At 37.1% G+C, this 72,089-nt stretch overlaps 1 protein-coding gene across 5 annotated transcripts; it reads left to right on the plus strand.

Moving 5' to 3' along the window:
- Positions 1-8,767: 8,767 nt before the first annotated feature.
- On the plus strand, positions 8,768-48,470 carry LOC131041320 (uncharacterized). Of its 5 annotated transcripts, none has more exons than XM_057974361.2 (3): positions 8,768-8,894; positions 14,244-14,490; positions 47,648-48,470. In XM_057974361.2, the coding sequence occupies exons 1-3, from the start codon at positions 8,835-8,837 to the stop codon at positions 48,004-48,006; spliced, it is 666 nt and encodes a 221-aa protein (XP_057830344.2). In that variant the 5' UTR covers positions 8,768-8,834; the 3' UTR covers positions 48,007-48,470. The 5 variants fall into 5 exon arrangements, with proteins under 5 accessions (XP_057830344.2, XP_057830347.2, XP_057830343.2 ...); XM_057974364.2 differs by having other exon boundaries at positions 8,794-8,898; XM_057974360.2 differs by lacking the exon at positions 8,768-8,894 and adding an exon at positions 8,930-9,175.
- The last annotated feature ends 23,619 nt before the right edge of the window (positions 48,471-72,089 follow it).

Here is a 72,089-nt window from a genome sequence, read left to right on the forward strand (position 1 = left end):
AGGCGCCTGCGCCACATTTTCGCATTTAATTATGAAGACGTAATTTTCAAACCAGTCAAAACACCTTTCTGGACCTTCCAAACTGACAGGCGTGTACTTTGATATACAAGCATGAACTCTAACAAGTGGTTGTGCAAGACGAATCTTGAGTGAAGATATATTAATTGTCAAAAATAACCTACTGGCTTTGTCGACACTGCGGACCTGATGAAGTCAATGCGCAAACAACTCATGATGCCTTTCTTAAAAATATCAAACGACCTCTATAGACCCTCAAATCTGAGACACACATACCTTGAAGTACATATCAAAACTTAGAATACTTAGTTCAACTAAAAGGTTGACTGGGTGCAAATGGTGTGCTCATGAAAATAGCTACATTAACTGATATATCAATGAAAGTACGAATCACTGAAACAGATGGCCTAAGAAACCCTTTTGAAAACCGATCAAATAGATTGGCAGGAGCTTGAAACTGGAAACATAGCTTTTCATTTATACCAACAATAGCTCGGAACAAACATTCTAACATAACACCCACTGAGGCAACCTTTACACTTATGCAAAAACAGGGCTCCGACTAGCTGCTGAAACAGGGACTTGTTAAACAACACAAACTGCAAATGGATTGAACTTGCAAATTGAGCAAATGGATTCACAAAGACTTGAAATTTTGCATGGAGGCTCACATTTATGCATAGAATTGAATCCATTTTGAAATTATTCATGACGATCAATAGGGAAAAAGATACAAGCACACAAAGTAGGCCACTTAATAAAATCTGCAAATGTGCCTAAAATGCACTTTCAGCTCACCCCTTGAAATGGGTACCTAATAAACTGATCCAAACTGAGAACTGGAAGTTGCAACACACTGCATAGGCCAAATGAAAGGTGTACAAAAAGTTTCCAAAGCCTTACCCCTTGAAAATCAACTAGCTCCATTTTACCATCTCTCTAACTAGGCCATTCAAACTGACTCATTTTATGATCATTTAGAAATGCAGAGCAAAATTTTGAAATGGGCCTCTAAAATTCACTCAAATTTAATGAGTCCCAACAAAACCTAGCTCAAATTTGTCTTTTCTTGCATTTTAGAGTTTTTTTGTGATTTCAAGCTATTTTATGTTGTAATAAGGTGGAAGAAATCCTATGATGTTTTTTGAAGCCATAGTTTGGTTGTCCACACTTTTGTAGTGCTCAAGATCCAAAATTGTCATTATCCTGAAATGTTGTCAAAATGTCAATTTTTGGTTTGTACCAGGTGGATGCCTGGAAGCTTGCTAGAATGTTTGGAAGTGGTTTAAATACATTGTGGGATGCCATTTGAGTGATGTTTCAAGCCTTGAGAGCCTTGGAGTGTGTTTTTGCACTCATAGGTAAAAGTTGTCAAAAATTGGTCATGACAACTTTTGCATTTTTAGGCAAAAGTTATCCATGAAGGAAATGGCATTAGAAGTTGGTTGGAACCAACATAAAATTGTGTATAAAACCTTCTAAGAATCTCCAATAGCAGGTTAATCAACTTTTGGTTTGCATTCAATTCATTTGCCAAGGGTTTCCTATGCTTTTTCTCACGTTTGGATTATTTTTACTGTGAATTTATGCTTTTGTATGACTTGTACAATCTGGCATGATGCTCATAATAGTAGAGGAAGTTAGGAATTTGTTTTATCTTTCCAACAAGTATAATATGAAGGTCCGAAGTGCTTTGGATCAAAAGTTATCACTGTTTTTGTAAAAGTTGCTCACAAACCCTTGAAACTTGGGGGTTTTGGTTGTAAAAAAACATTTTACCTGAGCATCCACGAATGGCACAAGTTAAAATTTAGTGGATGGATTGGGTAGGCTTTGTAAATAGTTTTAGAGTAGGCGTTTTGTGTTTTTGCAGGCCACAAGGAGGAGAATGGGTGAGATGAATAATACACAAGCTTGTAGCTAGTATGTGAGGGCAACAAAGATTGCTCATTTTAAGTGCCATGGAGAAGTGACACCCCATCAATCCAATATTTTTTGGGTTGGTGATTTTTGCTGGTGAAGAGTTTGGAGCACATCTTCCAAAACTGCGTGGAAGCCCTAAACCCCTTAAAAATAGCTCTTTTTCAGTTACCCTAGTTGTACAACAAACCCAGATGGGAAACTTTCTAATCTTGTTTAACTTCCAAATGGGTATCTGAATATGTAAAAATATATGGGGTTTGTTAGGAAAGTTTTTGGGAAAAAGACCAAAGAACAGTCCAAGAAGGGCTAGTCAATTAGGCCTAATAGCAGCCACTAGAAGCAAGTTGAAAGCCTGGGGCTTGGGAGGAAGGTGAAGACATTGTAAATGCATAAAATAACCTTGAAAATACCTTAACAACATTACCATAACCTTTGAACATGATTTTAGAGTGAATATCGTTGGTGGAGGTCTTTGGAGCCTAGTTGGAGCTTGGGGAACCTAGTAGGAGACCATCTCAAAATCAAAGATTTGGGTCAAAACCAACAAGAAACCTCAAGAGGCTATACCTAGGAGGCAAGCTAGTAGATTTTAGGCCTTGGAGGTCTAAGAAGTGTACCCTAACAAGTTATCTTGGAGGATCTTGAGTAGAAGGGTGAGTAGAGGAGTTGGGGTGAGTAAGGGTGAATTGGAGAGCTAGCCACAAGACCTATGCATCAATATCACTCCTATCAGAACTGCTCATAGATGCAGTCTCTCCACAATATTCACATCCTCCTCTCCACTCTCTACCTACTCTGCAACTGCTGCTATCGGATCTATTTGACCTCCATCTCTCTCTCCCCTTGGGAACCCTGCCATGTCTAATATGCTGAGTAGCAATTAGAACTGTCAAATTTGTCCAAGGTATGGGTATGTGATGTATCCACCATACACTATACTGTGTTGTGGTCCCTAGACCCGTTACACCAACCCGCCATCCCCACTGAATAGGAGCAAGAGCATCAAACTCAACAATAGCAACATGAGGCTGCACGCAAGCATCCCAATCACCAACCTCTCAAGTAGTGCTAGAAAAATAAGTTGTCACATTCAGAATACCCTGTATCTCCCTAAACCGTCGGAGTAAACGACCACGAAGATGCATATCAATAACCCTATGACCACCCACATCTCGACCAATAAGATATCTCTATTATTGACAAAAAGGAAGATGTTGGGCATCATCAGCCCAACCAAGGCAAGTGAGATAAGGTCTCCATGAGAAATATTGTAAGATATCAATCTGATGATGCCAATACAAGATATTACATGATGCCCTATGTCTCACACCAACAGTGTACCTATAAGCATATGACTACTCTGGCTCTAAATCAACATGTAACACAAGATGAAATATAGCTATGTGCTCCCAAGCCCACATTTGGAGCAAAGTAATACCATATCCAACTGATTTCTACCGCAAATAAACAATCCCATGCATCTGATGATATAAAGTGGCAAGAAGATAGGGACCCCAAGAAAACACTCGTCTATCAATAATCATATCATGCATGACTCATCCCCTTCCAATAGGGAAACCATGGGTACTTCTATCAGGGATCAATAATCCAACAACAGTGTAAGAAAGAACAATGATGAGATCATCATAATCAAAATCATCCCAATGAATCTCATAATGACCACAATTATGGAGATCCTCCTTCAAACACTCAAACAGTGCACACAAAGCAGATACACCATCACGATGATCAAAAGTAACTCGTGTACCAAATATTGAAATGTGTAAGATATGCCACACATCCTCAAGTGTGATGGATGCCTCACCTGTCGGCAAATGAAAAGAACATGTCTCTGAATGCAACCGCTCAATCAAAGTAGTAATCATGACCCTATTGGCCGCAACCTCAAACAAATGTGCTATGTGATACAATCCAACCTATCGCAACAAAGTAGCATCCTCTGTGTCCAACTCATGACGTCAATCAAGACCATCTAGCCTTGTCTATCTAGCAAGCAATATTGGACAATGCTCTTGCATTTGGAAAATAAAAAAATAAATTAGTTACATCTTCGCATAATCAGGACGCATAAATAAATTCCTATTATCATCAATTGTGAAATACTTAAACCAAATGCGAAATGATTTAGGCAACTACGAATCAAAACTTTCAAATGCAAAATGATTTAAGCAATTGCGAATCAAAACTTTCAAATGCGAATTGATTTAAATAAGTGCGAATCAAGAACTTCATATGTGTAATTAAAAATCAATTGTGAAGCATAAAAAGCAAATGCGAAAAATTCGACAATCAATTGCGGAATGCATGAAAGTTGACCTATCAAAGAATGATGTAAAATTTTGGAAAAAACATACAAAAAAAGACATAAATTTTGAAAACTCACCATGCCACCAGTGTTGGGAGGTCTCTGATAATACCACACTCTCTCAAAAAAATGCAACCTCGCTCTGTGACCCACCATTTTGCTCCAAGGACACCAAAAGCACTATAATCTCTAAGGAATTCTTACAAAGCAAGTAAGTCAGTGCAAATGAGCTCAAATCAATACCAATTTTCAATTTATAACTCACAATTAGGGTTTTTTGCCACCCTAACGACCATGGACCCCTCTAACTTCAACGTAGTTGTAGACATACCAAACGAGATCTAAACCTTACCAAACTGCACAATATCACTTTCTAGCACATTTCCAAAAAAATGGTCTTCATTCCACAATTTTTCGAGCACTTTTTTTGAGGGGGCATATTTATACCCTAAGTGTCACTGGGGCATACTAGGGCAAAATTTTTCATTTTCTTTAAAACAACGTCATTTTGACATAGTGTCAAAGAGGGGCAAAAGTAGACACCTAAAAATGTCTCATTGATCTTACACTAATTATTCGTCTATTTAATTAAGTAATTCTTTAATTATTTAATTAAACTAACCTATTCTTCTAATCAATTCAAATCATTATTAATTGTCCAAACTTCTGCATAGTTCTAATTAATTAACCCTATCTCAATTATTAATTAAACATTATTTATTTAATTAATTGCAACCTTTTCCTTAGTTAAATAATCTTTATTATTTAATTAATTTAATTTCGTATGTTTAAATAATTTCATTTAAATTAATTAATTAAATTCCTCCAATTCCCCAAATTATAATTCCAATTAATTCCATCTAATTTCATTTCATTTCTCCCAAATTCTAATTTCAATTAATTTCATTTCCTCCAAATTCACATTTCACCAAATTTGAATTTCAATTAATTTCATGTGCATTTCAGCATTCGAAAGTCTAAATTCAAATCCAAATTGAAAATGAGAATCAAATTCAATTTCAAAATCCTACAACACATGCTAAAGTCAGAATTGATTGATCAAATCAGTTATCTAATCAATTAACTCAATTAACTCATCAATCATCCTTTTTAACTCTCAATCACCTTTTTATGACTAGTCCATCTAATTAGTCATCTCCCTAATCAATCCAATCAACTAGCTAGTCAATTCAGTCTACTGATCAATCAATTGAGTTCACTAGCCAATCTATTTAGTTCACTCTCCAATCTATTGAGTTATCTAATCAATCAACTCTGTTACCTGATCAATCTAAATTAGTTATCTATCAATCAACACTTGAGTTCTATTTCTCACCCCCTTTGTGTTGAAAATCTATAAATTCAATCTCTTTTTTCACTTCAAGCTAGAATCAAAGTCTTCAAAATATTTGTGTTAATCCTATGTAGGAATTCCAGTGCAATACCCAAGAGCCACCTACCACACAAATTGGAGAAGCACAATGGAAGCCACGATGCAGGATGAGGGAGTTTCATTTACTTGAATTTATTCTTATCTTGTGTTAATTTCTATTGGTTTATGTTTGAAATTGCTTTGATAGTTAAGGATTTGGTGATTCGTCCTTATTTCCTATTTTTGCATTAATGATTTTTAAGCATGAAACATAACTATCTTCATTTTCTTGTTGATTATTAAGACCCCTTTTTGGCCCCCCATCTTTGTGCATCTTAAGATCCCTTTTCGGTCCCCCATCTTTGTGCACTTACCCAGAAGGTAGATTATTAACCATCCATTCACATAATTTGATTCAAGATGAGGACTCGTTGGGGGCATAGATGGAGCATATACCAATGGTTCTTCCTTGGATCAACAATAAGCACCACACATAGTTATTATTAGTTATTATTGGGGTATATTCCCAAAGAAATAATGAATTTAGCTAACCAAGGAGCAATTCCTAACATTGCTCCTCCACTTCCCTCACTATGAAGAGTGGTTTTAAACCAACCTTCCATCCATAAGGATTGAAGAAGAAGATGGAGGCGAGTTTCTCCAATTTTAACTAACTGTAAGAAAATTACATCAAACTTATGAACTTGCAGTGCCTTCTTTACATGAACCTTCCTTGAGGGGATAGATAAACCCCTTACATTCCATGACATAACCAAGAACTTCATTGAATTTGAGGAGTGGAGTCCATGTCTTTTGAACTCAAAAGTTTAAATTGATTCTCCTATAAGGACTCTTGCTGATGAAAGGGAATGATTGCTCTAGAGAGGTCCTCAACAAGGGATCTTGATCTTTTCCTTAGAGGTCATGACAAAGGGGATCTAACTCTGGAACCAACCGATTATTTTCTCTCATTTTGTAGATTTGAGCTCTCTTTCCTTCTCTTGACCATTTTCCAGCCATCTTTAAGGATATCATCCTTGTAAGAAGAAGGCTTATCTAAAGAGGAACTAGGAGAAGGGGAGTGAGGAAGGGAGTTAGCAAAATTTGCCAAAGGAGTGGACTAATGAACCAATAGATTAGAAGAAGGATATGATTGAGAAGGAGAAGGGAGTTGAGAGGGTAGCACACGTGGAGGAGAAGGGGGAGCGACATTAAGGGGGGAGTTGCCATGAGAGCAAGGAATTGAGTTAGAAGAAGGAGCAGAAGGTGATGAAGGGATGGGGTTGGTTTTGGGTTTACGAATGGGGCACTCTCTAATTAAGTGACCCTCTTTGTGATAATAAAAATAGGCATTAGGTTTGTTGAGGTAAGAAATAGGTTGAGAGAAGCTAAACAATGGTCCAACTAGTTGGAGGGAATCAGGAAATGTTTGATTCAAGTCAAGTTCAACGTAAGCCCTAGGATGAACATGAAGACTGGAATATTTGTTTGCATTGTTTTTGCACCATAAAACTCTGCCTAATTGGGTTGCTATGTTTTTGAGAAACAGTCTAAAGGCTGAATTCAGAAAAGGAGATTCTACCCACATTGGGTAACAAGACTTGAAAGCTCTCTCAAGGTGGAAATCTAGATCCCATGCCTATAAATAACATATTTGACCACATATTGTCCAAGACCTATAGTGAAGGGGTGCCTGTGCATGATTAGTTGAATAAAAAGTACATGAAATGTAGCCTTTGCCCAAACCTCTAATAGATTCTATTGACCAACCCTATTTTCCCAATGCGATTTAACCCATTTCATTTTTTTGAAAAATTAGAAAATAAATAGCCAACATATGCTTAGTCAAACCTTTTTCCTAATTCCAAGAACTAGTGCCGCCGCCGATATTAGTTTCCCTAATCACCAATAAAGCAACTCAATTAGACAAAACACAAATACACATCCAAAAAGTGAATAGTTCTTTGTTATCCATATCCAGAATTCCTTAAGATCCATATGTCCTAACTTGCTATCCCCCACCTTGGATAATTTTTTTTGTAACATGGACTCCAAAAATTTGAGCAACATGCCACGAAACTAGGAAATGATGTTGTTCAATAGCAAAGGATTTTAAAAAGATAAATTTTCACTTGGCAAAAGACAAGTTTCTTTCCTGTAAAGTTCTTGTACAACCCCAAATGGTTACTCTTAGTTCATTTTTTTGGAAAATTGGACAACAAATACCCAACATATTCCTAGTTAGACCTTTTGTTCATTATAGTAACCATCGTTGGCATTGACATTGGTTCCCCAAACATCCTCGAACCATGATGGATGTGTCTAATTTGGCTCCAAAACCACACTATCGTATGATCGATAACTTTAGTGTTATGCAAACACAAAAACTGCAGAATAGGCAACAAATGGCTGCGGGGCTCGACAAAAGTGTTGCGGCCACTAACTCCCACTATAGTATAACACGAAAGCTATCGATGTACGATAGGGCATTTTGGAGCCAAAATAGCTACAACCAACATTGATAGGTTCTTGGTGCAAATTCATGCCCTAATGGTCGACAAGAAAGCAATAAAAAAGCCTTGTCGATAAAGGACACATAAAGTAGGGAAAAAATTGGGTTCCTACTTCCAAAACAACCTCAATCATCAACAAAACAACTCAATTACACACAACACCAACACACATCTAAAAAGCGAACAATTCTTGATACACTAACAACCATCAATCAAGTACTATTCAATTCTTTGCAAAACTTGACAAAAAATGACCAACTAATGTCTACTAAACAATTTTGCTATGTCTAGCAACCAACTCAAAAATTCAACCATCAAGACAATACAAATTAGAAACATTTAATTATTCTTAAAATATATATTTTTTTCTATATTGAAAATATAAATACCAATTATTTCAATAGCCCCTTACATATTATATAATCTTTTTTGATATTTTAACATATATCCAACTTCTAATCTATTTAGATATTTTAACATATGCCAAACTTCTAATCTATTTAGATATTTTAACATATGTCGAACTTCTATAATGCAAAATCTGTCATCCCAACCCTAACATACAAATATCGACATTCAATAGATAGAAACCTTGATGCAATATGTCCTTGTTGAAGATATTACTTAATTTATCATATAACACTTTTCGTTCGTGTCATTGGCCCTTTGTCTCTATAATTTCATGTTTTTAAGCCGCTTGCATGGGACCGCGTCCTTAGCAAAAGAAACACCTGGAGCTCAAGTAGGTCGTTTGTTTGCCTTTGTCATAATTAGATCTTATCTATTTTGTAATTGACACGTCAGCTCTGCAGTTGAGCAGTTTTCAAAACAATCTGCTCTCTGCTCAACCCATTTCTGATCCATTTCATCTTGTGCATTCGCAATCTATTGTATCTTGTGCATTTGGTTTGCTCTGTTAATGGGCCCTGCATATTCCATTTCATGTTCTCTGCAAAAAATCTCAGCTTTCGGGCACTGAATATGGTGTGTATAATTCATTCAATACATGTCTTCATTGCAATGGTACGGCCTTTCAAAATTTCGAGAAATTTTCTGCATCAAAGTACTCTAATTGCAACTGGGTGTCAGAGAGTTCAGATTCTGTTAGCTAAAGTTCGAATAAATATGGTTTATTATTATTTTTTCATTTTTGACAATTTAAAATACAATCATAAACGATTCAGCGCTGTAGAATAAGTCCTTTAATCCAGCCAGTTGAATTTGACATTTTACCCAATTTCAACTTTACGATGCCTCCTACAATTTGAAATAGCAGCTCTGTTAAGGATTTCTGAAGCTTTTACCAATCAAGCACATGCCATTCAACCTAGGTATGTTTTTATAGTGCCTGTACATATATGGAAATGTTAAAATATCATGCTAAAGCCATTCCTTAGTTAATAGTAAAATGTTTAAGAAGTGGGTTTGGATTACGAGCTGGCTTATTGCATTTGACAACCAATAGTAATGATTTCTAGTCCTTGTTAGTCGTTGAATATATAGTGCATGTTCTAATGCAAAAATCTGGGTCTGGTTCTCCTTAATAGCCGGAGCTAGACCTTGCAATACCGACGTGCCAATATATATAAATAACGTTAAAAGATCATGTTTGAGCCATTATTTAGGTAATAGAAGAGTTCTTGCAATAGGGTATGCGTTATGTAATCAATGGCTAACAAGAACTACAAATTAGAAACCACTACCATTGATGGTCCTTCGAAGTGGGCTTGGATTGAGGGTTAGCTCATCGCATTTGGCAACCGACAGTAATAGTTCCGACATACCCTAACCCAAAACATTGGCTCTGTGTGTGTGTGTGTTAGAGCCATAGCTTAGGTAAGAGGAGAGTATTTAAGTCTAGATCAAGGGTTGGCTTAATACATTTGTCAATCAATAGCAATGGTTTCAAGGTCTTGTTAGTCATTAGTTATATAGAGCATGCCCGTATTGTGTCCAACTGTCATTAATAGCCGGATCCAGACCTAGCAAGATTGATGGTCTGAATCTAGTAGAATGTGGATCAGACTCACATCCGACAATGATCCTAAGACTCATCAGCAATTTTAAATATCATAATATATGTGGTTTTTTCCTTTTTCTTTTAATTTTATGAAAATTTAACTTCCAAGACATCCATTTTGAAACAGATTCAATTACCATACGTACACTCAATATCAAAATGCAATTCATTTACCAAATAATGCCTTATCCACAGTTTCCATTTGCAAATTGTTGATAATGCTAAATAATCATGCTTTTGATCTTTGCGAGGCTTAGAGACCCAACGCTAATTATGTACATACTAGCTGCCTGGGTTTGACTTAAGCCCTCAGATTGGTACTCCAGTAGTAGATACAAACTGGTTGGTGTCAGCAGGTGATCTAGGTGAACTGGGGATTTGATCTTATGGCAGGAGAATCAACCCAGCCTTGAAATCTTAAAAGCTCAACTGTCTCATATCTGCATAACTGTAAAAAAGGAAAAATATTTGCAGTTTGCCCAGAAACAGTTTTTCGCAACTGTGCCTGACTTAGTTGTACTCTTTTCTTTCTTAATGTTTGATGTTGGTGGGGCTTTTTGGGAGCTCTGGAAAGATGGTCTGTTTGGATTCGTTTGAAAATCACTCAGAACTTAGACCAGTGAGTTTTCAAAGACTTTGCAAGGCTTGCTACTATAGTTTGACTAATGAGAGGTAATCTACTGAACATGTTTGAAGAATGTGGTCTGAAATCCATGCCAGGTGCTGGATATAGTACAGAACCTATTACACAATACCGATATGTCAAATCGGAGGTAATCTACAGAACATTTTTGCAGAAATATCTCTAAATACTAAAATTCAAGGTTGACAGCTCTCTAAGGGAATGAAGAAGTTGGTATACTTAAGCACAAACCATAGGGTCTATGGGAAAGTTTGAACTGCACTTCTAGGATTCATATCATGTTAGCTATATATGAATTATGATTCTTTAGCAGTGGGTGGAAATATTCCAGAAGGTTAATTTCAGCTTAGTTCTGGAGGAATTGCCTTATATTCTCTAGGTAATGAAGCACATGAATTTTCATGTTCGGTGTAATGCCCCCTTTTGGGATATTCGTGATTTCTTTACCTTAAAAAATACTTGTTACTTAAAAATATAATAACTTTATCAAACATCATAGATTCAAGATAATAGTCAGATTATCCAATCATAGCACAATCCTCAAAATCAATCAAATCGTGAATTCTTTGGGAATTAACTTTGTTCAGAGGATTGAAGGGTTTCCATACCTTCCAACTCCTAGCACCAGAGCATGAAAGGGTTTCTGTTAACTCCCAGCCCTAGAGCATGAAAGGATTACATCCTTCCAACTCCTACAAGACACTTCCTCATATTCAAACTGATTGTTTGATGAAATTGCTTGATTAATGCTGATTGATATTTCTTGATAGATTGACAACATTCCCTTGAACAATGTTTGGATTTTATCATGAATGATCCTTGAATGGATTTCTGAAGTTATATGTGTTGCTGGATATATTTTTGTATTTCTGCTCTGAATTGGTGATCTGATTATTTTTAGTTCGTTGTAGATAATAACTGATGATTGCTTTTGATGGATTCATGAGTGATGATTGAATGAGTGCTGATTTGATTTATTTGTGAGTGATGATTGATAAGTGATCCTTGAATGCTTGGAATGATTTCTCCTTTATTGGTGAAAGGGTCACCACCTTTCATTATAATTGAGTCACCACCCTCTGTTGCTGCCTTTTTGAGAAAATATATTATTTTCCAAATTGATCTCTTTTGCATGTCCTCCTCAAATGAAACTGTCTTCCCTTTATATATTCCAGTGTGAGGGAGAAGTCACACCTCTTCATCATGTCTGCCCTTTGCAAGAGTCACAACCTTTGAAAGAGTACAACCTTTCATAATTTCTGTGCTTTGAAATGGTAACTTCCTTATTTTCTTCCCATTCCTTTCTATTAATCCTTGATTCATATGCTTAATTGTTTCTTCCTTTTATATCTCATGTTTGAGAGGGCCACAACTCTTGATTTTCATGCCTTTTGACCTTTCACTAAAATTAATAAAATTTTAATTTTATTTTTATATTGTAATTTATTATTAAATCCCATTTTAAAAAGGGGACATTGGATTGGGACAGTTGAATCATAGTTTTGTAGTTTGTTTCTGTTCTCTTTCATCACTTTGTTGCGTTGGGTCCTTCCTAGTTCTGTTAAAATTTCAGAGTTTGACAGAATGACAACTCTGATATCACTGAAATGAACTATAGTCGATAGAGCAATAACCAACAAGATGACGTTAAATGCAGAAGCAGTAAAACTACTACACATGTTTATGAACTGAATTATTGGGAAAACAATTTAAAATGGAAATTTTATGGAATTTCAGTTAACCTTAAGCCATCAATCATATAGCCGATAAATGTAATGGTCAAAAAACTGTTGGCTCATGTGCTTCCAGTTGTGTAGATAAATCAATCTTCTATGAATAAACCGGTGGTCCAGCTAGATCATAATTGTTTGCATTGAAAACTTCCTTATTACAGTAAGTCTTGACATGCTGATAGACAAGGAAGCCCTCACCTATATTTAGATACGCACCTAAATATAGAATTCCTTAAGAATTGAATCTGTATTTGTTTTATCCTACTACAGCAATCATAGTATTTTCATGGATTTATCCTCAGTCCATTTCCTAGAGCAGGTTTATGATTTATTCTTCTCTATTTCCTACTCTATATTTTTCCTTTATTCTTACCGAACTTTCTAGGTCTAGAATAAATGCATTCTTAGTTTAATTAGATTGAGTTCACTATGACCATTATGTATTGCTTGGTAACCCATAATTGATGTGAAATCTTTGCTCAACATAATTATGTAGCGTTCTCCAGGGATAGCTGATTGCTATTTATTAGTGCATCTTAATACAAAATCCTTGGCATGTCTTTGCAACACGATATGTTTTCAAGGGAAGAGCTTTTCTCCTGGACAATGCTTCAATTAGACTGCACATTGTTTAGTCTTTGTACTAGCTTCCACTGCTTTAAATATAAAATCTATCTCGAAGATAGTATGGTTACTGCTGAAGTTTTAACTATACATAATTTTGCAAAAGATGCCTTTTTTGATAAATTAAGCAATGTCTCTGTGAAAGCACAATCTCCATTGTGTAGTGGTCTGACTTATGTCAGCAAACCAAAATAGCACTATGTACAACTTAGTGAGTATGCAAGTCTTTGGTTGCTTCTTTCTAGTTGCAAATGGATAGAGCTGCAAGGCGTGATCGTTTTTTGGTCCTAGGTGTTTTCAACTGCTTCTTCACTGTACTGGAACTGGACTCAACCCTCTTTGTTTGGGAAGAATCCTTGAAATGCATGGAAAATGGTTCTTCTCAATTTCTTGATTTCTTGAATAACTACTGAATGTCTATCATGAAGGTTTGCAGTTTCTTTTTCCAACTCAATTGCAACCTTATTTATTATTCTGGCAAGGATCTATGCTTTGTGTTGCTGCTGAAGATGATCTTCTAACAAATGCCAATTGTGGAGACCATGCATTAAATGCCTTAAGAATCCTTATTAGTATAAAACATGTGAGAATCAGACTAAGAAAGGAATATTGCATATCAAGTTGGTTATAAAGCAGAGATTCTTTCCTTCCTATGCTTATGCGATAAGCACCTCTATAAATATTTCTACCCATTTGTGACTTTTTGGTACTTGTAGATGTGATGCAAGAAACATGGTTTTAAAAGAGGAAAAAGTAACACTGCATATACCTGCACAATGTTAAAGGAATGGCTTTAGTGTTTTGAGATTGAGTGATTATAATTCATTGATACTTATGTATATAAGTAGAATTGACTGGTGCTTATATTCTTTCTTTTTCCTTTTAATTTTTTTTTGAATGAGTAATTTTAATGCAATTTCTGATTACTAATCAGTTTTGATCATCCACACTTCAGCTTAGAACTAGCCCATCAAATCAGCTTCCTAGATCTATTATAGAAATTCATCATTTTAATTTTATGCAACAAGAGAAGCCTTATTTCAGTTATTCATGTATGATCTTTTTTTGCAGTTTCTTATGACTATTGCAAATTTGTTTAAGAGATACGAGAGATGGAATCCTGTCCATCCAACCTATGGTGCCTTTTGGGGCTTAGGAATAGGTGTTGGATGTGGGGTTGGATGGGGTCCTGGATTCGGTCCTGAAGTCATTGGGTATGTTGGAGCTGGATGTGGTGTGGGATTTAGTGTTGGTGTCACATTTGTTGGTGTTGGTGTTGGCCTTCCTGCCAGTGGTCTGACCAGTGTTCCTTATAATGGTACATTCCTTTTCCGAGAGCTCTAATTTGATTCTTTCTTCACATAGTTTTACTTTTTCTTTGTTGACCTTTGATGTACATAGGCATGTGTGTTCTAGAGATGTTTGGGGCATTCACTATTCATTTTCCATTACTGCAGTTTTTCCTCTCTTGTTGATCGGTTCTTGTGGGTGTTACTCAATGTGCATACATTTGTATCTTTTTCATGCTTCTTTCATGAATTTGCAGATTATTTGGTGGCATTTAATTTCTTGGTTTCTAATTACTCATAGTTCATGTTATTTTTTCACGAATAGTTGCACTAACTATATTTTCTTAGTTGGCAACAATGAGACAGGTGTGTGATTTAGGTGTAATCCAATCATCTAATTTTCTAGCACAAAAGATAGTAGCCTATATGCAAATCTTTTATATGGCATCGTCATAAAAACTCTTTTGAGTTCCAAAAACAACATTGCTTTTTCTTTTTTTTTTTGATTTGGCCCATATTTATAGGGTATATTAATATGGAGTTGGTACATGTCCCATTTATGCAGAAAGAGGCAATTAATATCTGTTGTGACAGCTGAAAATTAGAAACAAAAAGCACATTAAAATTTAAAAAACTTTTTTTTTGATTGGTTAAAGTATGGTTTTATATAAATAATACATGTAAAAATTTACAATAACATCCAGGCCTGAGATAAAAACAACTGATAGACCAATACCTTGAATCTACCCTACCAAACTAACTGCTTTCCATCACGTACCAACAATTCACCCACTACGTCAACCATTACAGTCTATAAACTTTAAACAAAATCTTTCTAGGCCTTTAGTCATTACTGATAATATAAGTGACCCATTACAAAAAACAAAAGACCTGCAACATTGAACTTATTTTTTCTTCTTCCGAGCCTGTCCGTACCAATAGTCTTCAGCAGCAAACTTTATCTGCTTCCTAACAGGTGCTTGTCCTGTGCATACTTATTGCGCGCGCTCCCTCTCCCAATCTTCAACATATTGTTTCACAAACTGCCACCCGATTTTTGCCTTGGCTCTCTTGTCATCGATTGAGCACCCAGCCTTCCATAGAATAAACGGCTGCAGAGGAGGGCTGCACTCCGCTACATGCTCCCATTCTCCTTTCGGTGCCACAAAACCTTTCCCAGGAACTGCTAGCCCTAGAAATTCTTCCATGCCCTAGCACCATTCGCACTGAATTCTTGCCATCATAAGACATTTGGTTTCCTCTTTACTACCGAAATCCAAGCACCAAGTCATGTACATTGATACAATATCCACATTTGTGTGATAATGGAAAACAAATTCCATAAAATCTTCTCCCAACATCATTTTGACAATTTGAAAGAACATGGGATCATCGAAACTGAAAATATCTCTTGCGAACATCAGAGATTTTACCTAAAAAAGCCAACTGTTGTTTCTCTGTACGCAGTGAGAAATTAGCCTACATTTGTAGCACCTTTCACCAAAGCTCCCACAACCTTTAGAGATTATGTTTTGCCATGATTGAGACTCAAACTTTTAAATCCGTTAACACATATTAGACGCCTCTGGATGTGGAGACACAATGAATACCAATTAATCTGCATCACCTCTTGCTTGCACTTCGTCCTTTTCCACCTCGATTCACATGCCTTGAAAATCATTCTACCAAATACCATCATTACCATCGTTAAATGCACAACCGCAATTAGTTAGAGTATCCGCAACCCTATTACCATCTCTCCTTATGTGAGAAATTTTAAAATCTTCGAAACAATTCAATTTATTCGTAATTAATTTAATGTATTTATTAATTTTCCAATTCTGAGCTTCTCCGTTTGAGATGGCATCAACGATAATTTGCAAGTCAGCTTCTAAATGCAACCTGGATATTGAAAGTTTGGATGCCAGAGTGATTGCGAGAAGCACTACGTTAACTTCAGCTTCATTATTTGTTTCCTTTATCAATTTTTGAGCTCCAATCATCAATATGTCCCATTATCATCCCTGGCCACACAACCCGCCCCTAAAGGACTTGGATTACCTTTTAAAAGTCCGTTGAAGTTGACTTTAACCCACCAAGGTTTAGGTTTTGACCACTCCACAATTTCATTTGGCTCCGAAGATGGATTAGCCCATGAAGGCCCATTAACGGGCAACAACTATTAGAAACAATTCTTTATATATTTTATTTTTTTAAAAATTGCCTAGTATTTTTGTCGAGTCTGTGTAAAAAAATAGCTTTCCAAGCCCCCATCAGGTCCATGTCTGTAAAAACTTGGCTTGCCAAGCACTTGTTGATTCTGAGTCTCAATTATATGTATCAAACAATCAATCTCTCACCTCCACTTTTCCTTATCATTGATTACATTTATTGGATTTTTCAGATTTTGGATTGTTTCCTTGTTCACATTGCCATATCTTTTTCTGCACCTTGTGCATTTTTATAAGAATGATCTATTATCATCATATTTTGAGTTCCATGTATATGTTTTCCAGAGTACTTTGTAACCATTTTGTATGGGGTATGATACATAATGAGAGTTCCTCAGCAGATCAAGAGATATCTAGAAGAGAAAATCGAATGGCAATTACCTCTTGACGAAAACATTCTCTAGATATTAGAGTTGATGTAGGTAACCGAACCAGATGTCTAGCTAAATTTTTTGCGAAATTAATTTCTGCAGTAATGGATAAAAGGAATTAGTACAACTATTCTATTTGGACTCTAGAGTTACTGGCCGATGCAATTTGAGAAGATTGATGAATAAACTTTCTAATGAATTCACATTTTCTGTTTCGAATAGTTATAAACCCTGGGTTTCTCAGTTGTACAGAACAAAAATTAATTGGAGGGTGTTGCAAAAATTGCAGTTGTTGAGAAACCGCTTTTAAATTTTTCTTAAAATTTGTGCTATTCTACATGAGAATTATCTTGTCAGGGTTTACATTCTCCTACTTTGGAAGTTTGTGTTTACTGCTATGATTTTAACTAGTATCTGTGAAGCAAATTTGCATGTGGCCAATAAATTATATTATCCAATTTGATCAGCAAAATGGGTTGTTTAAATGCGGTTCACTTTATATTGAAGTCTTATGTGTATTTGACTCTAAAGCTCCTGTATCTAGGTCATTCAGTGGGAAGGTTAGTTTCTCCTTGCATGAAACTGCATTATTGCTTGATATATCTACAAATGGATTCTGTACACTGTATAATCCATTACCAGTGTGATAGCTTTTTAGAAATTCATTGCATGTAGAATATTTAGAAACAAAGTGTAATATCCCCAAATAGGGGTGCTAAAAAAAGCAAAAAAAATTGCAAACTAGGGCACAAAATCTGGAAATTTATTTGCATATAAAAATGTTTATTTCCAACCCAGAATTCTGATCAGATTTCAGATCTGATTTGTGCAACTAAACAATATAGATATCTGATAATTTCTAAGCTTAGGAAAATACAACAAAAACCCTCATTACTGCCGAGAATTTTCAAACTGAAATACAATGTCTTTACTTAAACTTTCTGAGAAAAGAGCAGAGATAAATATGCAGATTTCAATACCAAAAAATAACTCAGAACTAGTTTAGAATAATTTCCAAACCCTAGCCGGCCCTCAAAGTGGCCCTAGGCTTCCCTAATGGTCAACCCTAGGTCTGTTTTATGTGCTCCTTAGTAGCCATCTGTAAAGTGGTCAGAAATTGATGGTTTGCAGCTGTAGACGATTCCAGATCTGAGTCTCCAACACTCAGATTCTCCTCCAATTTGGTCTCCAAACTTGATGAATACTTGCAGCCCAGAAATAATAATGCGCTCACAAACCAGAGTTCTTCCACTGAAACACACGAGCCCGTATGTCTCACTGAAATCAGGGATACTTAAGGGCCTCACCAAAATCTCTCCCTAGTGTGTGGTACATCCTTGGTTTGGCAAGGAACTTGATTTCTATAAGTAAAATAAATGATACATGGTCAAGTTATTCTGAGTAAGGAAGGGTGTAAAATGATTAGAGGAGCCATGCAGTTGGTAAATGGAGTTAATATTGGAATTTTGTTTAGACTTGACGGTATCACATTTATTGAATGCGATAATTTTAAGGTTCCAGCTATTGAGAACCATAAGTTGTTTGATGAAAAGATCGCATTGTTGCATGAATGCATGGGCCACATTGGTGAGAATGGCCTTAAGACCCTTTAAGTCAAAAGGTTTGGTTAAAGGCTCATGTTGATTTTTTTTGAATTTTGATAATTTTGAACATTGTTTATTTGGGAACAAAATCATGTTAAGTTTTACTTGGGCTTTGCTATATTCGAGGGGCTTTTACATTTTGTTCATAATGATGTGTTTGCACTTTTTTTTGTTCCTTCATTTATGATTTCTCCAAAAAAATGGGTGTTATTTCTTAGAAGTCTTTAGTAGGTCAAGAGAGCTAAACATGCTTGTGGAGAACCACATGGAGAAGAAGATCAACGTCTTGAGGATAGATACTAGTGTAAACTTTTGTTCTATAAACTTTGAGTAAGGATAGTTGAATTGTAAGACAACAAACAACTCCATCCACCCCTCTCAATGGAATGGAGTTGTAGAGAGGATGTTGTTGATGTGTTTTTTATGCACATGCAAACACAAAATAAAATACCGAGGTATCTTATCCTCTCTTGAACAAAGTTCCCGACTGCTGAAGATCTCGCTGAAGGATCAGTCGTAGTAACTCCAAGGTTCTGTTATGTAGGATCTCTACGTGTGGATAAGCTCTTTGTGGTATGATGTGATTTTGCTGGAATCACAAGGGGACTTACACTTGACGACCTAAACGTTTGATTTGCTGGAATCACGGGTCCTATTAACTAACTGGAAGACAAACAAATGACAAAAGATGCAGGTTTCAGGAAGTCTATTCTACTACCTAGAATGCGAGAAGATGGATGAACGACTAGGTGGAGTCCTACTGGGCTGAGTCTCACCATTAGGCTTGAACAATCCGACATCAACTCAGTGTGATCTTCTAGGGAATGCTTCCAATACGTTCAAATCACACACCATCAAATAGTGATCACCATTCAAGATAATGCATGAACAATGGACGTGTAACGACTTGAGATTAAGCTCATTTTGTGCCAGTTGACCATGCAGGGCGCACTTACAATCAGTAAGAGGCTAGTGGTATGGACTAGACAGATTCCACATAGGTACATTCAACAACTTCTTTCATTCGATCTAATCATCTATCATCAAAATGAAGATTCAACAAGAGACCATGCACATTGCAAAAAAAACAACATATTCCACCATATCTTCAATGAAAAGAAGTCTTTACAATTAAGGCAACAATGTCTTGCCTTCTCATCTTAATCTACTCTAATTGCTATTCTACTATTCTGGCCTCTATTACTAACTATTAACTATTAGCTATTATTGACTAACTATTAGCCTTTACAAATGAAGAGCTAGGGCTTATATAGTGCCCACAATACAATTCAATGGCTTAGATCAATTTGAGATCAATGGCCGAGATTTTACAATGAAAACCCTAATTAGGGTTTGTTACAACAAACTTAATTCTGACCAATGAAATAATTGCATTATTTAGACACATGTCTTCTCTGGAATATTCGACCAATGGATAGCTGGGGTAGGTATATCGAAGTTAGTGCCATCTTTGATGAGTCAAGTACATTGAATCTGGACACGCTGAGATGGACCAATCTGACTGGAGGAGTGATGACTGGGATGCCACCTTGTCAGACACTTGGTTGATGCTCAATTTGGTGGTGTTGAGAAGCTAACTCTGATTAACTCTTCTAGAACTGTCTGCTTCTCCAACGGACCCTTGCTTTGATCCTCTTTTGTCTTTGATGTGCAGGATGGATGGTGTACCTTCCCTTGGAATGCTGGACTGGAAGATGTCGTCCCTGATGATGCTAGACTGGAGAAGGTTGTCCTTGTTGATGCTGGACTGGAGAAGGTCGTCCTTGTTGATGCTGGACTAGAGAAGGCCGTCCTTGATCTAGCCTGGTCTTCTTTCATTTGCAAGACAAACCACAAGAGATGATTAAGGACACATAATAAATTCATTTCAACATAGCATTTCCTACCTTAAATCATCAACAAGAAGATATCAAAATGAAGTTTGCTTAAGATTCTTTCCAAGGACAGGCTCCATAAGAATTTCGCCCTGGACCCTTTGGAAGGGTCTGGAGCGAATTTTGCATTCCTGGCTCAAATTCTTCTCACCTTGTGATCATACTTGCTTAGATACATGCCCAAGGACGTCCTCATTCTCAACCAACACCAAGCTTGATGTAAATTTGGGGCAAAAATGGAGGTTTTAAGAATTTCGCTCTAGACCCTTTGGAAGGGTCAGGAGCGAACTTCAAGCTTTAGGTCTTAATTCCTCATCTCCTTCACTTCAATTCATCAAAATTCCTTCAGTTTGAATCCACTTCTCAACTTGCCAGCATTGGTTTGATCCTCACAAGGCGAAAAAAGGTCAATTTTGCTCAACAACCTAGCCAGGGACAGGACCTATCTAGAATTTCGCTCTGGACCCTTTGGAAGGGTCAGGAGCGAAATTCTCACTTGAGCTCAAAATTCACATTTTTTGAAGGTCATAATTTCTTCAAGGCATTCTAAATAGTCTCTTTCACCTTTGTTTAGGCCTGGTTTAACTCAAATCTTGAAGGAAAAGGTGACTTTAGGGTTTTTTGCTCTGGACCCTTTGGAAGGGTCAGGAGCGAATTTCTTTGTTTGTAGCTCATTTTTCATCATTCCAACTTCAATCCACCTCACAAGGCTAGGAAATAGTTCTCTTTTTTCACCCAATCCAAGTTTGATTTGATTTTGCAAGGCAAAATAGGAGTTTTTAGGATTTTCGCCCTAGACCCTTTGGAAGGGTCAGGAGCAAATTTCCTCCTTTGGCCTAAAATCATCACTTTTGGAAACAAACATCAACTCAAAGGTAGTCTCAAGGGCATTTTTTTTTTTAGTCTAGTCTTGTCTTAGCATAAATTTGAAAGGAATAAGTAGGTTTTTAGGATTTTCGCTTTGGACCCTTTGGAAGGGTCAGGAGCGAAAATCTTGTTTTAGGGTTTTTTTGCCATCCTTTCAACTTCAAATCACCTCCAAGGCATAGAACATCTTTTCTCACTCCTCTCTAGGGTATAAAAACCAAAATCTTGTCTTGATTCGCAAGGAAAAAGGGGAATCTTAGAAATTTCGCTCTGGACCCTTTGGAAGGGTCAGGACCGAAATTTTCATTAAGCTTCAAAATTTGCATTCTTGGCAACCAAAATCCACTCTAAGGCAATCCAAATGCCTTCTCACACCCTTGTCCAAGCTTGGTTTTGCTCAAAATTTGGAAGAAAAGATGTTTTTAAGGATTTTCGCTCTAGACCCTTTGGAAGGGTCAGCAGCGAAAATTACTTCTAGGCTCAATTCCTTCATCTTTCATGGTTTCTAGCAACTCAAAGTCACTCTTATGGGCAACTTCCTCATGATTTTACCTTATCCCACACTTGATCTAGCAAAAACTTGATAGCAAAAAGAGGTTTTGAGAAAATTTGCTCTGGACCCTTCGGAAGGGTCAGCAGCGAAATTCTCATTCTTGACCAAAAATCATCATTTTTTCAACTTGAAACTTCTTTGCAAGGTAGGATTTCATCTTTCATTGCCCTAGGAACAAGGTTTCATGTCCAAGAAAGGTCAAAAAGTAGGCTAATAAGAAATTTCGCTCTGGACCCTTTGGAAGGGTCAGGAGCGAAATTTCCTTTCCTGGCTAGAATCCTTCATTTTCATAACTTCCAAACATTCTCAAAGGCTAAATCATGCTCATTCTTCTTCTCATCATGTCTTGGTCATCAAGATTTTGCTAAACAAGGAAAGAAATGCCTCTTAGAGAGATTTTCGCTCTAGACCCTTTGGAAGGGTCAGGAGCAAAAATCTTGACTTGGGCTAGATTCTTCATTTCTCCCTTTCAAAACGACCTCAAGAGGCAAAGACAAGTTATTTCTCTTCCATCCATGTCATAACAAATCAAAACTTGATCTTCTTCATTGCAAAAATAAGAGCTTTTAGGAATTTCACTCTGGACCCTTTGGAAGGGTCAGGAGCGAAATTCCCCTTTTGGTCCAAAATCCTTCATTTCTCAATGCTTTCAAACACTTCAAAGGCAACAAGAATGTCCATCCTTCCTTCCAAGATACCCTGCAAATCAAAAATTAGTCAAACTTAGGAGGAAATGAGCTTTAAGAAGATTTTCGCTCTGGACCCTTTGGAAGGGTCAGGAGCGAAAATCTTATTCTAAGCTAGATTACTCACTTTTCAAACTTCAAACCACATCACAAGGCAAAATTAGATCATTCTCCACATTAGGAACAAGGTTTCTAGTCCACTCAAGGCAACAAACAAGGTTCATGATGAATTTCGCTCTGGACCCTTTGGAAGGGTCAGGAGCGAAATTCTCCTTTAGGCCAAAATCTTGTTCTTCAAAATCAATCAAACTCCCTTTCAAGGCAAAAACATACCCATTCATCTCCCATCAAGCCAAAGCCTAGCCAAAATAAGGAGGAAAACAAGAGTTACAAAGATTTTCGCTTTGGACCCTTTGGAAGGGTCAGGAGCGAAATTCCTAATCTTGGCCAAGATCCTGACTTCATTTTCACATTTCTTCATTCAAACAAGCGTTTTTACCTTCAGTCAAGCCTGGGAATGCGTTAGTTCTAGGTTTTGGTCAAAGTAGAATGACTTATGGAGAATTTCGCTCTGGACCCTTTGGAAGGGTCAAGAGCGAAATTCGCTTTGGACTCTCCGTCAGGATCATTTTATGGAATATAACATTTAAGTATAAGTGAATACTTTAAGTTATATTCTATATATATTGTCAGGATGTTTGAGAGTGGTTTTGGACCTCCAGGAGTTATATTGCAAAATCTAGTTTTTGGAGGATTCTTTAGTTTTCCAGACTTAGTCAAATTTCAGAATCAGGACATTCCAGACTTAGCCAAATTTCAGGATCAGGACATTCCAGACTTAGCCAAATTTTAGGACACTTGAAGATCAGGATGACATTCCAGACTTCATCACTCACCAACTTGACCTAGCTCAAGCAGAGCTTGCTATCTAGGTGATCCCCTTGGCGACACTCGAAAAGCAAAGGCTAACAGACAAAACTCGAAAACCTAGGAAAACAAACCCCAGAAAGCAAAAAAAAAAAAAAAAGCAGGGGTCCCCATTTGCAATGGGGCAATGTGTGAATACGTCACAACAGATGTATAGAATATTGATGTGTGAATACGTCACAACAGATGTATAGAATATTGATGGAAACAACAAGGATTATGCTCATTGTTGTTGGATTAGAGCAAAGTTTATGGGCAGAAGCAATCAATATTGCTTGTTTTATCAACTAATCTTCTACATCAACTCTTTTTGATAAAACCCGTAAGGAGGTTTGGATAGACAAGAAGCCCTCTCTTCAGCATCATAGGTTGTTTGGTTGCAATGCATATGTGCATGTTTTGAAGGAGAAGAGGTGTGACTTGGACTTCAAAGTAGAGAAATGTATTTTCACTGACTATAGTGAAGGTGTGAATGTTTACATATGTTGGAATCTTGGGATAGGAAAGATGGTACACAATTGAAATGTGATTTGTAGAGAGATCACATCTCATAGGTAGAGCAACCATGGAATGAAGAGAAAAGGAAGGTGCAACTTGAGCCAAAGTTCAAGTAAATTGTATCTAATAAAGAATAAGAAGTTCATGAAGGATTAGTAGAGGGGGTAATTTTGATGAGAATTCAAAGGAGGAAAAACCCATTACTCCACTCATGAGGAGGTTCACTTGGTAGAGAGGAAAATTTGAAAGGTAGAGGCCACCTAAATTTTGTTCTATTTTTTGTATTATTTGCTAATGATGATGAGCCTAGAATTGTGAGGGAAGTTGTAGAATTAAAGGATAGGAACTCCCACAATAAAGCCATGGATAAACATATGGCTGTCTTGTAGAAGAACATGATCTGGGAGTTGGTTTAGTTGTCCACAAGAAGGAAACCTATTGGATGCAAATGGGTTTTCAAGAATTTGATTAGTTCTTATGGTAAGATTGAAAAATACAATGCACAATTGGTGGCAAAGGGTTATTCTTAGGTTTAGGGATTAGATTTTGGTAATATTTTCTCCCCTATTGCAAAGATAACTTCCATTAGATATTTCTGATTTGTTGTTGTTGTGTATGACTGAAGATTGAATAGATGGAATGTAAAACAACATTTTTGCATGGGCTTTAGAGGAGAAAATCTAGATGGCATAGCCTGGAGCTTTGCCATAAAAGGCAAGGAATTTTTTTTAATAGGTTGGAAAAGTCTCTGTGTGGCTTGAAACAACCATCCAAGATGTGGTATCAGAAGTTTGATACCTACGTTTTGAATGTGGGATTTGTTAGAGCAAAACTTGATCATAGTGTTTATATCTAAGCAAGTTGATAATTGGTTTATTGCCAATTTTTTGTGTTTTGATGAAATGCTTCATGTTAGTAATAGTAGGCCAGCCTTAAACCACACACACTAAGCAACATATTAAGCCTAGAGAATGCTAGTCAATTTTGAGTGTTTAACACTTTTAAGTCTAGAAGTGTATTCTTAGTGTGACCACACACCTTAAGCAATATATTAAGCCTAGAAAATGTGAGTCACCTCTGAGTGTTTAACACTTTTAAGCCTAGAAGTGTAAATTTAGTGTGTGATTTAAGTAGTTCCATAATAGTAAGGATATGGTGAAGGTGCTTAAATCTCAGTTTTTGCTATAGTTTGTGTGAAAGATCTCGTGGTTACTAATTTCATCTCGGGTATCGAGATTACGAAGGGATACAGTTGAAACTTTGGTAGAGTCAAAAGAAGTATTCTCACTCCATGTTGTATTGTGTTAGGATCTAGGATTGTAAGCTAGTGAGTGCTCCTATTTCAGTGGAACAAAGTTGTCTAAGGCGTAGTGCCTCAAGAGAAAGAATGAGATAGGGGGCATGAGTCATGTACCATATATTAGTTTCAGTGGAAGCTCTATGGATGTAATCGTTTGCACAAGACTAGATATTTCCCAAGTAGTGTGAATCTTGAGTAGGTTTCTATTCAATTTGGGCAATAAACATTAGATTATGATAAAGAGGGTTTCCTAATATTTTTATATCATTTCAGAGTCTATTTGCCTTTAGGAAGGACATGATGTGAGCAAGGAGATAAATAAATAGGGTTTAGTTGATGTAGATTGGGTTGGTGAAGTTGATAGCATGAGGTCTACTAGTGGTTACATGTTTAACCTATTTGTTGGTGTAGTTAGTTGGATGAACAAGAGTTTAGTTCTGTTGTTTTTTTGACTACAAGAGTAAATGACAATTAGTTACATTTGTAATGATGCAATGCAAATCTAAAGGTTGTGTGGAGATGTTGGTTTCTTGCAAGAGTCTTTGAGGATAGATTGCAATAATGAAAGTGCTATTAGTTTGGTTAAGAGCCTTACTGTTCACACGTGGTCAATTTTAGTGTTTTAATTCACACCTTTTCATCTGATATAAAATGGAATAGCATATACAGTAAATTGTTTTTAAAATTGTAAAGGAAAGCTCCCTTTGTACTGGAATTTAATGATTTTGAGAATATGCAACACAAATGAACGTATTTAAAAACCTAATCTTTTTTTTTCTCAATCTAGTGCACAAAGCATTTTCAGCAAATATGCGCTAGATAAGAAATTTTATGTATATATCTATTGTAGAAAATAATCTAATACAATTAAGGACATTTATGATTTTTAATTAAATCCAGAGATCAAAAATCATAAGTTAAGACAGAATTAAATCACGAGCACATAAAAATATTAAGTATGAAACATTTACACGCAAAGTTATAGCACTTCTTTTGATAATAATTGCAATACAGAGCTTGCAAAAACTATCAAATTATACTTCACATGAAAACAAACAAACGTAACGCTTAGGACTTGGTGGATTGCAATTTCATCAATATGCAGGCTTAAATATTACCATTAACCATAAGTGCCAAAATGACATTTATACTGTTTACAAAAGAAGTGCATGAAATAAATGAAGAATTTAACTAACCCTTCTATCCTAAATAGCTTGATTGCATGAATATGAGATTATTATAAAATAATCCTATTAAAAAATCAACCTAAAGCATGCAACATATCAGTTGAACTGATAGTTTGGATTATTACAACTACAAGTTAAACTATAATCAGTGATTTTGTGTTGACCATTATATGTAAATCAAATAATATAAAATATTCCATTTGGGATATTACACAACTCTATAGTTGAAAATGATATTTTATTACTTGAATCTCGAAAAATACCAAAGTGAGAACACTTCTTTGCCGGAATTAAAAGTTAGAATTTAAAAATTGGTTAATCAGCAAGAAATACACAATTAAATGATGAAAATAGTGGGGATATCAACTCTAAAAATCTTCAACCATTGTTGCTAGTTGCTACTACTGGAAAATATTTGATGCGATGCTTGGAATCAATCTTAGAGACCTTTGAAAAATCAGAACATACACCGTATTTGTTCATGAATCGCAAAATAAATTTGTTTATGAATAATAAATGCTGGCTTCTTTATAGACATTTACTTCGTTTTTTTTTTGGCTTTCTCCAGTTTATTTTTTAAATATTATTTAGTTTTTTTTAAAATAACGGTTATTATTATTATTTTTTTGTTAACTTGGATTTAAAAGTATTGAAATATATTAATGATATTGATATTTGATAATCTTCACCAAGATAAAAAATAGAAGTAATAATGATATCTCTGAGTAAACAGTAATTTTAAGATAGTTAATAATTATTATTAATTAAAAATTAATAGCATAAAATCAAAACTATCTGACAATAATAATACCAAAATAATTAATAATAAACAATATTATTACCAATAATTTTATTTTAATTATCAACTAATAATAAATTATCAATTATTATTAATAATTATAGTTAAAAACAGTGGACAAACTACAAACCTTTGCCAATTCAACATTTTTAGATAGTAGAAACAAACTAAAGGGAATTGTTTTGAGAGTTCTCTGCGGGTTTTGTGTCCTAGCGCTCCTGCCTCCTGCACAGTGCACCTTGATAAGGTTTGGTGTGATAGAAGTCTTTTTTTTAAAAAACCTTGAGCGTCTTCTCCTAGGTATTGTTGAGGTCCTTGTAGATCTTTGTGTTGAGATCTCTAGTGCCTTGAAGTGTGAATGTTGTCCATCTTCACATCATTGTCCTCTTGTATCGACTTCCTTGAATCGCCGTGAGCTGATCCTTTGTATGTCTTAAATCACCTTCAAATGATGAGGTTCTTCCTTTATATCTTATGATTGCTTGGATCCAGCTATGTCACTCTTTTTATCAGCCACCTGCAACACAAACAGAGATACAATCAAACACACTAGATATATTCTGATTTTACAACTCTCTTTCATCCGATGCTTCACTCTAAGCAGTCTGATTTTAGATCATTTGGAGGTCTGACAAAGTCTGAGTTTCTTTTGATCAGGTCTGATTTTCATAGAAAATGATTAAATTAACCCGTCTCAAATCTGCAAATTACTTCCAAAACAGACTGGTAACTTCAATTAGATTACTACTTTGATGAAATTATCCCTTTATATCAATGCACTCTTGATGTCAATTGCTGATGCTTGTTTAATTGTTGGTGTAGACTTGGTTATCTCCCTCCAATTGGCTGTTTGAACAATCTGCTGATGTTTGATGAAGCAATATCAATACCCTCAATGACTGATTCGCCTTAATTTGCTGTTTGGGATCAATGAATTTGCTGATCAAAGAGGTCAATTCAGTGTGAATGATGATCAAGTTCACTGCCACTAATGACCTGGCCTTAATCTGGATAAAAATCGCTGCCAATTAGGAGAGAATTCGCTCTGTAGCAAAGTCAAAAATTAATAATTCAAAATGTCTGGTATGTCAAATTGGGATTGCTGCCTGGAAGAACCTGTTGCAAAATCAATTTTGTCTTTGATCAAATGAAATGATCAAACAGAATTTATAGTTACTTGGAAGGAGGATCGTACCTCATCAGAAGGCCGGCTTGTGATTCTTCATTAAATGATTTGTAATTAAAATCAAAAGGCCAACTTGAACCTCAAATTCAAAATTTAAATAAAATGTCTCTTGTTTAATGTTGTGGGGGCCCATTCAATGTATCTCTTTACAAAATGTTTTCCTTAAGTCGCCCATCTTGGGAGGCAATGACAGCCGCTCACCCTTAAGTCGCACTTTTCATGTGTCCAAGGACAGGTTGATTGCTTAAGTCACTGATTGACCTTGCCTAAGGATGGATAAAATCCTCATGTCGCTCTTTTCCTTGGTCAAGGGACAGCTTCATCTCTTAAGTCGCTGTTTGCCTTAGTCAAGGGATGGATTGATATTCTTATGTCACTGATTTGCTTGGGGGCAAGGGATGGCTTTATTTCCTTAAGTCGCTCATGTCCTAAGCCAAGGGACGGATTTCATTTCTTATGCCGCTGATTTGGCTAGGCAAAGGACATAGCACAAGGCTTAGTCGGTGCTTTTGAACAGTCAAAGGAAGTGATCTGGTGGTGTTTGAAGTGGCATTATCAATGCCTTAGAAACTTTTATCTCCATCGTAAGATTGGTGGTGCCCAAGCATGTGACAATAGTGAAGGAAGGTAATAAGGTGGAAAGGGTGCCGTAGGAAGAAGTGAGGGGATATGGTGAATAGGAAATACTGTGGGGGTGGAGTGGAGCGGGGGGGGGGGGGAGGTGGAAGGGATGTGAGGGGTAGGATAAGAGCTGTGGGGGTAGGCTAAGTGACGTGGTGGATAGGAGTTAGGAAAAGGAAGCAAAAGGGGTAAGGGGGTGGTATAGGAGGTGTCTGGAAATAGGGAGGCATAAGGAATAAAGGGATTAAGGGGGCAGGCTGGGATAAGATTGGGGTTATAAAGGGTAGTGTTGGTGTTTGTTTGGGGCGGGGCAGGGGAAGGGGAAGGTGGAAGGGATGTGAGGGGTAGGATAAGAGCTGTGGGGGTAGGCTAAGTGACGTGGTGGATAGGAGTTAGGAAAAGGAAGCAAAAGGGGTAAGGGGGGTGGTACAGGAGGTATCGGGAAATAGGGAGGCATAAGGAATAAAGGGATTAAGGGGGCAGGCTGGGATAAGATTGGGGTTATAAAGGATAGTGTTGGTGTTTGTTTTATCATTCACCAAACTCAGAATAAAATGTCTTAAGACACTCTATCCTCTCTTGAAAAATCACCGCTTATGCTAAGATTGCGAGAAGATCATATGGCGATTCCAAGGTTTCTTTAGCCAGGTCTTGATGTGTGGATAAGCTCAATGGGCGTTGTGATATGCTGGTAATACACAAAGGGACTTATGCTTGGATTGTTCACAATCTTAGGACTTGGACAAATTTAACGATTGATGCTCTTCTCTTTTTTTTGTATTTTTGGAATTAGACTTTCAAAAGAAAGGGAAAAAGGATAAGGGTTTAGAAAGTCTATTGTACTCCTAAGATTTCAAGAGACGGTATTGACTAGGTGAACTCAATAACCACACTTTGCTTTGCCTCGCTTAGGACAACTACACAAAGCGGATGCAATCTTCGAGGGATGTGCTTATGATCGAAAATTAAGCATACACAAAGGAAAGCTCAGACTAACTTTACACAATGAACAAAAATCATTTGTTCATCAAAAGTATGAGCGGAGATTCACCACAAATCAATACTTATCAAATCTTGCATTCAATCTAACATACATTAAATAAATTCTAATCTATTGTGTTGCAGAAATTGAAAAGCTTGCTAATCATTCAGATAATAGAGATTACAAAGCCTAAAAAGCACACAAGCAATATATTATCCAAAATGACCTCTCGCAACAATATTTCAAAAACCCGACACTCTCTGAGTGAGAGGAGGAAACCTTATATAGTCGCTCAAAAGTTTTGAATGGGTGAGATCGAATAGTGATCAAGGGCCCAGATTGAAAGATCAAAACCCTAATTAGGGTTTCCAAAAACTCTATTAGTTTGAACAAGAGAAAACAAGACAAGTGGCACAACTGCTAATTTCAGTAAAGTGGGCGTCTAGTTTCCTTTTTTGGAAGCTACAAATTCAATGTATCTAGACGCGAGCGGTCGAACTTCCTCCATGGTGACATGTGGCAAGCTACCAATTTGGTAATCAACCATGTCCACGTCATTGGTACATGTGGTGAGAGTGTTCTCCCAGTCAGCTGCTTGTGCTAGCAAGTTCTCATCAATGAGCAAGAATCTTGAATTCCTAGTGAGATCATCCTTGACAATTGGCCCTGAAACTTTGAAGAAGTTACCTTGAATCTTGATCCTCAGTTTCTCTGCACGTAAATGTTTCTCTTGCACTTTATCTTGCTGCAATATCTCGGCTTCTACGAGGAAGACCTTGTCCTAAATACCTCTGATAGTCTTTTTGTTGGTGTTGGAAATAAGCCACACCCGGACCGACGATGGACTGGTCCAAGAGGGGCCAATAGCTCAGTGGTAGAGCACTCCAGCAGCGTATGGAAGGTCCTAGGTTCGAGTCCTAGTTGGTCCATGTCTCAACATGGTATCAGAGCTAGGTCCAGGCTAGGAGCCCCAAGCACACGAGAGGTGTGGCTTAAGGGGGGGTGTTGGTGTTGGAAATACGCCACACCCGGACCGACGATGGACTGGTCCAAGAGGGGCCAGTAGCTCAGTGGTAGAGCACTCCAGCAGCGTATGGAAGGTCCTAGGTTCGATTCCTAGCTGGTCCATGTCTCAACACTTTTCTATCTCCAAACACTTAGCCTTTAATTTCTTTAGAGATTTCACTTTAGTTGTCAAAGCAAAGTACCAAGTGTTGAAGTCATATATGTCACCAGGTTGAATAACTTTTCCATCTACTAGATCTTGCTAGAAAAGCCCTCTGATGGTTTTCAAGCATGGGATTATTCTGTTCTGTATATCTTCAATAGCCTCCCAAGCTTCAGCTATGTCTTGTATTCCGCTCAATAAGGAAGAGGCGGAGTCATATGGCGATACTAGGTTCTCAACAAGTATGTCAGCATGCTCCGAGGCATCAAAAGTCCATCCTTTGACTTATTTGAAAGTTGTCCTCATATCCTCATAGTCTTTCATTGATTTCTGTGGAAGGGGCATGGGTGGAGCAATTGGTACCTTCTCCCGATCAATAGGGTTTGTTAAGTGTTGTACATATTTCTTCCATTTCTCATTCTAAGCTTCTAACTTCTTTCTTTTCTCGACTTCTTTGTTTAACCTCCCCTTCATGGTATTATAGGAATCATCAAATTCGTGGGCCTCTTGGATCTTAGTGGTTTTACCCAAACTTATGGTAGTGACCTCATATTCCTCGGGAGTGATATCGTCCTGAGTTTTACTTGCTTTCGGTACTACTACCTGAACTGACCTGAATCCTGCACTGTTTCTTTGAATCAAAGTAAACTTCTTGGCTGGCTTGGGTGGTCTCATTTCACTTGGTTTATTCATTTCGGCCAAGAATGCTGTTGTGTTATCTTTCTGTTGAACTTTCTCAGGAACCTTAGCTTTGATCCTCTCCTTCAACCAATCAGGGATGGTTGACTATTCCATACCACTTTCATCAAAATATCTTCAATTCCATTAGGCACAAAGTTTATGCTATTTAGGAATTCTGTCTCAAGTTCAAGGTTCTCAACTTCTACAACCTTAGTGAAAATGGGCTCCTGAATTGGTTCCTGAACTGGTTTCTCAATTATGGGAGAAGGAACCTTCATCTCATTGCCTGCCATTTCACTCTCTAACTCTTGCTCATTAATCAAAATTCTAACTGGAGTAGTGGATGAAGCACTTATAGTTGAATGACCTTCATTTGACTTTGTTGTCTACTCATATCTACCTCTCCAGTGATCTTTCCCTTTGCCCTTATTGAGCTCTCAGTGGGCTCCTTCCTCTTCCTCGATCCAGCACTTTTTGGATTCCTTGGACTGTTCGATGTCACGTAGTGATTAGAAGACATGGATTCATCAATCCCCATGAGATCATATGTGAGAGTGATATTCCTTGCTTTGAGCTCTTTTGTTCTCTGAGCTGTCCACCATTTGGAGTATTCGATCATAGGCCTCATTAGATCTCCCAGGTTAGATCTTTCAGAATCTGTGCAATCGACTAGAGCAAGAGGTTCGTTCTTCAAATTAGCAAAATGTGGTTGTTCATATTCATTTTCTTCTTCAAGTTGCTCTACCACTCGGAAGACTTCAGATGCCCTGATCAAGTTCAATGGGATTCTAGACCAGAATCTCTTCCTTATCTCAAAGTTATTAGCAGCATTAGCCCAATAGTCCTCGAGGTCCAGCCTGTGCTCAAACTTCTCTCCATTAACTTGTCCCATCCGATGAAAAGGATCAAAATGACTCCTTGCTTGATATTGAAAGAATGGGTACCATTGAATCTCCTTATCGACATGTGTGGCAACTTGGGTTGATGGACAGGTCTCCAACCCTTTTCTGATACTGAGAGGAAAAGACGCTCCTATCTATTGCTTTCCTCTTTGCACAATCATAAAGTTTTCCAACCATCTTACCACCTCAAGTAGTACCATTCTGTTTGTAGGAAACATGGGCAATTTGTACGGGGGTCCAAAGAACCTTTGGATCCTCAAGTAGGTGAACTTGGGATATTGGATATACCAATGTCCAAACCTGCTGATTAAATCTTTTGACTCTTGAGAGAGTCACTGATGAAGGCCTCCTTGAAGAGATCTCGTGATATGCATAAGGAATGCATCATTGACCCTTTTCAAATGAAATTTCTCCTCCAGGTGCAACTGTGGGTAGCAGTCATAAACAACAAACTGGTTTTCTTTGTTTCCTACTGCTCCTCTGCACACTAGGTCTCTGTATCTATATGTTCTATCCAAGGAGTAGGTCAAGTAGGAACTCATGTAAAATGTTCTATTCTTCTCAAGGTTCCTAAGTTGATCATCCAAATTATCACTGATGATCCTAGCCCAGTTGATCATCTTCACGCTAACTGTAATTTCATGGATAAAGTAGTACATCCACAGCTCGAAAGGAGCACCTTGCTGGCTGCCATAACTTTGTTTAGCAAGACAATGAGGTCTCCATAGTCTTCTTTGAAATAAGGCTCGAGAAGGGTCTTAGGTGTCTTTGAAATACTTTTTCTAGGCTTCTCCAACCATGAATGGTTGATGTTAGCCTCATACTCCTCTGTATTATCCTTGTATAGTTGGGTTGCTTCATCCTTGGTCATATAGACCGTGTTGTGGTATTCAGGGATGCGGAAAGCCTCTTTGATTGCTACTTCACCGATATTCGCCAACACTTTGCCATCAAGAGCAACTATTTCTCTATTCTTTGGGTTATAATGTTTGAAGCATTCTGCAATCAATTCAGTACATTGAACTGCTGGAAGGAAACCAACAACTTGCACTAGCCCATTTCGCATCATTTTCCGTGCAATTGGAGTGGGTAACTGTGTATCCGTGCCGTGCATCCTCTTCTTGAACTCCCGAAGATTGATGTGCCCAAGGTTAGTATCTCCAACCTGCTTCCATTTGGAGTTCATTTTTGATTCCGGAGGGGAATCCTTGTCAACCTGGAACTTCATTTGGACTTTGCGCGATGGTCCAACTTCCGAGGTCATCCAAATCTGCAAAGATTGAACAAAATTAAGTTAGAATCTACGTTTTAAGTGTGAATTTGGAGTTTTAGCAGTTAAGTGTATTCTGATTTTTACTCTTTTTTTCGAACACTTAGCATTAAAGGGGGGTTTCAACACTTAGGTATTCTTGAAAATCTCAGAAAAACCTTTGAATATGACCAAACTTGGGAACTTGCATGTCTGATTTTAGTAAAAAATCAGGACTGAGAGTAAAAACTAAGTCCAAGAAATTCAATTAAGTGTGCACTAATACTGGTTCAAGGGGCAGAAAATAAGAAAGAATAGAAGGAGAATGCATTAGATTAGTTCTCTCTTTCGAAAAGTCTTGAAAAATCAGGTTAGAAAACCTGACAACCTGCACATGAAACCAAATTTCACTTTTAAGAGAATAAGAAAGATGGGAGAAATGCTGTCTTGATGAAAAATCAGAGGTTGATCTTAAAACATTTGTGAAATTGCTCTTCAAAACAGTCAAAATCCTTCTTCAAACTGTGTCTAAACCTTTGGAATCTTGCTGGAAACCTTCAAACCTGCACAAAACTTCCTCAAAACTTTCTCCACTTGCTCTCTAAAGTTCGAATTTCTTATGAAAGAAGGAGAGAATGAATCGGTATTTGTAATAAAAACTTCATGAAGTTCGAATTCCTTAATTAGAAACACAAAAATCTTTTTTTGATTTGTTTCCATTTACTCCTTAGTCTTTCAAGTTGCACAAGAAATTTTCTATTTTGAGTTTCAGTTGAGTTGGAATCTCCTTAGCAAGTTCGAATGGTGAGTTTCAGTCCAAAAGAAAGTTTCTAATTTGGATTTTCAGTCTATGAATCGAACTTAATCTTCAATCTTCCATTTTGAAAAACTTTCTAAAATTGCCTCTAGTTCAAACTTGGACAAGATATCTTGCTGACAGCTTATGAGAATATTCCTTAGTTCCCGATTTAGCAAGTTTCTTGTGAAGGCGGACTTGCTCAAGCTGATTCCTCGCAATCTAGGCGGACTTCATTGATTTAGTTTCCAATTGCAAGTAATGTAGGGTAGACTTCACTTGAGTTGTGCACAATTCTTCATGTTTTAGGTGGACTTTATTGAAGTTGTGCACCTTAGACTTGTTGTGTTGGGCGGACTTCATCAACTTGTTGCATTTCATCTTGTAGGGGAAGGGCGGACTTGAAGAGACTTAAGAACCTTTGCCTGTTATCATTCCTTACTTCAAGCCGGACTTCCTTAGCATGCTTCCCATTGTGTTGACTAGTCCTAGGCGGACTTCCTTAAGCTCATGCACTTGGATTTGTGGGAGGGAGAACTTCATCATATCCTTGCACCACTTACCATCTCCTTAGGGCGGACTTGGTTGATTCTTTGCACTTCTCATCATGCTACATGGTGGACTTGCTCAAACTTATGCACCATGCTCACACATCTCTAGGCAGACTTCATAACATTTATGCACCTAATACATGGAAGAGTTCATCAAAGTTGTGCACCATTATCCTAATCAAGGGTGGAATTTACTTGAGTTATGCACCTTTGTATGGGCGGACTTCATCAAACCCTTGACCTCATAAACTTCTTTGCTGGGCGGACTTGGAGAGGGATGTTCTCCATGAGAACCAAATTCAAAATCTCCATAACTTATACATTTCAACTTGGATCTTCTTGAAATTTGAAATTCATACACCATTTATTCTCCGAATTCCTTTGGATCCCTAAAATCTAGGAACTTAGCTTTTTCAGACAAAACTTGAATTTTGAGTGGAATTCTCAATCATTTTCAATGTAACTCGAAGCCAACAGTGCAAACCCTAGATCCCCTTTCCAAAAATAGAAAAAGCAAGCATCCCTAGAAAATAAGAAATTTTTTCTAAAAATATCCATTTCAAGGATCATGCCTAAAGTGCCAAAAACGAAACTTCCTAAAAAGTAGGAAAAAGTAAAAAGCAAAACTTTCCAAAAATAGAAAGTTGTCTAGACTCACTCAAATCAATTGCAATCTTCGTCCTTCAGGCTTTCTAGGCACACCGACAGTGTCTAGACTTTGCTTTGACCATGGTTTGCACAAACTGACTAATGACTTTCAAAACTCAGACCATTCAAAATTGACAACATTGGTGCTGAGAGGTCACAAGGCTCTAACAAAAACTCTAGAAAGAAAGAAACAAGGAGGGTCCCCATTCTCAATGGGGTGATGTGTGAAAAGGTCACAAAAGGTAGCAATGAAGGTGGGTCAGGATAGGATAGGGGTAGGAGGTAGGGTGGTAAAGGAGTGTGGGTAGTGGATCGGTAGGCTAAGGGGGTAAAGGGATGTTAGATATAGGTTAGAGAATGTAGGGAATGGAAAGTATGAGAGGTAGTAAGAAAGGTAGGAAGTGGTGTGATGGAAGGTAGGAAGGTGAGAGATAAAGGAAAGAAAGGGTGTAGGGATGGGGAAGGATGAAAGATGGAGAGGTAGTGAAAGGAGATGGGAGTGAATGGTACAGTGGTGAGGTAGGAAGTAAGGATGGAAAGAAAGAAGGTGAAGGAGAATGGGAGGAGGTGAGGGAAGTGGAAATGGAAGGAGTGAAATGAGAGGGGAGATAGAAGTAGGAGGTGAAGGGTAAGAAAGGAAGGGAAGATGGAAGGGTTGTGGAGTGAGATGGAAATGGGGTGATTGGGTTTGAGCATCCACTGGCAGTGTTGGGAGAGGCAGATCAGAGGCTTAAGAAGGCAAAGGAAGTGCTGTCAATGCCTTGGTTGTTGATCCAGAAAATCAAATGAGTTTTTCATGCCTTAGCCAAATTTACATTTCATCCCTGATTTTGCATGCTAATGATGATGATAATTGTGAATCATTCACTTCCTAAGGCATGGCAACTGACTGACCTCACCTAATCTAGAGAGAGAGACTTGACTTGATTAGTTCTTGACCAACTACACCTCTTATAAATGAAAGGCTAATAGCTAACAAGTCTACAACTATCCTAGAAAATGAAAAAAGTGGGGGTCCCCATTTGCAATGGGGTGATGTGTGAAAACGTCACAACATTTTCACTCGTGGAAAAATGATTACTCAAGGGATGGAATTGGTCATAGTTGGACCTTCATGCCGCTTATGAAATAATGATTACCCCAAGGGATGTAATTGGTCATAGTTGGGCGGACCTATCATGTGTTTGGAGTACTAGGGTAAACCTATGGATGCATTCTAGTCAAAGAGAAGGAATCTAGCAATTAATATATTTATGTGTATGCTTTGTGTTTGCATATATTCATGTGTATGCTCCGTGTTTGGTTCATACCTGATATGTTCAAGATATGAGAATAACTAGAGTTAACCAAAAGAGATATGAATTGCATCTGAGGTCAAAGATGTGTGTCATGTCTCTAATCCTCACACAGATATCCAACTTGCAAGATGGCCTTGATCCTTTCCTTTGGTAGATGAGAGAAAATTTGTCTTGTCTTAAGTTAAAACTTGCCAATTCTAACTATTGGTTATAACTCACATTTGAGTCAAAAGCGAAAATGCACATATCTTAATTTGAATCTACAACTTATGATAATATCAGAGTTGTGTAGTAGAAGCTAATTTATATCACTAGGAGGATCTAAGGGTTAGTTTGGGGATCCACCTATTGAAAGATTAACATTGCTTGAGGACAAGCAATCTCGGGAAGGGCGCCCCTCACCCCCCACCCCGTCCCGATATCTCCTTAATTCTAAAACACATTAGAAAATTGTCTTATTTATAAGACATCACAATTTCTAGACACTTAGCTTAGAAACAAAATATGCATCTAGGGTAATAGCCACCTAAAATTGAAGAAGATTAAATACGAAATTGAATAGGCCGACTGAGTGGTGACCTATTGCTAGGGCCGACTCAAAAGGACCATAAATTGAGGGCCGACTTAAGTTTAAATCCACAAATTAATTAAATAGATAATTATTTTAATTGGGCCAACTTAGTGAAAAGGGTGCACCCCTCTAACGAAGAAACATGACCCCCAACCGTGAAAGGTATATAAAGGGGAATTGGTTGAGAGAAGCTAGGCATAAAGGGAATATATAAAAGGAGCAGGAAATCAAAGGAGATCCATAGTATTCTTAATATAAATCAGATCTAGATCCAAACCATATTAATCCACAGTTATTGAGAGTCTAGTTTATGTGGGTAAAGTATAAGTTGATCCAAGAAAGGGAAATTTCAAATTATGGATACTGATGAATTGCAGATATATTAATTTCTGAATTTATTGTAGACCTCACAATAATCCAAGTAGCATCTACAAATATTCCTAAACTCCCTTTGAAGATTGTATGGCACCTCTATTTATTATTTGAGCCTGTGAATTTGAAAGGCAAAGCAATCTAGTTTGAAACCTCTATTTCTTTATTTCCGCGCAAATCGTGACTTTGAATGAATCACGCCATATTGGTTAGGGAAGATCTTTCACTCTAAAAACCAATCTTTTTGTCTTAGAGTTGCTGAACAAACTTGCTTAACCTCCACAACTAGGGTTCCAATAAAATATCAAAATGCCAAGAATGAATCAAATGAATATCTTCATCCTATTTTTATAACCCTTTGTGTAACTTTCCAAAATTTATATTTTAAAATCACTTTTTAAATAATAATCCTTATTGCTTTATAAAAGTGACTTTATTTTGTTATTTACTTTTCCTGCACTTTAGTCACTTAAATTCACCTTATAAATAATTAATATAAAGTTTCTTTTAATTTACCTTTTGACAACTTAAATATTAATTATTTAATAATTTAATGACTTTTTTGTTCCTTCGCCCAAGGTTGCAGAAAATAAAAAAGTAGTGCGAAGCTGAATTCTGAATGCGCCAACATACTTTGTTCACTGAAGATCAACTTAATAAATTTGATAGTTTCCAAAAACAAAATATTTGTCCTAGAAGTTTGGAATGCACCCAAAATGTTGAAACTGCACTCAGAAAGAATCAATAGACTCATCTTGATCCCTTAAACACAACGCTATTATCTAAACTCCATTTTGAAAATAATGATGCTCTTCAAGAAAATTGGAGCTTCCAAAGATGTTGGAAAGGCCACAGAAAGGGGAAATTGTTGAACACTCGGTAGGACTAAGAGGGGGGGGGTGAATCAGTTTGGAACTTCAAAACAGATTATTAATAAACAACATTAACTAACTTAGCAATAACACATTAATCACCAACACATGAGCATCAACCATCAACACATGAACACCAAATTTACGTGGAAAACCAAAACAGGGGAAAACTACAGTGAGAATCTAACTCACAATATATATAATAATGATTACAACATTCTAGGCTTACTGCCAAGGAGCAACAACCCCTGAAAGACTTGCAAGGCTAAAACATACTGCCTTAGGGCAAGACACAAAGACTTGTACAATTGAGGTTCATTGCTTCAGAACAAGATACACACTACTGCCGAAGGACTCATTGTCAGTCAGCAATGAAGGAAATAGCTGAATTGTAATTGAGAAGGAATCTCCTAAACATGAAATTGTAAACTGGATCAAGTGACCAACATCATGGCAAACGTCTTTGATAATCTTCACTGTCACAACACACTGTCTTATAGAATATATCACCTTCAAAGCTCTTCTCAAACTAGCTTTCACAATTACGAACTCAAATCTGCTTACATATCATTTGCATACACGTCTCATCAATTCACACACAAACCACATCCTGTTACATCACAACTCATCCATCCACACATCTTAAATATGAGATACAACATTGAAAATGTAATTGAGGGCCGCCCAAAACTGAATAAGCAATATTACACAGAATAAGCTACCTGGACATAAAATACTCAAATCGGTCCACTCCAGGAGAAAGAGGGAACCAAAGCATATTATAATACATCCTTCGACAATTGATCCAACACTTCACACATGTTAACACATTCTTCAAAGTCGTTACCAAGCGTAATGTGTTGATATAACAACTAGTCGGCCACATAACCTCTCTCGATGCAAAATACTCCATGCAGATCTCCATATGCTATGGTGAGACCCATAACATCTCAATACAACTTCTAACACATATGTGGACCAAAAGGATATGATCCACTAAACCACAACACAATCAACAACATATCTGGAGGGCACAAAAAGTTTTTTCAGTCCATCCTGAACACCAAACGTTCTATCTACAACATAAAACATTTTCACAACTCTCTCCCTCTTTTACAACAATGACAAAGGGCATTGCAAAACATATTGACCAACTCACATCACCCTAAGGGCAGCAACAACATCAATCCAAGAGACAAGGATAAGTGCCGAGTCTCCCCTTGGAAAGATGCAAGAGTTGTGAGATTGGGATAATGTTGTTGTGAGATTGGAGAGAGAGAGTTGTGAGATTGTTCAAGTGTTGTCATCAATGACAAAGGGGGAGATTGTTTGAAGCAGGAGCTTGTATGGTTGTCATTGATGTCAAACTTGGTTATCTGAATGGATGCTGGTTTGGAAATGCTCTTGGTTGTTTCAGTTGTGTTTTGTGCTATAGATAGTACATTTGGTGTTCAGGATGGCCTAGAAAGTCTTTGGTGCCCATCGGATATGTTGCTAATTGTGTTGGGGTTTAGTGGATCATATCCTTTTGGTTCGGATATGAGTTGGAAGTTGTATTGAGATGTTATGGATCTCCACATAATCGTTATTATATATATTGAGAGTTAGATTCTCACCATTGTTTTTCCCTGTTTGGTTTTCCACGTAAATTTGGTGTTCATGTGTTGATGGTTGATGATCATGTGTTGGTGATTAATGTGTTATTGTTAAGTTAGTTAATGCGGTTTATTAATAATCTGTTTTGAAGTTCTGGATTGATTCACCCTCTCCTCAATCCTACTGGGTGCAAAATACTCAATGCAGATCTCCACATGCTATGGTGAGATCAATAACAACATCTCAATGCAACTTCCAACACATATCCGGACCAAAAGGATATGATCCACTAAACCGCAACACCATTAGCAACATATTCGGAGGGCACCAAAAGCTTTTCGGACCATCTTGAACACCAAACGTACTGTCCGCAACATAAAACACAACTGCAACAACCAAGAGCATATCCGGAGCAACATCCATCAGGATAACCGGGATTGACATCAATGACAACCATACAAGCTCATGCTTCCAACATACATGACATGGGTAAGAGCATCTATGACATTGTAAGAGATGTGTAAGAGCATTGATGTTGGGAGTTATAAGTAACTTGTAAGAGGATTGTTGACTTGCTATTTTGGACTGTATGTAAGGAGGTGTAAAATCATCTTGTAAGAGCAATTAGTGTTTAGAATTGGAGTGTTTGGTTTGATCAAATTAACTACTTGTTAGTTGGAGTCAAGGTATCCCAAGATAGGTGTTGAATTTGAATATTGGACATGGATGCCCAAATTGTGGCTGTGGTTTGGTAGCTAACCTAGTTTGTTGTTTGTCCTTGGTGTGTACATCATGTGCCTAGGATGAAGTTTGACATGGTTTTTGAATCTTGTGTGACAAATGCATGCTGCTAGAACTGCTCTAGAAACGTGAAGATCACATTTAGCTCAAGGTGCCTCTATTGTATTACAATCTTTTTGTTGATGATATAATCAAAGCTGTAATGTGTTTTGCTAAGTTCTTTTGAAATGTTTCTCCTACTATATATCTTGTGTAATGTTTATTGCCTTGTTGTTACTCTATTGAAATTTTTCTTATTTTGTATAGTAAATTGCAATAGTTTCCTTATTAGATTACTATGTTTCCCCTTTCATAGTGATTATCTTTTTGAGAAGGATATTGAATCCATGATTTGAGTTATTTGCTCGAGGACTATGAGAACTTAAGTGGAGATGGGTCATGCAAATACATCCTATATGGAACTTTGGGGTTCAATCCACACTTGTGAGATTTTTATGCACTTCTAACACAGAATAAAATACCAAAAGTAGTCTATCCTGTCTTGATCAAAATCTTCCTGGATGCTAAATTGAATGATCAACCAAGACGACTCCAAGGTTTCTATAGTCAGGTCTTGACGTGTAGATAGCTCAATTGGTTGATGTGATTGCTGGTAATTGGTGCAGACACCGGTTAGGAGAGACCTCAAAGAGATCAATCCGGACCGGTCAGCAAGAGTAAATACAACGGAAACACAAGGATATGATGGAGGCAATGCAGAACAAAATGAATTATATCATGAAAATTGATTACAATCAACCGGTAACATCCGGGTTACAAAAACCGGCTCACTGGCCTGCTACAAACATGCTCAATTACAGAACAGGTCATGACCGGGACCTCAAATCTTAAGATCTAGCTTCTATGTTCTATATTTTCTCCGATCTACATTCTAATGCTCAATTACAATGATTTATATGATCCAAGGGGATCCGGAAGCCAAAAAGGGATCAAATGCCGAAGAACAAGACCTAACGTGTAAAACAATAAGGTCGGCCTTCGCCAAAGAAATTCCTCCAGAAAATCCAAAGGATGAAGTGTGGATCAAAGGGAAGGTCGGCCACACGCCAAGGAACATCGAAATCAACGTTCAGGGCTCCGCAAGCTACGAAAGGGATCTGGTAGATCACTAATGCAAATAGGTCCAAGCAACCGGTACCACGATAGCGATAACTTGCCAGAAAATGATCCAAATGCTTAGTGGTTTGGGAATAAGGTAGATGATCAAGTTCTCAAGCAAAATCCAACTCCTCAAGATCCGGTGAGCCAATGTCGGAAAATGTAGAATGAAATGCAGAAACCGCAAAACAGAAAGCAAAACAGAAAGGAAATATTTTTGGTTGATGCAAGATTGCCAAGAACCAAGGATGCTCCTGCATCAGTAATCCAAGGGGACTTATGTTGAATACTTGAATGTTGAACGTTTGGATGTTGCAAGAACTTAAATTCTAACTATTTTCTTGGAAAATAAAAGAGCAAAAGAGATAGGGTTCAAAAAATATAATCTAATCCTAAGAATGCAAGAGCAATGGACAACCTTTGGTGAAACTCCACTAAGCCTTGCTTTGACATGCAAAACAAGAACTCCACAAAACTTAGTGCGATATTCTAAGGAGAGCAAAATGATGTTCAAATCACTATCAACAACAAGGATACCATCAAGGCAATGCATATCAAAGTTTGAATAACAATTGAACTTAAGCTCATTTAAGGATTCCGGTTGACCACACAGGGCAAACTTACAATTAGCAAATTGCTAGTGGTATGGATATGTGATTTTCAGCATTGATCATGCACAAAGTTCTTTCATTCATCTAATTATCATTATCTAACATGAAGATCCAACAAGAAACCATGCAATTGTAGAAGAAACAACACATTTCATCATAACTTCAATGAAAAGGAAGTCTATTTACAACTTTGGCAACAATTATTGCCTTCTCTTCCTATTCTACTCTAGCTGTTATCTACTATTACTGAACTATTAACTTGCTTACCGATCTATTAACTATTAACTTGCTATTAACCTTTATTAATGAGAAGATTTGAGCCTTTATAGATAGCTCTTTACAATGAGTGGCTCAGATTGATTCACAATTAATGGTCGAGATTACAAGATGAAAGCCCTAATTAGGGTTTGTTACAACAAACTCTTTTTTGCCAATGAGGAAATTACATTTAGGTTCAATATTGAATGTGAACCAATAGAAAATGATGTTAGGTATCTCAAATTTTGTGCCTCCATGGATGAGTCCGATACATTGCATCTGGACATGCTAACGTGGAGCCTCATGATTGGGTGAGTAGTGACTCGGATGCCACCTCAACTTGCTTGTACTTGATAGATTTGATACATCATCATGAAGGAGTGTTGATGCCTTGGGCAATACCTCTTGATACTCAACATCTCAAAGCTTGGTCAAATTGCCTTGTCTTCTAACTTTGATTAACTCTTCTGAAACTATCTTCTTGTCTTGATCACTTCACCTTGGAGCTTCCGTCTAGCTATATTGGCAATGATATTCAAGATTGTGAAATTTTCTCTTTTATCACATGCATTTCTATGCTCTTGTGAATATTGTGCTTCGTTCTTCATCTCTTTAAACTCCTCTATGTTGATCCTTCGTGATGTTGACCTTCATTCCGTGAGGATGATCTTATCCTTAATGCTGATGATCTCCACTCTTGCCTATAATGCCTTTCCTTTGATGTTTCTTTGAATAACGAAGTCTTCCTTCCATGTTTTTGATGATGACTTTCGTGACATATGCATGCTGGATTTGCCTCCATCCCTCATGCTGATTACCTGCAACAACAAGCATGCTAACATCAAACACTGCCAAAGAACAAGACCTAACGTGTAAAATTACCAGTTGATTACCTGCAGCAACAAGCATGCTAACATCAAACACTTATGGTTTATGCATTTGCCAAGTTTTCTAACCTTATATATCCTTCTAACGATGTTCTAATTTCTGTCCTTGTGTCTGATTTGTCATGACCAATCTAAGGCTTTGCTTTCTCAGGTCTGCTTTTATTAAAATGGTCAAAATTTAATTTGTCTCAGACCTGCACCAAATCTTTCCACCAGGTTGACTACTAAAATTTGCTCTAAGTTTGACGATCTCAACCTTGTGCTAATGTTATATCACTGTTAGTGACTGATGCAAAATAAATTCGCTGCCTTGTTGAAGATGAATTCGCTTTGCCTTGAAAATTTAAAAATCAGACCTCATCTTTACTTGTTTTGGCAGACCTCTTCCTTAGGATGGGTGCCAATGATTCCCTCATCCTTATCGTGGATTTGAGTGAGCAAAGGAAGGATTTCGGGGATCCAAGAGGGCAAAGGAAGAATTTCGGGGATTGGAGAGGTCAAAAGAAGAATTTTGGGGTTTACAAGGAGCAAAGGAAATGAGCCCCAGCTTCCACGGTGGCATTGTTAACTTTTCTCTTTTATTTTTTTATTTCCATTGTAAAGTTTGTGGGGCCCAGCATGTATTTCAATGATCCTATTTTTAAAATGCAATATCTCCTTTTATTTGTGGGCCCCTCTATCCTTGTTGGTAATATAACTCGTGTTCTTTGCTTTATTTGGATGTTAAGTATCACGAAACTGATCGGGCATTTTGGGGAAGCATAGAAGTGAAGAAAGGTGCTGATGTGGGGGAGGTGGTAAGGAAATGTGCCACGTGAGGAAGGCGAAGTGAAGTGAGTTACGATACGTTGGGGAGTAAAGTGGAGCGGAAGGTATAAGGGTTAGGTAGGGTGGCAGGTAAAGGGAAAGGGTAGGCAGGCAGGCAGGAAGGAAGGAAAGGGAGATGGAAGTGGTAGCGGGGGTGAAGGTAAAGGTAGGAAGGGGGAGTGGGAAGGTAGGATGGTAGGGAAGGGTAAAGGGTAAGGGTAGGAAGATAGAAATGTAGAGGGTTGAAAGGTATGCTGAGGGAAGTAAAGGGGTAAGGGGTGTGAGATGTGGGTTAGATGAAGGTAGGTGTAGGTGTAGGTATATGTGTAGAAGGGTAGGTGATGAAAGAAGATGGAGGGATAAGGGATGTAGGAAGGTAGGGAAGTAGAGGAAGTGGACGTAGATGGAAATGGAAGGGAGATAGGGGAGGATGAAAGGTAGGAAGTGGTGAAGCAAAGATGGAAGGGTAGAAAAGGTGGAGGGTAAAGGATATGGGGTGAAATGGAAGGAAGTGAGGGGAAGTGGAAATGGTAGGAGATGGAAGGGAAGAAAAGAAGGAAGGTAGGTGAAGGTGAAATGAGGACAAGGAAACGGTAGGAGATGCGAGTGAGTGAGGGAAAATGGAAATGAGAGGGGAGATGGAGGATAGGAGAATGTGGTGAAGGCATAGAGGGGTGGAAGGAAGGAAGTGAAAGGTAGAGAAGATGGAAGGGCTGTGGGATGGAGGAGTGAGATAGAAAGATGGAAGGGAATGGAAATGAGGGGAGGTGGAAATGGTGATGGCAATTGTGAGGAATGGAAATGGGAGTGATCGGGTTTGAGCACCCACTGGCAGTGCTGGGAGAAGTGGAAGGGATTATGTCTTGGCTGGGTAAAGGAAGTGCCGTCAATGCCTCAGTTGTTGATCTAGGCAATCAAAAGAAATTTTCATGTCTTAGCCAAATTTAGCATTTCATCCCTAGTTCTGTGAGTAAAAGATGTAAATCATTCATTTCAAAAGCCTTGAAAACTGACTGACCTCACTTGATCATGAGAGAGAGACTTGACTTGATCAGCTCTTGACCAACTATACTTCTTCGACGCAAAGGCTAATAGCAAAAGACTCTACCAATTATCCTAGAAAGCAGGAAAAAGTGGGGGTCCCCATTTGCAATGGGGCGAATGTGTGAATACATCACAACACTTCTACATTCCCTCTCTTTTAAAATAATTACTTAGAAGTTATAAATGAGATTAGATGAAGAGAACTGTTTGCTTTTTCTTTTCTCCTTTTATTGGAATCTTATGGATTCACCTGTTAGAAAAAATATGGCCAAGAGGGCCGCTGCTAGGGTCTTGGACAAGTATATGTGAATGATCTACATGGGCAAACTGCTACAATTAGTGGTTTAGAATGTAGCCACAAGGTCAAGGGATGGTCTTTTTTAATGAAATATGCTTAGAGCCTTTGGTGATTAATTGATAATCTCTGTACAGAATTTGCTTATTCGCAGCAATGGATGATCTCTCATTAGGCACAGTCAACTTTGTTGTATGAGAGCAGTATGAAGACCTTTCTTTGCTTAGTAAGTATTTTTTTGGGATGCTTTGGGGCTAGTTATTCATATTATTAGTCTGCTGTGTTACTCGTGTCAGATTTTCAGTGTATGGATGACATTCTGGACTTGACATTGTCTGTGGTTAGATGCCAAAGTGTCCAAGCACTAATTGCTATGGAAAACAAAGAGTTTGATTTTTGTCTCTCTTATTTTAGATTGATAAATTTTCCTTTAAGTATGCATGCTTGGCATTAAAATGGCTTAAATTATTTGGTAGATTATCAAATCAGAAACACTGCAGTAAGAAGAATTGTTTGTATTTCAGCTAACCCAGTACCAAAATTGGTCTTATATAAGCAGATGAATCAAATGGAACGTACTTACTTGATGTATTATCTTATGCAACTTCTTATTCTATAATGTAAGACAATGTGCATTCTTTTGGAAAGAAGTTTTAAAATATGATCTTTAATATTGTTTTTTGATTAGTGCTGCAGTATGCATTCTATCCATGTTTCTTATGAGAGTATATTTTTGAAGGCTGAGCTTATTTTTGATCTCTACAATGGATACTAATTTCAATATTGAAAAAAAAATTGGGCTTCAAATTAACATGTGAGTCTGCTATTAGTTATTTTTAAACATAAAGTGAGATTCTGGTTTATGATGTGTTCCAGTGAAAATAACCTGTTTTCAAACACTTATAAGTTGGAGATTGAGAAAGCCTAGGCATTGTGCATTGAGTTCTGATAGTTTTTCATTATTTGTTTTTCAGCTGTTTCAGCAACTGGCTATGGAGTGATTGACTTTGCAAAATACAATGCAGTTCCTGCAATTACACATGTTGCAGGGCTGGGTCGGGACTATGCAATTCCACATATTTCCGAATTTGGAAGGAAGACTTCTGCAGAATTCTCAAAGCTTAGATTCGAGTATTTATTACACTGGAATAAGCATGCCAAAAATGCAGAGAATATAATTAACGATCAGTTGAGTGGCTTAAGAAAACATGTTCTGGAGAATGCACCAAAATCTCTAGGATATTTTAGTTTTGGCAAACCTCAAACTTCTAGGTTTCCTCAAATTCTAGATAAATCGAGTTCATCAGGGAGCAAGGCTATGAAAAATGAGTAAGGATTATTTGTATAACCTTTCTCTCAGTGTATAAAATTACTTTACTTTTTCTGTGTAGGTTTGAATGGCTTTATCAGCTTGCGACACATATCTTTCATTAGATATGTTCCTTTCCTCATTCTCTAAATGCTTCTCCTTGACCAAATGTTCTAACTTGAATTCATAACCAAATAGCCTTTTAGGACCCCTTCATCCTAACTTTTTACTTTGTATTAGGTGTTAAAAAAAGCTTGGCTACGTATGCTTTGTAAGTCGTCCCTTTAGCTAATATAATTATCCCATGTGCAAAGTGATGATTCTCTTGAATAGAGTTAGTTAAAATAGAGGGCTTAGGCAAGAGGAAAGCTTATTTATTAAATGTTTTGTATTGAGCATTGCTCAAAGGAGGTTGCCCCCTTAAGAGGTCCTTGATATCTTGTAATGTGATTATGTGATTTCAATACATTATTGAGCTCTTTATTTCATTGTGCTGCATATCCTCTATATTTTTTTTTGTTATTGGACTAATTTTCTATAGGAAAGATCCTAACATCTAATATTAGAGTTGTTTCCAATAATGTGTTTTGTAGCATTGTTAAAGGTTTAGGGCTTTTTGCAATTGCCCACTGCATGCTTTCACCTTATGCTCTTGGATCTTGGTTATTAGAAGGTAGCTCCTAAAGTAGCAACACTAATCATCTTGCCCAAAATCTACTTGATTTTTTTTCATGGCTTATAGGTTTTTTATGGGTTTAGGCTAGAAACCATATGCCATGGATTTTCAAATATTCTCAGAATGACTATTGTTTTGGCCAAGTAGATTCTCCACAAAAGGGTCTAGTGAAGTGAGGGGTGCTAAAACTCTAATACCTAGGCCTTAGACAAAATGTTTAAATGACTTGAGCTTTTGTGTACCCTTGGGTGTATGGGAAGACCTATAGATTTTGTGAAACCTAGACCTAGGTAGCCTTCAATCATTTGATGGTGTAATGGTAAGTAGTTAGTATCACGAAGTAACTTGCATTGTACCTCGGAGATGGGATAGTGGGCTGCGTTATGGTTCAATCCTCTGTGGGTAGAGCTATGGAATATTGGGTCTACACTATTTATGAACAAAAAAGCATATTATATACTAGACATACCTTCTAGGATTCCTTATTCTAATAACCTTGTTTCTAATAAGCATGTCCTTTTTGGAGTTGGAGGACACCAATAGATTGTACAATAGGATTGGTAGATCTAAATTTGGCTAGGCAAAGTACATTTCTCTAATGGTTAGTGGATTATTGCTTGCAAACGACTAGAGTTGAAGTAGTAGTATAAGGGTTGAACTCCCATATAGATTGCCAATTGGAAACTTCTAGGGTCAATTCTCTCAAAATCGGAAGATTTTGATAATTTTGTTTGGAAAATTTGTTCATAGAGTATTATTAGTGAAAAAAAAACAAATATAAAAAATTTGGGCTATTTTTAACCCTATTTGGGTAATTATCCCATGCGATCCTCTCTTTAAGTTGATTGTTCTAATACATAACTTTAATGACCACTTTGGTGTATTGAGCAATCCTTTTTGTCATCTAAAGACCTACTGTTGTTATTGAAGTTGTCATTGATGTCAACATGTGTGCAGGGCTAAGTTGATGAAGTTGCAGAAAGACATACAAGACACCTATTGGATGAAGATGCAGTTGGCATGCGAAGTTGATTGATGTCAACAGTTAAGAAGCTGCAATGGTTACAATGATGCAGGATGATGAGGTCTCAGAGGAAGATTAGATTGGCTCATATGGTGTTGAATCAAGATGGTAGAGTTGTGCAGGTTGTATGATTATACATGGAGGTTGCATGAAGTTAGATATTACACTTGCAGGTGATTAAAGAACCAAGGCCAAAGAGCTATGATAGCATGGAGCAAACAAGTTTGACTAAGAGCATAAGTGTTGTTGCAGCATCATATAACACACCGTGTTATACTCACAAGGAGATACAAAAATGAGTGCATGAAATGTGCCTTTGGGACATAAAAATGGACAAAGAAGTCATCAACAATTGAATTGTTAAGGTATTGTGCAATTTGGTATGACACAAAAAAAGCCAGTTGCAGTTGTGTATAACACGCAAGTTATCACATTCTATGAAATTGCAGAAGGCAACCAAAGATGTCAATAACACACAAGTTATGCAATAGGAGTTATCTATAACACAACAATTATGTGACTAGAGAGGTCAATAACACAATGGATGTGTGATTGCAGTTGTCAATAACACAATGGGTTAGTCCTATTGGTCTTGTGATAGAAGATATAAATGATACAAAGGTTATTGACTGAATTGCAGAAGAATCGCATAACATGATGGTTATGCAGGTTTTCGCACTGTGTTATTGACTCTCACTATCTTGTCAAGGTGTTACCCCGCAACATGCTTGTCGAGCCTTGGTCGGTCGTGTGAGATAAGAGTTTCAAAGAGGATAAAGACTTCACACTATCCTGCATCGTGTATGATAGAATGAAAAAGGCCATGCAGGATAACACTTAAGCAAAGTGAACAATGTTATACACTATCCCACAACATAATGTGTGAATGACTAATGGTAATGCAGGATAACAAAACAAATAGTGTTACAAGTTATCCTGTATCGTGAAAGCCAAGTGTTGGAGGTCACACAGGGTACCTTAGTTATGTGGAACGAGGCAGTCCTTGTTATCTCGCACCGCTAGTTGACTAAAGCAAAATGGTCTTGAGGGGTAAATGAGCACAAAGAAAACAATGGAGTCTCTTATCCTGCATGGGTTAAGAGATCACACGAAGTGTTGTGCGGGCTAACAAATATGAAGGGAGGCTTCTTGAGGACATACATAAGCTTATCCTGCACGGGTAAAATGGACATGAAATTGACATTGCGGGATAAGGAAAGACTGAGATTGTGAGCAATCCACTATCCCGCGATGACATAATTTTAGGTCGGTATGACCAGTTGAGATAATTTTGATGCCATGGATGCCTACCGATTGACTTGATGGTCCACAAAGACGTTGACCAAGTGACTTGGATGACGATTAAGAAGACTTTTGATGACATGTTGGCAACTTGATAGACAAATAGGCCCATGTGGCAGGTTGACCGATGTTGATTGTGCACATTAGACGTCCAATACAAAGAGTTTGATGACACATTTGTATGCTGATAGGTAAGATAGTCCACATGGGCATTGACCGAGCTTGACCCAACAACGTGGCATGTACAAAGCGAATCAAAGGACACTTGTCGAGAAGATGAACGGTTATTTTTGTCTACAAGATTGATGGTTGTGACCAACTTTGCAGCCATGTTTGCAAGCCGATAGACTCAGTGGGTCTCGTGGCGGTTAACTAGACTTGACTAAGTAACTCAGACGTCGAATGTGATGACATGTGTTTTTCTGGTGGTCAGAGAGGAATTTGGATACGTAGAAGTTGGCAATGATGGGGATTTTATTAATGGGGAATCAGTTACAAATGGTTGCAGGGGTCAAGGTGATCAACATATGAGACATATTTATTGCAGGTAGTTGATCCAAGATACAAAATCCAATCAATAGGAAAATATGATCTCTTAGAAACTCGAGAAGACATTCTTTAATCAAGAGAAGAGATAAACGGTCTAGATTAAAAGAAATTGAAGAACACCTTTTGGCGCGTCAAATAAATGGTCTGGGAACTTGAACAAGTTGTTCTGGACCGCCAGCTGGTTGGTAGATACAAAAGGTGGTATATTTCCTATGGCAAGCCAATAAGATCATAGTGTATATTGACATATGAACGATTTTAAGGTTGCTTAGAAAATCGTGTGAATCATGTTGTTGATAATGATGCAAATAGATTTTGTTTGATTGTGATGAGTTATGATCTGACAAACCTCGTGGAGGTGATTGAAAAATGTATAAAAGAGGGTATGTCAACCAACTGAAAATATTGATGGAGAGTTGATTGCTACTGAGTGTAGAAAATAGAGACATGAGGGTCACAGAGAAGTAGCCCACACAGGTGTCAATAACACGATGCAGATGAAACTACATGTAAAATGTTCAAGTGTGTAGAGGAGTCAAGAAGCAACTGAAAGCTAGAGTAGAGAGTGGACTATGAAGAGCATGAAGTAGAGAGTAGAGAGCAACAAAAACAAGAGACCTAAAAGTGTAGAGCTGAAGCAGATAACACAGTGGGTTATATATACTGAGAGGCAAAGAAAGAGTAGTGATCAGAGCATAAATCAGAGAGTTGGTTGCAGAGAGAAGAGGACATAAAGCAAAGAGAAAAGATTGACGATAGAGATCAGAGAGAAGATGACAAAGATCAGAGAGAAGAAAAGAGTCGAATCAATCTCAAGAGCAGAACATTTGTAAGGTGTTACAAAACTCATTTGTAACAAGGTTCTTTTTTTGTTTTTAAATGTGTTCATTGTAAATCTTTGAGTGGGTGCTCAGAGCTAGGGGTTGGTGCCTATAAACTTTAGGGGTTGGTGCTCCTTGGGTTGGTGCCCTAAACATTGTAATCAAATTTACTTGTGAGGTTGGATTGGAGCAATAGACTCTAGCAACATTTCTCATTGAGGTTTTTCCCACATTGGGTTTTCCTTGTATACCTAGTGTTATGAGTTTGCCTTGTGTGTGTGTGTCAAATTGTGTTTAACATCTTTCTTCATAGTTTTATGATTTACTATTATTAAAGCTTAGATTATTTAGAAAGTTATCACTGATTCACCCTCCTCTCAGTGGTCCATTTTGTTCCTTCAATTGGTATCGGATCCCTACGTTCCCGGTTAGATAAACTTCCTCTAGCTTGGGTAGATTCTGGAGTGTGAACACAATGGTTGTATATGTATCATCCTCTACTAGTGTATCAAAGTTTGATGGCACAAACTATGTCATTTGGAGTTCTAGAATGGAAGTCTATTTGTTTGCTTTAGGCTATGATGTTTGGATGCCAATTGTAAATGGTTACTTTGTTCCTACTTGTCCTCCTACTGATCTTGAAGCAAAAAGAAGATACGAGTGCAATGTTGAAGCCAAAAAGACTATTCTCAGTGGGCTGTCAGATATATTGTCCTCAAAGGTCAACAAATGTAAATCTGCAAAGAGTTTATGGGATAGACCAAAGAAAATCTATGGAGAAGAGCCTACCACTGCTGGATCAGATCGTGGATTGATTAAAACTAAAGATGCAGATAATTGTGAAGATGATAAAAGAAGATCAGTTAGTTGTTGCAGCGGAGATGAAAAGGAAAACCATATGCTCATGGCTCAAGAGATCCAAAATGAAGAGAAGACATCAGAGTGTGATAGTGGATCTCATTCCAACAATCAAAGTTTATTTGGTAGCGATAATGAAGATGAAGGTGATGTTGAACTCGACTTTGGAGGAGAACTGTTATGTATTCTGGAAGAATGGAAAGAATTCAAAGATTATAAGAAGTCAGCCACAAAGGAACATGATCCGCTGAGGAAAAGCTTTGAAGAATCAAATCAGAGTATTGTTGCTATTATAGCTGAATTAGAAGAACTCAGAATGGTGAAGACAAAATACAAAATGTATAAGAATGTTGTTGAAGAACAAGACTGACTGGATAAGTGTCTTCAAGAGTTAGAGAAAACTATTGCAAATCTGAAGGTGCAATTGGATGATGCTAAAAGGATAAATGAAGAATCAAAATCAGATTTTGATACCAAGAAATGTAGGTGTAAGGAATTAGAATTAGAAGTTGAGACAAAACAAAAGGAGTGTCAAATCTAAAGGGTGAAATAGAAAAGCTAACAATAGAGTTGGAGAAGTGCCAAGATGAGCTCAAGATGAGAATCAAATATGAAGGGAGCACAGAGGCCTTGGATAAGATGTTGAGCAAACAAAAGCACTCCAAGGATATCGAAGGTGTTAGATATGAGAAAGGTCAATGCTCTATCAGTAAGGACTCATATAAGAAGGAGATACACTTTGCCTCTTCAATTGAAAACAGTAATAGACAAACCTTCATAGTTAGGAATGCTCCAAGAAAGAAGATAGACTTAAATACTATTACTGATAGGTTGAGGACACAGGCTATTGCCCATAAGACAGTGAACAAGAGTAATTCAAATCATGTGATTGTTGTAAATGGACAACTCAAGGACAACGACAGAGCAAGAGGATTCAACACAGACAAGTCCACAAGATCTCCACCTTTTTGGCAAAATAAATTTGTAAGTCACAATTCCCCTCTCTAGTTATTGTTTTTCATGCAAAGGTTATGGGCACAAAGTAAATGACTGTAAAAGGGGTCTAGGAAAGGTCAAGTTGTTTTTTCTGCAAATGGAAATGTAGTTTGTCATAGATGTAATGCACATGGACATAGTATGATAGGTTGTAGACACATGCATAGATATGCTCCCATCTATGATAGGAAGAGTCTATTTGCTGCTCCAAGAAATGAAAATATTGTATGCTATAACTGTAATAAAATGAGTCATAGGAGTCATGAATGTAGAAGAAAATCATTTCAGTCTAATGGGAGCTCCTACACCTCTTTCTACAATAAAAATGTAATGAATAACTATAATGATTAGTATGTGACACAAGTTTCTGCATGGAACAAAGTAAGAAATGTTCCTAGAATGTCCATAAATCAATTTGTTCCATCAGCTAGTCACAATGGTTTGGTCTGGAGAAGAAGATCAAATCAATTCAGCAGAAACTCCTCTACCCTTCTGTTTGGGATGAACACAGTGTGCTACTACTGCAACAACTTTGGCCACATTGCAAGGTACTGTAAGGCAAGAATTGCCAAATCAAGAAAGATGAATGATGTTTCTCAAAATGTTGCACCTGAGAAAAGAAGGGAAGTCCAACAAATATGGAAAAGGAAACAAGAGGATATGGCCGTGGGCAAGCACGATGCATTCCATGCACATGTGATACCCCCTCAAGCTTAAGGAGAAGGACCTTAGGGGGAGCTACATATTGATCATACCTTTTACCCCCAAATTTTTGAGAAATCTAAGGACAAGGATGATGACTATTGATGTTTGAGTTAGTTAAGTTTTTGGATGTCTGTTGTAAATGCCTATATTAGAGAAGTTTATGCCTTGGTAGCATATCCAACTTTGACATTGTTGGCATATAGTTATTGTTTACTGTGAGATGACATTTGGTTATAATTGCACATCTACATATGTGAGATTGATTACTGCTGCAAGTGTCAACAAATGGTCTGCAAAATGGTTGGACAGGTCAACAAGAATGAAGATGGAAGAAATCAGATAAGCAAAACTTGCAGAGCTATATATATTGTAATAATGGTTCATCTAGCATATAGACAGTGAATGGTCCATATAATCATACATGGGATTTGGTTCAGGGGGAGCTTATTGATTACATTTTGTTTACCCTTGAACTTGTGTGTGCTCCAAGGGAGATGGAGCATAGAGGCTATTAGTCTCAAGGGGAGACCATTGATCAATTGGACAATAGGAAGATTGCATTTGTAGCAGATGAGAAAACAATAGGGGAAGACCATTGCTTAGAAAGTGTCAGCATGTTGATAGTAGGTGCTACTATTGCTAAGGAGGAAAAGGTGAATTGCAGTTGGTATCCACAAAGGTGCAGTGTAGTTGCCACAAAGGAGTTGATATTTGTTTCCAGCTAAGTGAACAAGGTCAACATAATGGTAGTAGGTATTGCAGATGTGTCATGACAAAAAAATGGAAGATCCATTCATTGCTATGTATCAAAAGGAGATGTGCTTCAATTTACTTAAGGATCAAGATAATGATTATAGAGAATCTGTTGATAAAGATGATCTGAGCCACAAGGGGAGAAGTGTTTCAGTTACACAATATAGGTTTGTTGCAGAATGAATGTTTTCAACAGAATATATCGCCTGAAGGGGAGCATAGTGATATTAATGGTTGACAGTCGATTTGACAATCAAATGAAGTTTTATAGGCTGCTAGACTCGTTTGCCATTGTTGTCAAAGGGGGAGAGTGATGATTGGTGTTGACATCAATGGCAAAGGGGGAGATTGTTGGCATTAAAGTTGTCATTGATGTCAACATGTGTGTAGGGCTGAGTTGATGAAGTTGCAGAAAGACATACAAGACACATACTAGATGAAGATGCAACTAGCATGCAGAGTTGATTGATGTCAACAGTTAAGAAGCTGCAATGGTTACAGTGATGCAAGATGTTGAGGTTTGAGAGGCTCATATGGTGTTGAGTTAGGATGGTAGAGTTGTGTAGGTTGTATGATTATGCATGGAGGTTGCATTAAGTCAGATATTGCACTTGCAGGTGATTAAAGGACCAAGGCCATAGAGCTATGATAGCATGGAGCAAACAGGTTTGACCAAGAGCATAAGTGTTGTTGCAACATCATATAACACACCATGTTATACACACAAGAAACAAAAGGAGTGCAATCAGGTATGACATAGAAATAGTCAGCTGTAGTTGTGTATAACACACAAATTGTTGCATTTTATGAAACTGCAAAAGGCAACCAAAGATGTCAATAAGACAAAGGTTATGTGATACGATTTGTCAATAACACGACGATTATGTGATTGGAGAGGTCAATAACACGATGGATGTGTGATTGTAGTTGTCAATAACACAACATGTTAGTCATGTTGGTCTTGTGACAAAAGATATCAATAACACGAAGGTTATCGACTGAATTGCAAAAGAATCACATAATACGATGGTTATACAAGTTTTTGCATCGTGTTATTGATTGTCACTATGTTGTCAAGGTGTTACCCTGAAAAATGCTTGTCGAGCCTTGGTTGGTCATGCGGGATAAAAGTTTCAAAGAGGATAAAGACTTCGCACTATCTCGCACCGTGTATGACGGAATGAAAAAGGTCGTGCGGGATAATGCTTAAGCAAAGTGAATAGTGTTATACACTATCCCGCGACATGAGATGTGAATGACCGATGGTCATGCAGGATATCAAAGCAAATAGTGTTACAAGTTATCTCCCATCGTGAAAGCTAGAGTGTCCCAGACCGCACTTATTGGGTTTGCTGGCTTACTGGTTGATATACTTACCGGTTGACATCAACATGCCAACAATATGCATACCGATAATGTCAACTTGCACACTGATTGACATCCCATACCTGTTGACATCAACATGCCAACAATCTTCAATACCGGTAACAACATCTTGCATACCAGTTGACATACTTACCGGTTGACATCAATGACAATACAATGCCAACAATCTCCCCCTTTGGCATTGATGTCAACACACATATTATTCACAATCTGAGCTCTTTCTCCACAATCCGGGCTCACAACATGTGCTATCTCCCCCTTTGACAACAATGACAAAGGGCTCAGACATCAATTACCGGTAGGCCAAACCACTGTACTCTTTCTCCTGGCAGGCCAATTGCCAATTGCGACTTTAGTAGATAGACAAATTGAATAGACAACTTCCCAAAGTTTCAAACCAACCATTACTTCCACACAAACACTTGATCTCCGCCTGTGTCCAGCATATGGTCCAAGAGTAAAAAATGTATGGCTGTGAAATCCCCCTGAACCACAGATCTCCATACACATTTAAGTGCATAAAGCGGGTGAGAAAACTCCTAACTTGTGTTTTAGATATTCAAATGTGTTTACTGGTAGAGGTTTTGTGAAGATATCAACAATTTGTTCACTTGTAGGAACATATTCTATCTTCACTTCTTGCTTTGTAGCCTTCTCTCTGAGAATATGGTATTTGATGGCAATGTGTTTTGTCCTTGAGTGCATAACCGAATTCTTTGAAATGTTGATTGCACTTGAGTTATCACACCAGATTGAAATAGGGTCAGATATTTCTATCTGAATGTCCTTGAGGGTCTTCTTCATCCATAACACCTGAGAACATGTAGCGACAACAATATATTCAACCTCAACAGTAGATAAGGAGTTTGAATCCTGCTTCTTGCTGTGCCATGAAACTAACCGGTCACCTAAAAAGAATGCTCCACCGCTTGTGCTTTTCTGGTCATCGATGCAGCCTGCCCAATCAACATCAGTGTAGGCTTGTAAAGTGAAATCTCCTTGCTTTGGATACCATAAGCCATAATTAAGTGTTCCTTGTAGGTACCTGAATATTCTTCTAACTGCATTCTCATGTGACTGTTTAGGTGCAACTTGAAATCTTTCCACCATACATACTGCCTGCACTATATCCTGTCTTGAGGCAGTAAGGTATACCGGTCTACCAATCATGGATCTATACAGGGTCTGATCCACCTCCAGTGACTCATCAACCTTGCTCAACTTGCATCCGGTCACCATGGGGGTACTTACCGGTTTGTTGTCTTCCATCTGAAACTTCTTCAACATATCTCTGACATACTTGGTTTGAGAGATAAATATTCCTTTATCTTGCTATGAAATTTGCAAACCAAGAAAATATGATAGCTCTCCAAGCATTGACATCTCAAACTCTAATTGCATTTGATCAACAAACTCTTTACACAAGATATCCTTGTTGCCTCCTAATATTATATCATCCACATATATAACAACAATAATCAAGTGATTTCCATTTGCCTTGATGTATAGATTACTATCTGCACTTCCCTTTCTGAAACCTTGCTCCTTAAGATACTTATCTAATCTTGAATACCATGCTCTTGGAGCCTGCTTTAAACCATACAATGTTTTCTTCAATCAACATACAAAAGTTTCATCATCATGCAACAAAAAATCTTTCGGTTGTTCTATGCAGACTTCTTCTTCCAAATTACCATTCAAGAAGACAGACTTAACACCCATTTGATATACCTTGTATCCTATGAAGGCATAGAATGCTAAGAACATTCTAATAGCCTCAAGTCTTGTAACTGGTGCAAATGTTTCTTCAAAATCAATTCCTTCTACTTGAGAAAACCCTTTGCACATTAACCTTGCTTTATGCCTGACAATCTTACCTTCTTCATTCATCTTGTTCCGATCGACCCATTTAGTGCCAATGATATTTTTATCAGTTGGTCTAGGAACTCCCAAGTATTGTTCTTTTCAATTTGCTGCAGCTCTTCTTCCATTGCATCCATCCATTTCTCACTTTTGCTGGCCTCATTAAACGTTTTGGGTTCCATTTCCGTCATGAGGCAGAAATTCACTTGTTCATTGTTCCGGGCAAGTCTTCTTTTGGTTAGTACACCATCATTTTTATTACCTATAGTCTGCTCTTCCGGGTGATTTTCCTGCACATATCTATTAGGGGTCTTGTTGGGTGCCTCCCTCGGTTGAATTTCATCTTCATCACATGAATCATCATACCGGTTTATTTGTGCTAGTTTGCCTTTATGCAGATCTTCATCAACTCTTACATGCACACTTTCAATGACTCTTCTCAGTCTTTTATTGTAGCATTTGTAGGCTTTGCTATGAGTAGAGGAACCCAAGAAAATACCTTCATCACTCCTAGAATCAAAACCACCTAAACTATCTTCATCTCTCTTGACGAAGCATTTACTTCCAAAATCTTTGAAGTATTTAACTGATGGGTTTCGATCATACCACAATTCATAAGGTGTCATTCTGCTGTTTGTTCTCACCTAAACCCAGTTTAGTGTATATACAACAATATGAACTGCTTCCTTCAAGTACATATCTGGTATGTTTGCTTCATTCAACATAGTTCTCACTATCTCCTTGACAGTCCGCTTTTTTCTTTCTACAACATCATTTTGTTGTGGTGTTCTTGGGTAACATAGACAAGGTAGGGATATCCAATGAAGGACATCCCCGCCTCGCAACTCATAACACAAAACACCATGCAATATACAGGCATAACACCAAACACTATGCAAGATACCGACAACCGATAATAGATCACAAGATATAACCGGTAAGCAACCCTAATTGGTAGAAGCAACACAAGATATAACCGATAACAAATAAATCCATTGTTACAATCATTTAAAGAATTGCATAAGCCTTCGGCGACTAGACATGTTGGACCGCAACTTAGGATTACAAAATAATCGATGCAACACAAATCTAAGATCCACAAATCTTCTACTCGAAAAGTAGGGTATTCGGTAATAGTCTGCACTAAAATGGACTTCAGTCCCCTCGGACCAAAATCTTTCCAGAAACTACATCTTCGCTCGACCTCTACTTTTTTCGATTTTTGTCCCCTTGCAAAATGAATATCTAAACTTTCCTTTTATACCATCCACAAGCAATAATAACTCGATCAAGTCGGCCAAAGACCAACCGGTTCATGATGAAACGTGCAAACGATAACATGTCGGCCCAAATCACCAAGAACATCTTCAAATGCATAAAACTTCATGCGGTCCTCTGGGAACATCGGACAAGGACCAAAGAAACATCGTTCAACTATCTGAAGTCACATAAACCACCCGCAACCCGATTCATCTTCGTTCCATACACTGCAAAACCAACTGGTAAGAGCACACCAATACCGAGCCAATACCGGGATCAATGTCTCACCAGGATCAAAATCAAGGTGTCGGTTTGAACTACTCTGGTGCTCTGCATCAGACTATTGGGGTTAATTGAAAAGTGAGTCTTATCACTTGATCTGGTTCAACAACTGCCTCAGGGGTTCGACCTGCAACTGCCTCAGGGGTTCGACGGTCTCACTACAGATTCTGGTTGCCTCTCCTTGATGATCTACTGATGCAACCTACAACCTGCCTCGATTCGACTATCTATTCAAGTATCCACCCACTAACTGCCTCAAGCTCAAGCTCTAGGTTTGGCGGTCTACTTGCAAGCCTTGCACTGGCCCACGTTCGGCGATCTGAACAAGTCTACAAGTTGCCTCAACTTCCTTTCCAACCAACCCGTACATAACCGGGTCTTCCTCGATCAACAGGTTCACAAACCATCTTTGATACCACAACGCATACAAGGTCGGGAGATCCAATGAAGGACATCCCCGCCTCACAACTCATAACACAAAACACCATGCAATATACCAGCATAATACCAAATGCTATGCAAGATACCGACAACCGGTAACAGATCACAAGATATAATCGGTAGAAGCAACACAAGATATAACCGGTAACAAATAAATCCATCGTTACAATCATTTAAAGAATTACATAAGCCTTCAGCGGCTACACATGCTGGACCGCAGCCCAGGATTATAAAACAATCAATGCAACACAAATCTAAGATCTGCAGATTTTCTGCTCAACAAATAGGGTATCCGGTAATAGTCTGCACTGTTATGCACTGACCCAGACTTCAGTCACCTCGGACCAAAATCTCTTCGAAAAGTACATCTTGTCTCGGTCTCTACTTTTTCTGACCTTTGTCCCCTTGCAAAATGAATTTCTAAACTTTCCCTTTATACCATCCACAAGCAATAATAACTCGATCAAGTCAGCCAAAGACCAACCAATTCATGATGAAACGTGCAAACGATAACATGTTGACCCAAATCACCAAGAACATCTTCAAATACATAAAACTTCACACGGTCCTACGGGAACATCAGACAAGACCCAAAGCAACATCACTCAACGATCTGCAAGTCACGGAAACCACCCGCAATCCGATTCATCTTTGTTCCATACACTGCAAAACCAACCATTAAGAGCACACCAATACCGGGCCAAAACTGAGATTGATGTCTCACCGGGATCAAAATCAAGGTGCCGGTTTGAACTACTCCGGTGCTCCTGCATCATTGGGGATGAATACTGTCTTCTGATTCCATGTCTCTCACAGTAGTCTACAAACTCTTTTGATGTGAACTCACCACCCCGGTCTAATCTCAGACAGTTCAGCTTGCATCCACTTTCCTTCTCAACCATCTTCCAAAAGATTTTAAACCTCTCATATGCTTGTGATTTGTTATGTAGAAATGTGACCCATGTCATTCTTGAAAAATCATGAATGAACAACATGAAGTATCTTTCACCAGCTAAAGATCTTGTTCTAGTTGGACCATACAGATCAATATGAACAAGTTCTAAAGGCCTTGAGGTATTATGTTCTTTGGTCTTGAAGGTTACCTTAGTCTTCTTACCTTTTAGACATTCATCACAAAAGGTGCTAGCCGGTTTAATGATCGGTGTTATATGTCTCACATAGCCTTTTTTGTTCACCTTAACCAGATTATCAAAGTTTATATGGCCCAATCTTCTGTGCCACAACCAGCTCTCATCTACTTGTCCCATCATGCATTGAGACTCAAAGCATTCCTTCCGATTTTACACATTTCCATCTGTCCTTTTACCTTTTGCAACAATCTATCTGGTATTCTCCTTCCTTATTTGACAAGCGGTAGAGTCAAATGTGAATTTGTATCTTTTAACACACATCTGACTCACACTTAGCAAATTATGTTTTAGTCCTTCCACATAGTATACATCACGAGCCTTCAATTTGTCATCTATGTTCAGAGTACCTTTTCCTTTTATCTTGGTGGAAGAGTTGTCTTCGAAGCTCACGGAACCTCCATTCTAATCATCAAACTTGATGAACTTCTTTTTCTCTCCGGTCATGTGATTGGAACATCCATTGTCTACAACCCTTAAATTTCTTCTTTCTGCATGCAGGGTAGTTTGGACAATGAGACTAGATTCAACTTTATTCTTATTGTTCTCAACCCAAACCGGGCTGGCTTCCTTCTTCTTGTCTGCTACAATTTTCAGTTCCGGTTTTGATTTCGGTTTCTGATCCGGTACTAATTTCTTTTGCTTACATGTCTTGAGTTTGCAATGTGGCCAATATTTTGACAATGATAACATTTCACATTGACATTGAAATATGAACTTGAAAAACTATTGTAGGATACTGGTTGACTTCTCCTACAATCATAACTCGTATGACCAAAACCATTACATTGATAACAAGTAACACTCATGTCCCAGAGTGCAACAAACAGGTTTCTACTTTCAAAACTAGTAGGGGGCTTACACATCAAGCTACAATCAGGAATTCTATGACCAAACTTATTACACCAGTAATAGTAACCATGGAATTTTGGTATATACTAATCTTGTCTCTTTGGACCGGCTAACCTTTGTCTCACCGGGTGTCTTCTTCTCACATCATTGACTCTAGTGAACCCTTCATTATCAGCCTTGGGCTTGTCTTTAGGATCTGCCTTTCGGTACAGTGAGTGAGCCTTCCGGTTCTTGTGGCTTCAGCATAGATCTTTATCTCAGTAGCTTTGCTGACAGTAAAGGTTTGTTTTTCTTTACTTTCATTTGAAGAAGTAAACTGTATCTCCTTGCTTGATGTGTCTTTACTGTTGGAACTCTGTCCTTCTTCAAAACCTATACCTCTGGTATCTTTTGAGTGCTTCTGCTTACTCAACATCTTGTCCAAGGCTTCAATGTTGCTCTCATATTTGCTTCTCATCTTTAATTGATTCTTTCTCTTTTCAAGCTCCTTTCCGAGCCTTACAATTTCTTCTTCCAGATTCTGATGCTCCTTCTCCTTTATCAAATCGGAGAATTTAACTTCACATATCCTCTTAGCTTCATCCAACTGGAGTTTCAGATCAGAAATAGTTTTCTTGGACTCTCCACAGATTTCTCTAAACTATCTTGTTCTTTTGTAGCAACATACTTAACCTTCTTGAGTTCCCTTATTGTTTTACTCAACTCCTCAAGAACACTTATGAGCTCACCTTCCAAGTCCACTTCAACTTCAATGTCTTAATCTTCATTAGCTTCATCAACCGGTTCATCGAGTGCCATAAAGAGATTAGTTTCTCTTTCATCCTCACAATAGTCATTTTCTGAGGCACTTTCTTCATCTGTGGCATCATCTTCAAAAGTATACAGGTTGTTTTGCTTTCGACAACTTCTTCTTTCTTGTTGGTAGGCTTTCTTGTTTTCATCCTTACTCAAAGGTTTGCTGGTGCTTTGTTGCTCCTCTCCAACATTCTCACCATAGGGACATTTTGAAGCAAAGTGTCCTATTTTACCACAGTTAAAACATTTGAGAGGTAATTTTCCTTTGTACTTACCGGATCCTCTTTTAAGTTTCCTTACAAAGTTTGCTACTACTGTATTCGAGTCTTCACTAGATTCTCCATGAGTAATTTCTTCCTTACCCTTTTTGATGGAGTTGAAAGCAACCTCTTTCTTTGAAGTTCCTTCATCGGTTGTTCTCATCTCATAAGCGGCTAGGGATCCAAATAACTCATCCATTGAAAAGGTTTTTAGATCCTTGGCTTCTTCTATTGCAAAGACCTTTGTATTGTACTTAGATGTGAGATCTAAGTACCTTTTTGACAATGACTTCATCAGCTATATCCTCTCCAAGTCCTCTAATAGTGTTCACCGTTTCATCAATTCTTTGAAGATAATCAACAATCTTCTCTTCATCTTTCATCTTCAAGCCTTCAAGATGACCTCTTAGTGTTTGCAGTTTAGCCTCCTTGATCTTGACATCTCCTTTTTCTATCTCTTCAACTTATCCCAAGTTTCCTTGGCGGATGAGCAGTGCATAACCTTGACAAACTCATTATCAGACAAACCATTGAGAATAGCATGCTTGGCCTTGGCATTGTTTTCATAATCCTTCTTAGCATCCAAATGTGTAGGAGGAGCATTAGGGACAATATACCCATTCTTCACAGACATCAAAACATCAAAACCTAGGGAGGACAGACAGGTTTCCATTCTTCTGCTCCAGAAGGCATAGTTGGTACCATCAAACATGGGAGCTTTGGTGGAGGAGGATTCATTCCTTGCTATTGTGTTCTTAAACCAGAATCTACCCAAGCTAGAGAAAGCTTTGACCAACCAGGAACCTAAGGATCTGATACCAATTGTAGAACACAATATATCATTGAGAGGGGGGTGAATCAGTGATAATAAACCATTTCAAACAATCTGTGCAACTAGTAGGATAATGAAAACACTAACAAGCAACTACACACAAGAGCACATCACATAACACCAGATATATGAGGAAAACCCAATGTGGGAAAAACCTCGGTGAGAAATGCTGCTGGAGATTTACTGCTCCAATCTAGCCTCACAATGAAATAATAGGTTTACAAAGTTTAGGGCACCAACCCAGGGAGCACCAACTCCTAGCAATTTATGGGCACCTACCCAAAGGAGCACCAATCTCTAATCTATTATGAGCAACAACTCAAGGAGCACCAACCCCTGCACTGAACACCCACCCAGTGAAATACAATGAGATATAAAATCAATACAATGATAAACACCTGGTTACAAATGAGTTTTGTAACACCTAGAAACTATTCACTCTGCCAGTTGAACTCTTTTCTGTTACACGACTTCTCTTCTCTATCAATTCTCTGTTCACTCTGTCTAAATCTTTTTAACTTAGTTTCTGCCTTTTCGGATCTCCTCTTACACTCCGTCTGCTCTCCTTCATTCTCTGCTGATATCTTACCGATTCAGATGCTGTTGGTTAGATGAACTGTTACACTCTGTAACAGTCTACCTGTTACCTTAAACTTTGCCGGTTAAACCCTTCTTACTGGTTCTTCAACTAACACTCAGTCACTTCAATATTTTGCTATCAACACTCAGACTGATCAACCTGACAGAATCACACTTTCCCATCAATCATCCAACATTCTCTCTCTTTTTCACACACAAAGCTTAAGTCTTAGATCTTCTTATTTATGCACATGCTTTCCTGCCAAAACAAAAACTCAAACTTCACGCGCTTAGGGTTTTCTTCACCAACCTCGATCTGTATCAAATAAGATCTCATCTTCTTGAATTGACAACCTACAACAATTCAGCAAAAAGCTATCCTTTTTTATTCTTCCTATAAACGTTTATTATATTTAGCAAGTTGGACCCTGTTCATCGGTCTTGATTTTGTCAATCACAATAAATGATCTATTTGTTTCCATCTCTAGATCAACAAGACGATCAAATGTCCTGCTTCGATCATAATATCAAAGAATAAAATCTTTGCCCTTCGATCTACTTTGAGCCACAATCCTCTGCAACCGATCCATGATTTTCACAGTCGACATTTAATACCGACCTAGTCGACAACTACCTCGCTGACGCACCATTTACCTACCACTGCATGTTCGCCACCTGGAGTCCAAGTGACATCTCTGTCAGCATCCAACTCACTTGATTGTGTCAGTTCCATCTCACTTGATAGTGTCGGTTCAAACTCAATCACCGACCAAATATGCTACCGGTATACACTAACCGGTTAACCTTCATGTTATGCACTTTTCTATTCTGCCAGTTAGGACATGCTATCGCGGACAACACTTACCGGGTTTGCTTGATTACCGGTTGATATACTTACCGATTGACATCGACATGCCAACAATTTGCATACCGGTAACGTCAACTTGCACACCGGTTGACATCCCATACCGGTTGACATCAACATGCCAACAATCTCCAATGCTGGTAACATCTTGGATACCCATTGACATACTTACTGGTTGACATCAATGACAATACAATGCTAACAATCACTTAGCACGCGAAGAAATCTCCAACTAGCCATTAAGCTCAAAACTATTCCGGGAACCAAGAAACATACTTGCCGGAAAAGAATCCAAATGAACTGAAAATCTAGGACAAGGAACAAGAACCAGTCTAGAAGCCAATAATCTGATCCATAATGAAAAAGGAACAACTACTGGAAAATTTTGAAAGAAATACAAACATTGCAACACAGAACAAGAACAAAACTAAAAACAAATATTTTTGCTTGATGCAAGATTGCTCATCGATCGGGGATGCTCCTGCATCAATATTAATTCCTAAACCAAGATCAATATGAGTGCATCTAATACTTATTTTTCGTACAACAATGATTATCACTAGTGGGTCAAATTGACTTTAGACTTCAGGAGAAGGAGTTTCTCATTAATAGAATGTAATTTTTGGTGTGTTAGAATGAGTACATTCTATCAAAGACTTACATATTTTAGCTTAGGTGGATATGGTACATGTATCTTATACAAAGCCTCTTAAATTATTTCATGATAATTAAGAGAAGTTTGAATAATATCCCATAGGGAAATCTTGGGAAATCTTAGTTGGACTAACATGAAGTTGCTTGATAAGATCATATATTAATGTAGAGATTTTGGAATATCTTTAGGTATCAAAAAATATGTATAAGAGAAGGAAGAGATTATTATGTTTTTTGTTTCTTCAAGTATTATAAGTGTATACGGTGAAAAATGATGATGAAACTATTGTAGAACCACAAAGATCCAACCACAATAAAAATCTTAGTTCTACAACCAAACATTCACCATACACCAATGAAGATACCTAAGAACATGCAAATTCTTAAAATAAACAATATTACCATTCACATGTCAAGTAGGGTTTCAATCCCCATTGTCTTTTATCTCCATTGATCTTGTTTGATATATTTGCTCTTAGATTTTATGTGTGCACAAGAGCTCAACAAAGAATAGATCGTGGTTGAAGTAGTTTGATCGCAAGAAGGCTTGATTGCATAATTTTTGATGAGTTGATTGGAGTTGATAATGAAAGAATATCCTGTTATATAGAAGACACTTTAGGAAATGAAGGGATACGATTAAAAGGTGAAAGAAATAAATAGTCGACTAAGATTAAAAGGTAGGTAGAAGAAATAATCAAATGATGAAGGGGGTAGGTAAGAGAGGATTAAGAGATAAGTGACAAGTGTCAATGAAGGAAAAATCTAATGAGTTAATTAATTAAATAAATATTTATTTAATTAATAGAAAAAGTGAGACCAATTAAATAAATAAAAGTATTTATTTAATTTAGGAGAAAGATAATTTAAATAAATAAAAACATTTACTTAAATTAAAAAAGGGACAGAAGAGGCTAAATGAATGAATTAATTAAATAAAGATTTATTTAATTAATAGAAGACATGATAAAATAACTAAATAAATAAAAATATTTATTTAATTAAAGAAGGCAATTTTAGGTGTCTACAATAAGTATGGAATTTTAAGGTATATTCAGTAGTCACAAGCACTTTATAAGTAATACATTAGGAAGATGTAAGAAATAACTCAAAGGTTATGATGTAAAAGATTACCAAAAATGGTAGTTACTGGCTTTGACCTTGTTTTATCTCCATTAACATAGAAAATTGGTCTCTCAAGTTTTCTAGGAACCAAAAAAATAACAATAATATTAATAGATTCATTATGACTTGCAGGAGAATTTGAATGATATTTTAAAGGATTAGAATTAAATGAAGAAATTAAACAAATATAATTTTTAAAAGAGGATAAATCTAAAAAATCATTGTGTTTCAACTAAGATATTAGAATTTTCTTGAGAAATACATTATGAATGCATAAAAAGTTTGGAGAAAGAGATCCAACATTATTAGATGAAATTCTTTCACCAAACTTATGATAGGAGAGGATGATATGAATAAGTTAACAAGACGAAACATAAAGAATACATGCTTTAGAGAAGTCAAGTTCACCAAAATATAGTGTAGGGAATTCGATGCATGAAGAAGATAGATAGTATAAACAACAAATCCTTATGCTACCTCAAGATAGCACATGCTATACTACTATTTATGTACAAAAATAATTTATTTGAAGTAAGGATTATAAAGATAGTCTATGCCAAAATAAGAGCTTATTTTTACTAACTAGTAAAAAGGAATAAACAAAACTAATTTTTACAAATTACATCTTGATAAATAAAAACCTATTTCTAGCTAGAAATGATAAATAGAGAGGAATTTGGTGCTAGATGTTGGAACTCTTAGCCTAAGATAGTACTAATGTTCTAACATGTACTTTCATGCTTAAAAAATAAACGATATATTTTTCATAAGCTTCTTTGAAGTAATAGAAACATCCTAACTTGCACATATACATAAAAGATGAGAAAAATGTCGAGGGCTATTTAGGGATTTGCCTTCGTTAAACCCTTGTTTTGGTCTTCTAGCCTCCAAAGATCGTTAGGGATAAACACGAAAAGAGATAAGCTTTAAATAATTTTTTTTTTATTGATATGGTGTCAACCCTAATCTACGAGGAAAACCATCATGTGATTTAGATAGATTTGATAGAAATGATAAATAGATATATTTCAATAAAAAGATTTATTCTATAAATGTAGAATAAAAAAGAGGCACAACATAGACTACTACCAACAACTTGGGCTCCCTTTGTGATTTTTATGATTGATTTAATAATGAAGCGCTAGTTGGAAGCTTCAACTGCTATAAGTGAAAAGATCACAATAACCAAAGTGCGTGCTTTTATATTGTTGAGATAGTTGTAGAGATTTTCACAGGGTTTCTTCTAAGTGTGAGATAAATGTTTGCATGAAAAATTAAAAATATATATACAAAATGAGAAAAGGAGAGATTTTGTTTTTTTTAATAGGTGGGAAGAGGCATTACTTTCTCATTCAATCATTACAACATGCTCGTAAATGGTCCATATGAAAGGTTTTTTTTTTTTAATTTAAAAAATTAATTGGATCCCAGCATGTCACATGAACATTTGCACAGTGTGATTTAGTTTAGGAGAATTATGTTGAAATTTAAACTATAAGTTGGTAATATTTTGTGTTGATCTATTTTTGGGAGTGGGAGTTACAAATTTAAATTTTGCTAGAAGGCACCAAAAGTGATTGAAGGCTTATTTTTGACTTTTTCCAAGATAATATTAGGAGTTACTCTTTTTGGGAATGGGAGGATTGATTGGTCGATCAGAGTTGAAAGGGAAAACTCATTTAGGACTTGGTGAAATTGAGGGGAATCTATAAGTTGAAGAGATTTTTTCTAGTATTGTTTATAGGTATTATCACCATGGATATAATAGCAAGTTTGATTCCTTAAATGTAATGCAACCCATGTTGCTGTATCAAGAGGCATTAGCCCTTGATTGAATGCACTTTTCATATTTGTAGTTGTTTATTTGAAGATAATAAGAATCATTTATAGATTCCTCTATCTTGTGTGCCTTGAAATATATATTGATTTTTGTGAGGTTGTGTTTGATGGGGAGTACCCTCCTAGGTTTAGATAAGATTTTCCCATCACTTATGTCAATAGCCTCCTTAGAGTTAGGTTTTGGAGTCATTGTTTAGGATTTATGGGAATACATGTTTGAGATCCAACACACGTATTTGTACCATGATGTTAAATATGGTGGAATGAATCTTGCATCATATTGAATCTGTGGTGTTGAGGATATTATTGCTAGTGGTTGTGTTCTCTTTGTGGTACCATGTTCATGCCCTATCCATGCTTGAATTTGAAGTTTTATTTCTTTGGTTGTGGTTATTTATGTTAATGAATCCAAACACTTTCCTATTTTGATGGAAACATTATGGAGCTTGTTGGTAACCCATGGAGCCATGTGTGGTGTTGTTATTAGTCATGGTGTTGAATGCAGAGAATAAGTAGGGGGTTTTGAGTTGGATGATGGACCTCTCAGATAATTAATTCATGTATTGCAAGGTATAGAATAAGTGTGGATGAAGGTAGAATTTACACAAAATATAGGGACATTCCATGCTATTGTAAACCTACACTTTGAATGTGATAAGTATGTTGGAGGAATATTTCTACTTGTGCCTAAGTATCAATAATGATCTAATAAGGATTTTTCTCTAGTGCAATTGCATTCTTTTTGTTTGTAATTATATGCTAATTATGACAATTTTTAAAATATACATTTATTTTATTTGATATCTATTTGCATTCCAATGAGGTTATTTAGATTATGAATTATGAGATAAAATACTTTATATTACTGATTAATGTATATTCTAAGGGTTGGTGTTTGAACCATCTTAGGACTATAATTGCCTCAATTGTGATCTAGGGAATTGGTGGATGCCATTCTAGTTTTATAAAGGTTACATCACTTTTTGGCAACATATTAATCACCCTTTCTTATTACATCACTTGTTGTTAATGACCTGTTCGACTTGAGCTTGTTTAGGGGCAACGCCCTTGTTTTGTTGCCTTTCTTTTATGCCACCTACTGACTATTTGTATAAAGGGCCAACACCCTTGTTTTGCTGCTTATTTTAATAAAAAACATGTTAGAATAATTAATCAAGCAAATTCGTATATCCATATGAGGATGTATCTGTGACGGACTATTATATATTTTTTGAATAAAAGGCATGAGGCCTAAACTTTTTATTAAAATGACAAAGTATTATACATAGATCAACAAAATGGAGGGGAGAGTAGACCTTCATAGACTACCATTACCAATGCTAACTAATATCAGATCTTGGAAATTTACATACAAATCTCCAATAGAAAAATAGAACGTATCTCAAAAGCATCAATGACCATAAAAGCAGCCATAGATTATACCACATTTCATAATGCAAGCAAAATAGATGATGAGCTCATTCTGGTGGGAAACAATCCCATAGATAATTATTAACATACCAATAACTTATAACTTCGACTACTAGATTCTACTTTTCCTACATTAGCATTCAACATCTCTTTAATTTTTTTATAAACATCGAAACAATCTAGGGCCATGAGTGCTAGTAAGGACATTCGTGGCTCTTGCCCTCTACTATAGTAGGTTCTTAGAGTGGTTGTTAGTACCAACCAATTTCCTTTTAGTATCATCTAATGAACATCTTCTATAAGTACAAAAGGTTTATTTCTATTCAAAATAAAATCATACCATTATGATAAGATTACAACAACATTTAGATAATATCGCTAGTGTAATCTTATCACAGAGCTTTAAATTTTCAAGTTTTCATTATCATAAATAATTAATATCAAATTCAAATATAAATTACAACTTTAATTTCTTTATTACTACCTCATAATAATTAAAATCTACGCCACCTCTATACAAACCCTAGAAATGTAATTTTATATTTACCCACCTTTTTTCTTCCGAATATGAATAATTATTTTTTAATAAATGATAAAATACAAACTTATTCATAAAAAAAATTCTACATCACACCAATTTGAAAATAAACCTATTAATCGATTTTTAACAATCCAAATTATTTGAAAATTTTGAATTATATAAATTTATTATATTTTTATACTTCCACTAACAAATATTCAGCCCACTTTAGGAAAGTCCTTTCCCTTTCATATTCCATGCCTCGTTCCCTTTCATACTCCCTCCCTCGTT

The sequence above is a fragment of the Cryptomeria japonica genome, chromosome 11 (assembly GCF_030272615.1).
Source record: "Cryptomeria japonica chromosome 11, Sugi_1.0, whole genome shotgun sequence".
In the NCBI taxonomy this organism is placed as follows: Eukaryota; Viridiplantae; Streptophyta; class Pinopsida; order Cupressales; family Cupressaceae; genus Cryptomeria; species Cryptomeria japonica.

Bases quoted from the DNA above. Each gene is read 5' to 3' on its own strand.
- LOC131041320 (XM_057974360.2), top strand. From the start codon at position 9,095: ATGTTCTCTGCAAAAAATCTCAGCTTTCGGGCACTGAATATGGTGTGT. The intron at 9,176-14,243 runs GTACGGCCTTTC...CTTTTTTTGCAG, and splicing joins TACATGTCTTCATTGCAATG to TTTCTTATGACTATTGCAAA. The intron at 14,491-47,647 runs GTACATTCCTTT...TTTGTTTTTCAG, and splicing joins GACCAGTGTTCCTTATAATG to CTGTTTCAGCAACTGGCTAT.